The sequence below is a fragment of the Sycon ciliatum genome, chromosome 2, assembly GCF_964019385.1.
Source record: "Sycon ciliatum chromosome 2, ocSycCili1.1, whole genome shotgun sequence".
Lineage (NCBI taxonomy): Eukaryota > Metazoa > Porifera > Calcarea > Leucosolenida > Sycettidae > Sycon > Sycon ciliatum.
In genome coordinates, this window is record NC_088644.1 from 35,422,300 (window position 1) to 35,493,518 (window position 71,219).

General features: G+C 48.1%; 4 protein-coding genes across 12 annotated transcripts; 2 read left to right on the forward strand and 2 right to left on the reverse strand.

Annotated features, from left to right (window-relative positions):
* Positions 1-4,964: 4,964 nt before the first annotated feature.
* Positions 4,965-18,587, forward strand: LOC135809832 (uncharacterized). 5 transcript variants are annotated; one of them, XR_010552246.1, is made up of 6 exons: positions 4,965-5,303; positions 9,002-9,071; positions 9,292-9,393; positions 11,878-11,942; positions 17,612-17,666; positions 18,421-18,587. XR_010552246.1 is itself a non-coding variant. In XM_065323264.1 (5 exons), exons 1-5 carry the CDS (start codon positions 5,222-5,224, stop codon positions 18,448-18,450), a joined length of 339 nt encoding a protein of 112 aa, XP_065179336.1. In that variant the 5' UTR covers positions 4,965-5,221; the 3' UTR covers positions 18,451-18,587. The 5 variants fall into 5 exon arrangements, 2 of the variants coding, with proteins under 2 accessions (XP_065179336.1, XP_065179335.1); XM_065323264.1 differs by lacking the exon at positions 11,878-11,942; XR_010552247.1 differs by lacking the exon at positions 9,002-9,071 and having other exon boundaries at positions 4,968-5,303.
* Positions 18,588-20,292: 1,705 nt separating this feature from the next.
* Positions 20,293-43,093, reverse strand: LOC135809830 (sushi, von Willebrand factor type A, EGF and pentraxin domain-containing protein 1-like). Of its 5 annotated transcripts, XM_065323260.1 has the most exons (9): positions 42,633-43,093; positions 34,333-34,621; positions 33,322-33,405; positions 32,185-32,286; positions 26,584-26,745; positions 25,359-25,508; positions 23,718-23,894; positions 23,400-23,474; positions 20,293-21,222 (listed from the first exon to the last, which is right to left on the reverse strand). In XM_065323260.1, the coding sequence occupies exons 7-9, from the start codon at positions 23,848-23,850 to the stop codon at positions 20,990-20,992; spliced, it is 441 nt and encodes a 146-aa protein (XP_065179332.1). In that variant the 5' UTR covers positions 23,851-23,894; positions 25,359-25,508; positions 26,584-26,745; positions 32,185-32,286; positions 33,322-33,405; positions 34,333-34,621; positions 42,633-43,093; the 3' UTR covers positions 20,293-20,989. The 5 variants fall into 5 exon arrangements, 4 of the variants coding, with proteins under 4 accessions (XP_065179332.1, XP_065179333.1, XP_065179331.1 ...); XM_065323261.1 differs by lacking the exons at positions 33,322-33,405; positions 34,333-34,621; XM_065323259.1 differs by lacking the exons at positions 34,333-34,621; positions 42,633-43,093 and having other exon boundaries at positions 33,322-33,754.
* Positions 43,094-51,423: 8,330 nt separating this feature from the next.
* LOC135810547 (uncharacterized) lies at positions 51,424-53,542 on the forward strand. Its single transcript, XM_065324039.1, has 4 exons — positions 51,424-52,121; positions 52,342-52,556; positions 52,814-53,132; positions 53,304-53,542. Exons 1-4 carry the CDS (start codon positions 51,452-51,454, stop codon positions 53,540-53,542), a joined length of 1,443 nt encoding a protein of 480 aa, XP_065180111.1. The 5' UTR covers positions 51,424-51,451.
* A 242-nt stretch (positions 53,543-53,784) lies between these two features.
* LOC135810548 (uncharacterized) lies at positions 53,785-56,064 on the reverse strand. Its single transcript, XM_065324040.1, has 3 exons — positions 55,777-56,064; positions 54,630-55,622; positions 53,785-54,403 (listed from the first exon to the last, which is right to left on the reverse strand). The coding sequence occupies exons 1-3, from the start codon at positions 56,052-56,054 to the stop codon at positions 53,785-53,787; spliced, it is 1,890 nt and encodes a 629-aa protein (XP_065180112.1). The 5' UTR covers positions 56,055-56,064.
* Positions 56,065-71,219: the final 15,155 nt, after the last annotated feature.

Below are 71,219 nucleotides of genomic sequence, written 5' to 3' on the forward strand. Positions count from 1 at the left end.
TCGCTGCTTCGCCCACCACCTCAGGAGATGACAGCGTACCTGCACTAGTCAGCTCTCGCTAACCCTGTCTCTCTTTCTCCGTCTTAGCGCTCGTCATTCGTGTCCTTCTGCTGGGGCGAGCTTGATACTGTTGTGTCGTAGTTTTAAGGCAATAGTGGCTGTTGTTCGCGTGACGATCAGGATTTATGGAGAAAGACGACGACTCGCCAAGTTCCCATGCAGCCACAGACGGCGTAGCAATTCTTACCGCCAACCCTTCGAGCAACGGAACCGGCCTGAGTTGGAAATCGTGTCTGTGTACTTGTGCCACGATACGGATGAAACACACAGGCTCACATGTGACGAGATGAAGATAATCTCAACAGGCTGACGGAAATCCAACAGGCTCATGGGAACGCTGCAGTTAAGTTATGGTCGGAGACGCGGAGTTATTTAGTCACTGGTAAATGTTGCATCGAGTGCTGTGTGCTCTAACACAATTGTAAAAATCATGAAAAACGAAAATAATGCAATGGTGGGGCTGAGTGGTGTTCTGTGGAGGAGACGTCGCTGTCTCAGTATTCAACGCCGGACCCTGTATTTCAAGTCTGTGGGCATGCTCGATCATAAGTTCCTGTATGGCTCCACTGCCTTCTCAGCATTGTTGGCGGGTAAGCACCTGGATCGTCTCCAAGTACTGCGGCTCTGGTGGCTTGAGGGATGTACGGGTGCTCGCCGTGCACCCCTGCCGATAATCTGCTAGTGAAGCTTGGTACCTACTGTGTCCGGGAGATTTTCATCCAGAAGCTGATCTTCCTAGGCTGGAGCTGCTGCTACTCTTGTGCTAGCCCTCAACCACTGGCGCTCCTACTCGGCTCCAGTGTGGGCCATTAACCACCCTGCCCGATTTCGCACTGTTGCTATTCCACACCGTCAGCATTTAACTCTGAGGTCAGACCTTGATCCCTCCCACCATATGCTATCTGTCTGTCTGCCTCTCTCTCACACACAGATGTGCGCGCATACACACAAACACACATGCACACACACACACACATGCACACACAGTGACACAAACATACACATAGCCAACTTCTCTGTGTTTGGTGATCATCATCTGTTTTCTGATGTGCAAGCTCACCTCTGATGCCGATTACTTCCTTGCTTAGACCCGGTCTGCTATTAGACCAGTCTGCTCTCCCTTCACTCGCTTGTAAATCCTACTTGGAGCAGTAAGGTTGTGTCACTGCTCCTACTGATGTCATTGTTGTGAAAGCAATATCATCGCCATTGGTGGTAATTTTCCACCGTGCATGAATTTACCAATCATCATCTATGTGTCACGGCCTAACCATCCTCGTAACTCCCCTCATCGTGACTAGTGCTGTACCGTTGAAACCTACTTTGCTTCAGTGTATATTCGCTCCAAAGCTCCTGTTTTGTTGCGTAGTGATCTGACGCAGTGTGCTATAGCCTGTCGGGTAATTTGGATAAGATTAGTACAGTCGGCACCGCCTATCGAGTGACCAGGTACATGTATAAGGATACTAGTACATGTATACCGGCTTAACGATATCGGAACACAAATAGCACTATGTGTGCAATATTCCTTTCTAAGCTCACGCTGTGCGGTGCAGATAGGTCATGTGTCGTTGCCAACTTGCCGCATGTGCATGTGCAGCAGGAAGGCACCACATGTCGACTACTACTTATACTGTACAGCATTGTGTGCTTACATGCATCTACGGCCTTGTGGATGCAATTGAGTCTCACATACATGTACATGAAATATTGCGTGTAGTGCGGCATCAGGTGTTAACATACAGTGCCTAAATATTTTTCTCGCAATAATGACCGTATTCACCACAAGTGTGTTTATGTCCAGAGCCAACTCAAGTCCTGTATTATTTATGACCATGACAACAAGACTTCCGGGCTGAAATTCTTCTATGACAGGCATGAACACTTGCCTTACAATTGTTCGTGATTGTACGAAGTAAGACCTGTATCCCTTCTCCCAATAGTGTCCAAGTTGCTGGAGAGGGTAGTGCAACACCAGTTAGTTCGTCATTTGGACTTGACCCAGGCATTACCCGAAACACAATTTGCCTTCCGCAAGAAATGTTCCACGGAAGACGCCCTCTGTGTGCTGACTGATAATCTGCAGAAGGCGAGAGACAGTGGCAAGACCACAGGGCTGTGCCTATTAGACATGTCGAAGGCTTTTGATAAAGTGCAGCACGACAAGTTAATTCAAGACCTCCTTGCGGTTGGAATTTCTGGAAAAGCCCTTAGTTGGTTCGTCGACTACTTGTCCGGCCGCAAGCAGCAGATCCTCATCTCGCCTTCAACCAGCCCTGCTCTGGCTTGCACCTGCGGAGTGCCCCAAGGCTCTGTTCTCGGCCCTGTCCTCTTCAGTATATACACACGCGATGTCCCTTTGGTTTCCTGGCCTGTGCCAAGTGTACAATTTGCAGATGACATAGCCCTGTACGACTCCCAGGCCTCAGCGGCGGAAGCGTCCAGAACCCTCACCACAGCGGCAACTGCTCTGGCCGGTTGGCTGAAGTCCCGAGGCCTCATCTTGAACGCCACCAAGAGCCAGGTTCTGACTATCTCTCCCCAGCAGCATGTACAGGAAGTAACAGTCAAAAGCGGCGACTGTCTCCTCCCCTCAGCGTCTTCTGCGCGCTACCTCGGCGTTCACCTTGACAATCGCCTAGATTGGGACACCCATGTAAACTATGTGGTCACCAAGGTTGCCAAGAAAATTGGCGCCTTGTGGCGGGCACGCCGAAGCCTATCAAGACGCTCTCGTCAGGTGTATGTGAAGGCGGTCATAATGCCCGACCTGCTTTATGGCTCCTGCTGTTTCTCAGCCGCAATGCGAGAGGGTCAACTGAAACGACTGCAAACCACGCAAAACAGAGCCATCCGCTGTATAGATGGCAACCCGCCCCGGACAGCCATGCAGCCGCTGCTCACTGCTCACTCCCTGTACCGTGTCAGCGAGCTCTACAGGCAGAAAATATTGATCACCATCTGGCGGTGCATCCACGCCCGCACCAGCCCTGTGCTCGCCCAGCTTCTGACCCCAGCACAAGGCACCCCTACCCGCCATCAGCAGTCAAATGGCCTACTAAGCCAGGCAAACCGTAGCCGCCGCGGTCAGCGTAGATTTTCTGTTGCTGGTGCTCTGCTGTGGAACGCTCTCCCTGGTGAGGTCCGCACAATTACCCGGCTACCTGAGTTTAAGCATGCATGTGTACCATACGCCTGTAGGGAGTAGTTGGAGTTGCTGCTGATCGCTCTGCTCTTCCTCCCCGTGCAGTTCAGTAACCCGCACGTAGTATCACAGATACATCGTATTCTCTCTCTCCCCCCGTTTACCCGCAGTTATTAGTATCCTATTCTCTTACTATGTGCTTCCATAGCTTTTACTATGTTCTTCCATAGCCACTTCTAGGCTAAGCCTTCGCCGTCATTTTATTGGGTCGTCATCCCGTTTGAATGTGCGAAGTGAAATAAAAACCAACCAACCAACCAAGTACATATTCGTTGTTGGATCAATTTTGCACCATTTACATTGCAGTGCCACTAGTGGTATCACCTGCATGCGTATTGAGTCAAACAAGGTTACCTCTGTATAATTATGCTTATCGTGGCTATCAAGAGCTTCGATGCAAATTCCCAGCTGACGAATGGTGTCCAGCTTGTGTTCAGCTCAGCTGGCACTCACACCTCATAATAATTGCGTTCTAGACGCCAGATGAGATGTTTCAGCTACAATGTAGACACAACGTCCGTGTTCAAGAAAGCCGTCACTTCATCTTCTGTCCATCCTCAATAGCACGTTCAAGCAAATACGTCTGAAACACAGTAGCGACAATCCGACAGCGGCGACACCCCGTCTTCTCCGAATGAGCTTCTACCGTTCTAATTCAGATTCCCCCAAAAATGTCAAAATAAAATAATAGATTTTCACCAAGCTCGCTAGAATCTTGCGAACCGTCAACATGCAGGCATTTCAAGTGTTCGAGCGTGCGTAGATTCTGCTCAGCGGCTCAAGAACATTCGCCAAGCGAAAAAAAGTCGATGAGAAAGATGTAATGGTGGACGAAATTACGAAAATCGGAAGAAGGTATTCGACCCAGTTCGACTATCCTGGACTGGATTGGCAACGTCCAACAATCGGATTCGTATTCTATGGGGTCTCATGCATGAGCTAGTGTGCCAAAGGGCGTTTAGTTGGAGCTTCAGTGCATCACCTTCGCCGAAAGAGGCCCTTTCTGAGATTTGGCCGATGGACTATTATTATGTCATTCACGCTGGAACTGCTGCTGCATAGCCCCAAGTCTGAAGACTTGGCAACTTCACGCCTGCACCTGACTCTTGCACTATGATGCCCGTCGCCTATGATAACCCTCAGAATTATTTCCCACCTTGCTCCCTCTTATGTTCAGGCTGCCCGTTTAGGAGCCATCAGTTGCCTGACGATCGTAGTAATACGTGAAACTCAGAGTTGTGACAAAGCCTCCAATCTCTCTTGTAATACAGAAATACCTATATTCTGCCTGTGACTACTCACAGAGAAAGAGTGGTCACAACTGTACATTCCGCATGTAACTGTTCGCATGGAATTATAGTGGTCACAACTGCATTCTGTGACCGCTCATAGGGAATTATAGTTTCCACAACAAATCCTGCAGTACGAAGCACCCTGCGAGCAGTCACGAACTGTGTACTTTACACATGTACATGTATGGTGATTTGTGACGCTTGTGGCTCAATGTAGCTGAACCATCGGACCTTATTTGTCAGCTTGGATCACGTGATCCATCCAGCTGCCGCGTGCGGCAAACAGCCCAAATAGCGCTAACTCTGGCCTGCGAGCGTTTGCTGCGACTAGCGCGCTAGCGCTCGTGACATACGCAAACGCGCTAGCCAGAATGCTTTGACTTTGATGGCTTTCAGCTTCTATTTTTTGAAAAGTAGCGCGCTCAGACCAGCTCGCTCACTCTTTTCCTCTTCCATTTTTTAGGGCAATTGTTTTGTTTGATAGACGAAGCTTAGGGTCTCTTTGGGTTTGCAACCCTTACCCTCCTGGAAAAAATCATAGTTGCTAGACTGCGACACTTCAGACCAGGTACTATTAGAGCCGCTAATGGACGACGAGCTATTTTCCGCTATCCGGAGCTCAAGCATTTGAGCAGCTAAATGGACGAGACTCCTGGGGTAAAGGATGCAGAGAATGAGGAGAAAACACTCGTATGGAGCAGGGAGTAGGTATTGTACTACTTCCTGGTATGGAGCACTGAGAAGCGGTAAGTCCTAGAGCAATTCTTAGCCAGTAATTACTTTCTCGCCATAATTATGTTCTCGTTTTTCGTGTCTTCTGTATTAATAAATGCCAGTACACTAGCAGTACGACTACACTGTAGGCGAGAGTCCATAAGCCAGAGTGTGCAGCTCTCCATCTATGCAGCATAAACAAATTAATAACAAATTTCCTTTGCCTAAGGGCTGGGTTCCACTGCCGCTCCGCCGCACATCATCCACGGCATGAAACGTCATCATTACGAGCTGGTCCAGCGAGGCCGCGGCTCATCACCAGCTTTCGCTTCGCTGCTTGATACAAAAAAATGCAAGCCGCGGTCACGGCTTGCATTGTTTCCCGCACTTAATTGTTTTATTGGGGGGGATTTTAATTCGTTGCACAGGCCAGAACACGAGGATTTTTTTGGATTTCACGCACGCGCAGGCAGGCTAAATGTCATCAAAAAACGTCGAGCACGATCGCGGTACCGTGAATGGCGAGTGTCACTGGAACCGCGCCGCTCTGCTGCATGCAGCCAAGTACCCGTGGAGCAGCAGAGCTGTGGAGCCGCAGTGGAACCCGGCCCTAACCAAACTTATAGCAATTTGAAAATGTTTGACAATTTTTCATAAAAAACTTGACGACATTGTTCTTCTGTAGAGTGCCGCTGGCAACTCCATCGATGAACTCCATCAATGAGCGCAGGGATAAAGTTTAGAAACCCTTCGAGCGAGAACGTGTTTTCAAAAAGGAAGCACAAATATGCCGCGTAACTTCCCCTCTAGTATGGCCCCATCAAAGCCACTCGCTGACTACTTACCAGTAAAATGGGGTTGGACGGTTGTCAGATAAGCTGACATGTTTTCTGCCAACACAACCATAAGCAGTTGTCAACTCTCAAGACTAAAAGAGCTTGCGAAGTAAGTGAGAAACCTTGGCTATGAAAGCACATGAAGCGTCAGAACATAATCGAGCAAACTTGGACCTAGATTACCAGTGTCTGCTCCAGAGCCAGGTCAGTGGCCCTGTTTGTGAGTACTTGGACCTTTTGGAAAAAGAACACTGGGTTACCTGCGACCCGGTCGGAAGTCCTGTCGAGTACTATACTTTTTTATACTTCGAGGGTATACCGCCACTGACAGGCTGCATACGCGTGCAGATGCGTGCGGCCAGAGTGCCCAGTGCGAGTACGTTCATACATGTACATGTACAATCATGTACATCAGGAAGTCGAAAGTAAGTTTACGACTCCCTGACACACAGTAGCCGCACTTGAACGCATCTGGCCCTGGCCCAGTGTTGCAGGAGTTGTGCCAGGTAGACGTGTACCCGGTTTGTGTTAAATCTTAGAGCAGGTACTGCATACCCTATCATATCTGTGTACATGGGTATACAGAGTCAGTGTTGTTGCGTCCCACTCAGCACCCTTCTGGTTCATTTCGGCACCAGCACTCTTTGCGTATGCAGAGCTGAGTAGAGTGCAAGTTCGGACCACAAGTACTCTGTAGCAGCTAGTTGCGAACCTAACCTGTGCCGTGATGCACGGCACTTGTGTGCATCTACTTTATCCCTGAGTAACCCACCAGGTATATGGTGCACAATAGGGCACAGTAAATAATCAGCATGCATCGCAGTTTTCTGCAACATACATGTATTCCTGAAGTCACTTTACACCTCAGAAGAATTGCGTCGCTAACTGTTAGTTATTCCCTAGGTCATTATGAATCGTAGAAAACCCGTCATACAATAGGTTCAAGCTAAAGTACCGTATCACCATGGTAATTACCTGGAAATTCGGTGTGTTTTCTACGTTTTTGTTAAACAAGCAGCAATGTGCCACAGAAATTACCATGGTGATAGAGTAGATGACCGTGTGAAGCGGTGTGAGATGCAGCAAAGGTGAGCCTGTTACTGCGAGTCTATGCCCTAAACAATTAACTTTGCCGTGGGATGATTCTCTTTGGGCTGCACACTCTGGTTAATGTACTCTTGCAGTCTTGGTGGCAGCATTCTGGTGCCAAAGATGATATTTTTTTCAGAAAAATAAGCACTAGAGAAATGGAGTGGGAGTAACCTGAATTATTCTATTAGCAGAGCAGCAATGCTTGGGATATGAGATTATTCCCGTAGCTATGCAAAAGACGCTATTCAGTTGTACTTTAGTAGCATCTGGCGCTAGCCAGTATCCACACCGCTGTAATTCGGTGCGTGTCACGGTGCCTGGTAGGGTGGTTCACGTGGCATGCCATGGTTGGTGCAGTATCCCGTATGTGTCCCGTACCGTAATTCGAGTATGTGGTGCGCACCGTAGCACAGATGTATCTGGAGCGCTGTACGAGCTAAGATGTCGCGGCAAATATGGGGACATTCACAACATGCAATGTGAATATGCACGTCAGTTTCGTTTTAAGAAGTGGGTTTGACGGAGTAAGAAAAGGCCCCAGCTTTGGCTGCTGCATGCTAGCCCAGTGGGTACCAATCTCCTGCCATCGGCCGAGTGCTGATGGAACGGAGTAGAAGAAAAAGAAAGAAGAATATTGCGTTCAAGAATACAATTTCGGTAAGGGATATACAGTAAAACCTGTAACTAAAGACCACCGTCACTAGCGACCAGCCTGGTACTACCGGCCACTTCGCCAGGCACGGAAGGTCTCACATTCAAAATGCACTGTGACTAGCGACTACCTTCTGAACGCGACCAGCAACCGCCTTTTCCTGTCCCAAACACAATTTTTGACCCGTAACTAGCGACCGCGATGTAGGAAATCAAATGTTGCTCGAAGCTCCTTCTTGAAATTTTACTGATTTTCCATGGTCCTGAAAAGAATCTTTCGATACTACAGCTGAACAAATGAATGCAGGTAATTTGGGCTGTGGAGTCGGTGTGGACTGCACTACACCTGTCAAAATTTCAAGCGCTGTCAAGAAAAAACATGATAGGAAACGTCTTGGAGAGCGCATCGAAAGCGCTCTCTGATCGATGTTACTACTCGGAGGAGAAACGAAGACTGGGCAGCTCTGTCACCCCAGTCATACAGACGGATCGACGATGGCATCAAGGAATCCAGAAACAAAGCAGCACCACAAGGTCCTGATGCTCAAGCAATCGAGAAGTCACAACAAGGACAGTCGGTATGATTGATCGCATGAACAAATTTGAAGCCCAGCGCGAAACGAAACTTCCCCAGGGAACGTTTGACTCCTGGCTTCAGAAGTAGCAGCTGAATTTGAAGTCTGCAAAAAATTAATCTTCTCTCTCTCTCTTTCTCTCTCTCTCTCTCTCTCTCTCTCTCTCTCTCTCTCCATCTCTTCGTCTTTCTGACATTGCGCAAGTCCTGGGGAATTGTATTAGCTGCATTTTGACATACATATCATATAATGGGATCCACATATGGTCACGCGGTGCAAACCTCTAACTAAAGACCACCTGCTACTAAAGACCGCTTTTGCTGGCACCAAGGGGTGGTCGGTAGGGCACAGTAAATAATCAGCATGCATCGCAGTTTTCTGCAACATATTCCTGAAGTCACTTTACACCTGAGAAGAATTGCGTCGCTGACAGGAATTCGATACCGGTTTAGTTTCTCTCTGGGTCATTATGAATCATAGAAAACCCGTCATACAATAGGTTCAAGCTAAAGTACCGTATCACCATGGTAATTCCTGGAAATTCGGTGTGTTTTCTGCCTTTTGTTAAACAAGCAGCAATGTGCAACAGAAATTACCATGGTGATACAGTAGATTACCGTGTGAAGCGGTGTGAGATGCAGCAAAGGTGAGCCTGTTACTGTGAGTCTATGCCCTAAACAATAAACTTTGCCGTGGGATGATTATCCTTGGGCTGCGTACTCTGCACACTTATTGCTAGGTATATCATTGGTCTTGTTCGGATCGTCCATTACGTTTGCAGCTGTTCAAACTTGTTTTGTTGTTTATTATTTTATTGATTTATTTATTCTACTTGCCTTTCCTATCTTCTTGTGTTTTACTTGTAGCATTAGGCGATTTGATCGCAGGACAAGAGAGGAGCTGATGGACGATCTCTCCAGTGTCCCTCTTGGTTCGGAGCAGCGCCGAGTGCTGACGTTGGGACTTGGGTAAGGATGAGTGTTCCCTCATGTTTACAAGTTATCCGTTTTGTCCAACACTAACGGTTATATGCAGAATACTGCTGAGTCAAAAATGTGCAACAATCAGCACAAAAACTGACTGATGAGATCATGACATTCAACGACCTGATGCTTAGCTGCATCACGTTTATATCCGTAAGTGTTGGACAAAACGGATAACTCGTAAACTTATGGTCCTCTTTTTCAATTTTAATCCTTGGCTCTCCATCCGAGTTCCCTCGTGTGTGTAGCTATTATTATTTTTTGGTGACAGTCAATTTTTTCTTCAGACTTTTCCCGTTTGTGTCTTTCCCTCAAACTTGTCAATATTTTTATTTACTTATTTTTTTGCCCAGGGTCTACATTCTACCTTTATTTTACTTAGACTAGGGTTAGCTATCCGTTTACCAGTACTCATCCACACATATGTGCACATAGGGTCTACACAGAACTCTATCAGTAGATATTTTGTGTATAGGGGGTTGTCTATCCACCGAGATAGCACTATATACTCCCATTCTGTGTGTTCTCTGGTAGCTATGTCCCTTTGAGACTATACGGTGCCAGTGTGGTGACCGAGGTCAGGCCGTGTCTGCACTGGCATCGTCAACTTTGCCTACTGCTACGTGCTCCCCAGTGCTCCATCTGTGTCCTGTAATTTGTTTGGGGAGGGGGGGGGGGGGGCAATACCGGTACTTCAGGTGCAGGGGGCAAGGGGGGGAATGGGGTGGGGGGACATCATGCCCCCAATGAACCTCTCCAGGCGTTGTTCTGGAGTAGACTAACCATAGGCGGAGTGTACACATGCAGCACATAGTTTGGGAGCTAGAACGCGATCGGACTCAGGCATATTCAAAGGCAGTCTATTGTGATAGTAGTCCTGGACGGATCTCACTATGATGATATAGGTTGTGCCCAGCATCACAATGCCAAACATTATAAATGACTGGTTTTTTTGCCTGAGGGGCTAGATGAGCATGCGGCTAGACTGCCGATGGCAACCAACAGGCTCAAGGCTGTGTTGAGACTTCGTGTGAGCGACCCGAGTCAATTGTTTACTCGCCATGACTAGGCATCGCATTGAGCATCGTATGCCCACTAATATATGTCACTGTTCTTAGTCGCACCGGGGGCGCATGCCCGTTTTCAGGTGACTTCTCAAAACACATAAGCCCTGGGTCCTGAAGGTTGGGCCTATTGTTAATCTAAATAGTCCTGGCTACTATCCCGCTGAGTTCACTGACTTTCTACTGAACCCGTATGTATGTGAGGAAAGTACTGTTCTGACCTCAACTGCGGATTTCATCAACTTGGTAGAAGGTTTGCCTGTGCGGGACGATCATTTATAATTGAGTATAGGTGTGACCAGCCTTTACTACACCAACATCCCCAACGGGCTCGGTTGTCGTGGTATATCACACACAGGTGTACAAGGTGGATGCCCTTCGCCCTTCGTACATGGTTATTAACAGCAGTGACTTCCTTGATGTCAGTCATTCGGAAGAAAAATGAGTTCGTGTATGGTAACGATGTGTTTCGGCAGATCCAAGGGACTGGCATGGGTTCGCCTGCAGCAGTGGTCTATGCCGACATTGTTATGCTGTATTTGGAGAAGCGGTACGTTTTGCCGATCTTAGAGGGGGAGGGTTTAGAGGTTCAGGTTTATAGGCGCTTTATCATTGCATGGTTTCGAAGGTCAAGTTCAGCGCACTTTAGATAGGAATAATAAGTGTTCGGCCCTCAAGTTTTCTCATGAACTGGCACATGATGGCATTGATTTCCTGGACACCACAGTTTTCCGTAGTAAGGGATACATGGCGGTGAAGCCTCATTTCAAGGTCACCAATCGTTTCCTGTATCTGCTTGTCGGTAGTAACCACCCCTGTAGTATGGGCAAAGGTGTGTTCACTGGGGAGTTGATCCGTATCCGTCGGTCTTCGACCCTTGACCACCACTACGAAGCTGCTGCCGAGCGGCCGAAGCAGGCTTTCCGGGCCCGTGTATACAAGCGCTCCATCTTTCATCTTTCAGACCCGTACACTAGGAATGGATGCGCAGGGAATGTATGTTGGTCAAATTGGCATGGGTTTGGGTTATTTCTGTAGTTGTATACAGTGCTCCTCATTGTATTTACCTGGGCCCGGCCTGCTGTCCTTCGCCCGTTGGCCTTGAGGTCCAGGTGTAATACCCCTACCATACAGTCCGGTGGCCAGCGCGGTTGTTACACGGTGGAACATCGGCAAGAGGTTGCTTGCTCGTTTGCCTCATGCTCAGTGTCCTCAGGGAGTTAGTATTTTCCTCCTGTTTGGATTTTGCAGTGTCTATGGTGTCGGTAATTGAGTTTTTGTTCTGTATGCTTTTCTGTGGTGTGTGGCTGTTGTTCACACATCTTTATTTGACTTGCTTCCTGGTGTGGTGTACCTTTTTGTTTTATATTGGTGTTGGTCTCACTCCGACTCACTCTGGCTGTAGAGTTCTAGCATCCGTAGCTGCCTCAGGGGGTGCCACTTCTTCCATCAGCGTCGACTAGTCCGCCGGTACGTGGTGCTATATTACGTTTAGTTGTCTGTTCCATCCTGTACGGGCTGTGTCCTGCTGACCACACAGTCTGGGTCTCCATACTTTGCATGTTCTCATCGTGTGTAGTGTTCACACGTACATATATGGACTGTCACACCCATATGTTGTACATGTGGCTGCACGTGTTGTCTCTTTGTCGTACCTGCTGCTGTATTTGTGTCTCTGTGCTGCTGACCCGTACATGCTGCTGCGCTGCTTTGTTGTATTGCTGACACGTGCACCTTTTTGTGCTGATATGATATCGAGTACGCCACTTTTTGTGCTGATGAGGGCACCACTTTCCGATATCATGTTTCCTTTCGCCATGTCAGTTGTCAGTTCTCCCGTCGTCTCCTGAAGTGTAGTAATGAATAGCTCTCTCTCTAGCTCTAGAGAAAAACCACTTGACTAGTCCGTTTGATGTGTGGCGTGGCGAGGGTATAGTAGAGGCATCTCGTTCTCCAACCGAGACGACATTTGGCGCCCAACATGGGGCTCAAACCCACGACCCTGAGATTAAGAGTCTCATGCTCTACCGACACATATATGCACGCGGCACCGTTTGTGCTCCTATCCATTTACATATGCTGCTTTCCACAGCTGTGCTGACAGTCGGTACGCACCGACTCTGTACGCATGCACGCACACCATTACATTCTGTTGGCATCATATTAGTGAGGTTTTGCATTCCGAAATTCGGCAAAAGATTCGGCACGCGGGAGCGAGGTCGAAAATGCACACGAAGATGCGGCATGTTTGTTCGGAAAAAGCTCACTTTGCCGAACATATTTTTCGGATGAATTTTCTTGTGGAAGAGCGCTAGCGCGTGATTTATTCAAAGAGGTTTCTTATCTTGGCATGGCTTCGCAGGCGTCTTTGACGACATCAGCATCGTCAGCTACCTCTGATTGCTCCTCTTCACTGCCTGTCTACTCTCTTTCGCCTGGAGTGTCCTCACCGTCATCTGTGTGGCTGAAAAGACTATGGCGATACCCATAAAATTTGACTTGGCCATGGAGTTGGTTTTTCTGAGGCGACTGAGGAGGCAGGTTTAGCCCTCGACTCTTTGGGCGCGATCAAAGTTTGTCGGAATCAGCAAGAAAAGGAGCACGGGACAGGACATTGCTGATGCTGGGGCTCACGAAATCAAAACACATCATTTTCGACTTGCAAAACAAATGTCGGTGCGAAAATTCGACATTTTGATGTTCGACAAATGACCAAAGAACGCCGAGCCGAAATTCGGAATGCAAAACCTCACTATTGCGGAACTTTCCGGAGCTCCGAGCTAGTTGTTGTTTGGAATACAGCAAGAGAACAACATTACATTGGCGCTGCGAGCAAACGCCTGATCCTCGCCATGTCCCTACTGTCACTACCGCCTCCGGAGCCATTCCCGATCTACAGCAGTCTCTACGACGCTGCTGCCCATTTTCTTGCCTGGGAACGGTGTTTCCAACTCTATGTCGCAGCAGCCGGCATCTCGGATGACACTCGCCAGAGAGACACTTTCCAGTATGTGGCCGGCAAGGACATCCAGCAGCTCGTCCCTACGTTAGCCAACACTGGCAACAATCTCGACGGCCTCATAACCGCCGCCGCCGACTACTTTCAGTCGAAGCAGAGCCCCAGCATGGCCCGCTTCCACTTCCGGCAGGTCACCCAGCAGCCTGGCGAAACGTTAGACACGTTTTATACTCGTTTGCTGGCATCGGCAACGACCTGCAGCTTCGCCGGCGATGCCCAGAAGAACGTGGCTCTCTGTGATCAAATTGTGGCAGGATGCACGTCCGATCCACTCCGCAGAAAACTGCTGGAGACTGCGTCCCTTGATCTCGCCAAGGCGCTCAAGGCCGCCAGAGCATTTGAAGCGTCAGTGGAACAGACGACGGCGTTCCGGCACACACAAGACTCGATCAATGCCCTCCGTCATCAGCCACCGTTCTACAAAAGGACACAGCCGCCTCCCGCTACTGTTTCAACTCCGTCGCGTCGACCGATGCAGTCTTCGCCACATCCAGCTGCAAACTCGTACCACCAGCCACCTGCCCCAGTCGCCACTCGCGCTCCAGGCCAGCGGGAATCCAGCACATCGCTCTCCTACCGCTGTGGAGAGCCAGGCCACCCTGAGTCACGTCGCTACGCAGTTTTGCACTGTAAACGTCTGCCCATGGGCGTATCGTCCGCATCCGAGATCCTACAGCGCACACTGGACGCCATGGCTCGCTGGCCTTGACGGTGTGAAGAACGTCCACGACAACATCTTCAACTTTGGTAAGAGCGTCGAAGAGCACAACCGACGACTCGCCGCCTGCCTCCAGCGGCTCCAAGATCACAACGTTACACTCAACCTAGCCAAATGTCACAAATGTCACATCCTCAAGCCTCGGCTCAAGTTCATGGCTAGCGTCTAATCCGACAAGGGCATCCGCGCCTCTCCCAGCCACCAGCAGTCTGTGGCTACATTCTCTACGCCATCTTGCGTCAGCGACATACAGAGTTTCCTGGGTCTCACCAACTTCCTCCGCCGTTACATTCGTAACATGGCCGATCTCACCACGCCACTCCCTGCTCTCACTAAAAAAGGTACTGTTTGGCGTTAAACTGATGTTGAGCAGCAATCATTTGATGCACTGAAGAAGGCCATCGCCGAAGACTGCATGCTGCAATACTTTGACCGCAAGCGATACACATCACTGTATGTCGACGCATCGCCCACCGGCCTCGGCGCAATCCTGTGTCAACACCAAGACAACGGCCACGATGCACCTGTAGCATTCGCCAGCCGTGCACTCTCCGGCGTTGAGCAGCAATATTATCAAACTGAACGGGAAGCATTGGGTGTCAAGTTTGGCTGCCTTCGCTTTCACCACTACTTGACAAGGTGATCCACAGTTCACCATTGTCACCGACCACAAGCCGCTCCTGCAACTCATGGCCGTCGGATCGAGACCTCCGCCACGAATTGAGCGCATGGTCCTCCGCCTGCAGGATCTCAGCTTCCAGCTCCAGTACAAGCCTGGCCCAGAAAACCCGGCCGACGTCGTCAGTCGCAATCTGCAGCCTCATCCCGACTTGCCAACCATCGGCGCACAGGAAGACACTGCGTACATACATGCCCTAGCTACAGCAGCTAAGCCGAATGCGTTGGCTCTGAAGGAGATTGCGGACGCCACCACCGCAGACACCACACTGCAAGCCATCCTTTCCTCTCTGCAATCTGGCCGCTGGGATTCCAACCACACCACGGTCCGCCCGTACTTTGCCCTCCGCCATGAACTGTCTGAGAGTGACGGTCTACTACTCCGCAACGACCGTCTCGTCATTCCCACGGCCCTCCAACGGCTTACCCTGCAGCTTACACATGCGGGCCACCAAGATATTGTCCGCACCAAGCAATGGCTTAACAGCAAGGTTTGGTGGCCCAACATGGCTACTGAAGCCGAAGCACTCTGCCGGCAATGTATTCCGTGCCAAGCAACTCTCTCAACGACACCGCTACGTCCGGGAGTCCGTGCCCACACCACCGTCCACCAAGCCGTGGCAACGAGTCTTCGTCGATTTGTATGGACCCATGCCTAACGGTCAGCACCTGCTTGCCCCTATCGACCAGTTGACTCGCTACCCGGTCATCAACGTGTTCAGCACGACACCCACTACGGCCGGTGTTGTTAAAGCTCTGCGCTCTACATTATCCAGGTTCGACTTGCCCGAAGAGCTAGTCTCGGACAACAGTCCTCAGTTCCGTTCTTCGGCTTTTGCTGATTTCCTCGCGCAACACGCTATCCAGCACCGCCACACCCCTCCTTTGTGGCCACAAGCAAACGGAGCAGTCGAGTGCCTCAACCGTACCATTGGCAAAGTTCTGCGAACTGCCAAACTAGCTGGCGAAGACATCAATGTTGCATTAGACCAATGGCTCCTAGCGTACCGCACCACGCCACACCCTGCCACTCACGAGGCACCGGCAACACTCATGTTTGGTCGCCCCATCCGCGACAGCCTACCCTGCATTACGGCAGCCGCACCAGACTTGCCTTCAGCTGCCCACCGTGACCAGCAATTCCGCCAATCCCAGTGCGACGCTGCCAATGCCACCCGCCGGTCAAACACCCCCATCCTCACTCCTGGTCAGCGCGTCTTACGCCGCAATGAGCAGGCACACAAGCTCTCACCACAGTGGGATCCCAACCCCTGGACCGTGGACCAGATCTCTGGGTCTACGGTGACAATCTCCAACTCAGCAACTGGCCAAAGATCGACTCGCCATAATTATGTCGTTCGTCAAGCCCGTAATTGTTGTCACACCGCCAGCCCATCACCCACTACCAGCTGAAAGTTCTGCCACCACACCTTACAAAATTACAACAAAATCACATGCAAGAAGTCCTTTCACTTTGACTACTGCTCGTTGCGTGACATCACTCCTCACCAAAGGACTTCCTGGGGATCACAATCCTAAACAGACAAATGTACGAATACCGCAACTGTCTCTGTTGTTCTGCACGCCACGTTCAACACGACTGCGTGCAAGACACAGCTGATCATCGTCGCTGTACTCTTCCCTGAGCACGTTACCCTGTCGCTGCAGCCTGCGACGGACATTCCATAGTTCCACCAACTTGATGGCTTGATGTTCCCATTGACGTCGACCATGCGGTGTTGCCATTGACGACCTTCAACTTCAGGTCCTTGCCGTGGTCCGCACCATTCAAGAGATGGGCCACATTTGGTGTACTTTCACCCAGTTGGTCACTTATTTTAACCTTGCCGACTTTCCACTGCCGGACTGTTGCTTCAACAACTGGCGGAGAGCATATACGCATATCATCACTCTTCCTTGCAAACATCATTTCCGTCTCCACCACGTCCTTATCAGCCTGATCCATGCCTGACACCCCCAAGGCACTGTCCACTGTGCCGCCGGGCTGGTGGAGCGACGGACCGATTCTCCAGTGACGGTCGTCGTCCACAAGGCTGTTGGAGTGCGCATCCAAGATGTGCTAGAGCTGTTCAGTGTCGTGCAATGCTATCGCATGAGCTGATTGTTTAGTAACTGGTGGTGTTAGTGGACAGTATAGCGTAACTTGTAGTTCCTTGGTCTTTCTCTTTTGTATAAACAAACTACAAGTAGTAAGCTAACGATAAACTAGTTACACTGAGACAATTCGACAGGCACAAATTACAACAAAATCACATGCAAAATGTGCTTTCACTTTTACTACTGCTCGTTGTGTGACAACCACCATCATCAGTGTGCGCATTGCGCCTGGTTTGGTGCATGCCTGGTGGAATCTGACATAGCGGCTGATGCAGTGGGCACGTCAGGTAACACCTAACGCAATGAAAATGACTCAACTATGACTTGGTTCGATTGCAACAAACCTAATGATAGTGGTACCGAAACATTCGGGTAACCGGAGTAAGTGCCAATTGATATTTTTGGCTCCAGTCAGTAAAGTGATTCAATTGCAATACAATTATATACGTACGGTGGAACTCACTTAGTACGTACCCGGGTAAGACATACACCTGCATAGCACGATCCTCTTTTGTCGCACGAATTTTCCTCCCATAAGCACATATTCAGATGTGTACGGATACCTTCTGTTCATGTGATTCATTGTCGCTGTGTTACTGTATGCAGATCTCACTCAGCTCTGCTCTCCGAGCATTCTGCTTCCAACACGACTTCCCGAAAGGTATGTATGGTGGCTAATAATGTGAGAGTCTTTACAGATTCCAGTGCTCTCATGCCTTTTGCAAGTTCCGTTTGTAAGTCAAATGGAACATGGTTTGTGGTCAATACTTCAGCAGTAGTGGTGCGAGAATATTCGGGTGTCAAATTGCTCGGAATTGATGTATGATAACGGAGAATATACCAACATGTGAATCACTTGGAGATATGGTTTGCCAGGTTCTGTTCACACTCACTAGGCTAGACCCTCTCGAGTATTGTACAACAGTTTTGGCCCAGGAGTGGTAAAGGGCACGGGGCAAGCTATGTCGGGACCTGCTGTAAAGTCTGCCATACACGAGCTGTACGTCTTATCGGATGGGATATACCCCTGATATTGCTGATAATGAATGGCCCAGTTTCATTGTACTGCTGTCCGCGATATTATATCCTTAGTGGCATTGTTAACTTCTCATTGCTTGTGGGGACGCATGGATCATATGTCCATCCAACACCTGCCAACCGGAACCCACCGACAACGCTGTCGGTTGGGGTGGACCACAATCGGTTGGTTTTTGAGTCCAAGATGCCACCTAGGTAGCACACAGCATTGCTAATCTGATTTTAAATTAGCTGCGCAAATCCTGGCATACTTCCCGTAAATGCATCTAACTCCCAGGGTACTTATGAGTTTTTAGGTCTATGTGGTACTTGTGTCGCATTGGCAGCCACTGTTCCGTTCTGTATTTTCTGGTCTATGTGTCGTTGAATCTCCACAGAAAATGTGCTCGCGCATTAGAAGGAGGTGAAAGATGCACCTGCAGGAGAATACATGCTTAAGAGAAGGCAGAAACATGCCCGGATCCACCAGAACTAGTGCTGGCAAGTCAACAGAGGCGAGTACTGATAATGTTCCAGATTGTGGTAGGATCACATAAGCAAAATTGACACTGGGAGGCACGGCGGTGGGTCAGCTCATGGCCAGCGCCAGCTCCAGTGGATATCACGTGCATCCAGTTCTAGTACTATAGTATGACTGCTACAAAGTAGTGCGGCCCAAATAGAACTCGGGTCAGGTGCCGAAGAACTGGGGGGGGGGGCATGTGTCAATGAATGGTAATAACTCCGGAAATCATGCTGGTGTATCGAGGGCGTGGGCCAATGAAGTGCTGGATTGATGGTGGACGACTGTACTGCAATCTTGGCTGGTCCCACTATCGCAGAAACAGCACTTCCTGGTGCAACCACCCTATCCTGCAATCTATATAATAATTATTATAAGAGATTTGTGTGAACGATTTTAGCATGATGCAAGTCAGCTTATTGTGCTGGGGGCCTGGCTACATGTCACTATAGCTTTTTATTGACTCGATCACCGCATTACGCTGCCTTGCGTTGACTTGATTGAGCACTCTTTTTGGTTAGTGTCAAAGGTATATGTAATATGTATCTGCCTTCGTGCAAAGCTCTCTTTGTGCGTGTCTTGCAGATAGCTCGCTGACTTTGATGCTTTGAGCCATTTTCAAATTGCTTTTTTGTTCATTTCATATAGACCGTATTGCCATTTGTTTAACCTCCCGCTCTGAGCTCCACTGATGGGACCTAAAAAGGCTGAAACAGCTGTCTGGAGATTGAGCGTCAGTATTATGGATTTAGAATACACGATCTGGGGACAGCACTAGTACTGTCTAGCTGTTTCGTCCTTTGTGGACTCATCAGCGAATCACGGAGAAATAACTCTTAACTAAGGATGAACCTAGCAGCCATGAAAATAGATAAATAATGCCTCCAAGCCAGAATTCAAGGCTACATGTGTAGGCCCGAATGTGCCTTGCCCGAGTGCTGAAACTGATAAGTCATTGAGATACGCATAGAACATCTGGCAAAGGAACTACTAAAGCCCCCACAAGCACGGTATTCTACTTCAACAAGGAAGAATTTTGAAAGCATGCACAGCCCTACATGTATAATGTTGGTATAGGTAAGCCTTGTTTGATAAATTAACATGACAAGGCGGGGGACGCACTGTGTTAAAAAACAGTGCTCCTGATACACTAGTGTGTCCTCGGCTTTGTCACATGCTGTCAACCGATCAACACATACAACGTTGCATGCAAAACGGCTGCAGCCTCGAAGTACGGAGTGCTATTTTGGAAAATGCTAGATATACAGCCTGTACTTATACAGGTGTTCTATCAACTAGTGCCATTATGACAACGGTAGCTGAATGATACATGTACATAAACCCGGGGTCATCATTGCAAGAACCTCTGGGTCTAAGCCCGAAGTAACATTCAACTACATGACTGTATACACCATCATGTATACACCATCTTCGTAGTAACTGAGTCTACCCCTCACCCACTACTGCCACTGTGACCACAATTGCGCACAAACAGAGGACCTTAGAGGACCTACTTCTAACTACAGTGCTGGCCAAAGAAATCCAACCTTATGAATAAAATTGCACCGGGCGCTACGCAGCCCTAGTAGTAAACATACTGGACCGGTCTGTGCTCTCGAACGCGGCGCTACTTTATTAACGAGGTTGGATTTCTCTGGCCAGCACTGTACAAAATACACACATGCACACACAACACTGCTAGGCTTTCCACCACCAAACTAGGTTTTGAAACCGAAGAGTGGCAAAATTCAGGGCCAGACTAGAAAATCTGGGGAGACCTGATGGTTTTTTAAAGCAAAACACAGCCAACACTCTGCAGCCTCACAGCCTCAGGCAGGTTTTCCCGAGTGCACAAAATTAAAAGTTGTTGAGGCACCACGAATACAGTCGGGCGTCACAGAACGTGGGACCCAGGAATGTACGTGTATAGTATACCTCTAGGAACACCACAGCCAATAACGTTTTAAAACGAAACGCAGTGTCAATAGACTCAAGTCTCTGCTTTTCTGGAATACAGATTCTGCTACACACGTATTGCTCACTATCCAGTGGGATGTGCATCTAAGAAGGTGGTACAAGAAGTCAAGGAACTAAGCCTAAGGCCAGATTGCTGAAAGGTTTTGTATAACTGACGAACCTGACCTTGGAAACAACAGCCGTGGATACGTGGCTTTACTGTAATAAATGTACAGGTACACAAACAATTTGAATGCAGAAATAACAACAACAAACAGGGAGAGATGTAGGAAAATATACTCGGCCCCTAGTGAATTTGCTTGTGTATTAGCTTGAAAACTTTGGGTACACTTGTTGAGAGACCTAACTGCATGCAGCTAAAATATGGAGTGCCGTTGTCACCGACGACTTTTCCAGTAAAGTTGCGGCTAACATCTTCTCAGGTATTCCCGGGTCTTCGCTAAGGCCGTAAGGGTGAATGATAATTATCATGTGCGTCTTCTATTGCTGATGTCGCTACACTCGATGGTGGTGCTGATGTACTGATTGTGGTGGAAGATATTGAGATGCCGTACGTCTCGAACCTTTTCGCCAAGTCTCCGCGGCCATCGCGCAAGAGGGTCGGGAGCACCACAACTGCAACGCCACAGATCCAAGGATCGATTCTCGGACAAAACATTCTTCAGATTGCCAAAGGTCCCCAGTGCTTGGCAATACTGGCCTGTACAGCATGAACACACCACACATACGCCCACACACCATGTACCATGTAAACGCCCGTTGCAGGAGAAGCACGCAAATCTGCAAATGAATTGGATGTGCACCCACAGATTTTCTCGTATAGGAACAATAGCTGATCTGAATCTGAATAAAACAGATCAAGACTAGTGCCAGATAACAGTCTAATCCGCACAAGGCAACTGGCGCAGCCATGTGAATCTCGAGCAAAATGGACAAACATGTCCCCAATTATCAGCAAACGGGTGTGCGTTACAGGATTGGCCTGGCAACTTCAAACAGGCACAATCCACTAACGTGGTGCCCCGTCAACTTCAACGGGAACACACCGATACAAACACAGCCCACAACAGCAAAACGGGAACGCCGTTACAAATATGGTGCCCTGGCAACTTAACGGGAACGCACCAACACAAGCTGGCCTGGCACCTTCAAACAGGCACAACTGACAAAACACGGCATCCGGCAACAGCAAATGGGTAGGTACACCGTTACAAGAACAGTCCATCGCACCAAAATGCTGCTGCCACAACATTATAGCAGCAGCACGCCAGACATGCATACATGGCATTCCCAAAAGCAGATACCTGGAGTCAAATTCATCCATCACACTGTTTGTTAGGGCTGAATTTTACAGTGACAATAGCAAATCCCACCTAAGGCACATGTGATGAGATCTGTACACCAACTATTGTCACAGAATCAATGCACATTAGTAGAGCATTAGAACTCACTTGCGCTCGTACCCTGTCACGTAGAGATGCTACTCTACGTGTACTGTTCCAATGTCCATTGGGGTGGTATGCCGGCCACTTGCCAGATGTAGAGCTTTTAAGCCGTACTTTGCCACCGTCTGCTTGCCGTATCATCACCTCACTTGCAACTCTGGATTCCAGGACTGTCGCTCCAACAATGGGCATGGAGCGGGAGCTAACCTGATAACAGTTGAGAGCGTGACAGAGTATCTTATTTAAATAAGGCCGAGTAAGGTGGATCCCTTTGGCAAAAGTGAACACAGGCTTGGTGCTACAGGCATGGGCTGTCATGTACCGGAATAGCCAATACCGGGCATGTTTCGTCGACAGTAGATGGAACTGCGACGGCTCCACCGTATATGGCCGCGTCTTAGTGACCTTCAGGCGCAACGTGACCAAGTCAGGTGCGAGACTCCCAGCCTCCCACACAAATACTCTTTGGCTGTCAAACGAGTGAATACTAGTAGATGATGCTAAATACTCGCTGGCAAACAATACGCCATACAAGGCCAGTAGTATACTTACCCACAGCATAGCCTGATCTACAATATGACTGATTGGATCGTTGTAAGTATTGCCGAAAATGGATTAAGTCGTCCACTAAAAGCTCTTTGAAACTCGGATGTTGAGCCAATATGGCAATAATAAAATTAATGTAGAAAGGAAAAGGAGGTATGGATATGAGTGTAGAGTAACTGTCACTATATACTAAATACAGTCAGAAAGTGCAACAACCAGGCACTAAAACATTTGACGACCCGACTCCTGGCTTCAACACATCTCCGTAGTGTTAAGGAGAGACCAAAGAGGGAAAGGTAATACTGGTTTCGTCATCGTCCAGTAACAATCAACATTTCTTGTTCTTGTGGGACTGTAGCTTCAACTACTAGCTTGTGCTCATTTTCGTTGCGCTTACCTTCCCCTCTTTGGTCTCTCCTCTTAACCTTGAACCTTCCAAGTTGGAAGGCTGTTGGTTAGCGCTACGGAGATGTGTTGAAGCTAGGAGTCAGGTCGTCGAATGTCTCAGCACTCTGTCAGTTTTGTGCCTAGTTGTTGCATTTTTTTTACTGTAGTAGCTAGTTACAGTGGTGGACAGTTACTCTTAACTCGTATCCATATGTCCTTTTCCTTTCTAATAAAAGCTCTATCCGCAAATATGCCGAGGCGGCTTGCCGTCTCTCCCTCTATGCCATGAAACACAACTGTTGAGCGAGCAGCTTTTAGGCCAGCCCCATTGCACAACAGGTAATAGGCTACTAATAGCGTAACGCAGCTAGGTAAACACGAATCGATGAAAGAGGCAGACTTCTTAGAACAAAGAGACTAGTTGTGAAGGACACAACATTTTCAGCAGTCAGCAGTAGGAGAAATTGCTCTTAAAATTATGCAGCAATACTAGGCTTACACGTTTGTGTCATGCGTTCCGAGACGGAGTCCTTGACTAGCTCGTCACTGGCCGCACTCAGAGCAGCAGTCGTCACTACACATGGGTTGGGAAGCAATGGACAAAATTAACACTTGCCATGCACATGCACTGCTTACCAGCTAAGTTAATATGTCATACTGTACTGCAGCAAGCAAGGAACTGGCAATACCTGCACCAGGCCTATCTACTGTGACCCATGCCATTGTGAATGAGAAGAGGCAGCATTTGACAGTATGAGCGGTGTGATGAACGGGAATGCATAATACAAGCCAGTCGAGTATAGGTACATGTACTTACGGACGCAAGTTGGCTGCACACCGCTCCACTGGCCGTTGATTTCACAAGTACGCACGGCCGAGCCCATAAGGACATAGGGAGATGTGCACACAAACGTGGTCGTGTTGCTGAACATCAAGCCGTTCACGGTCATTGAGCCCAGTGCCGGTGGTGACAGGACCTGGCAGTCGGTTTGACCTGCACAAGCACAGAGTGCACAGAGCACAGGCATTCAGTGCATGCATGTTTGGCCTAGTAGTGAAACGAGTGCCAAAATTGAGGACTTGAGTACTCTTTGAAAAAAAGAGCGAGTATTCGAGCGAGTACGAGTATTTTACTGACAACATAAAACAATGTACTGCACACACCCTCGTAACACTGAACGTATTACACCTGATACACATGTAGTCTTGCATGCAGCCTAGTGCAGGAAATAGTCTGAACTACGTCTTTCGCTGGTAAGTAGGGACAAGTAATAATTTCACACTTGCATGGGTTATCAGTACTGGTCAGAGTAACAGACGTGCTTGATGTACAAGCATACAGTACACTGTGCATAAGATACTTTGAGTATTTTGCGAAGCGAGTCCTCACTCCTTTCGAATTTTCGAGCAAGCGCTCGAGTATTCGATATACTCGTTTCATCCCTAACACGTTTGCGTATGTGTGCGTGGCACAGACGTTGGTTTTGAATACATTGTAGTACACGCATTGTGTAAAGGAAATTGATGCGAAGACTGCCTCAACATGGCCATGCAAAGTAATAAAATAAATACAGCAGTGAATAGCGGTCAACAGTAGCTCTACATTTTGCTTGTAATAGAAGTCATTAGCGTCAGAGCAAGAAGAGGGACAAGACGAGTCAAGGGACAATCCGGAGGACGCAATACCATACGACCAACTGTTTGTTTCTACCAGCGTTATTGTACCGTCGACACAGCTCTGACGACGATATACTGGGCGAATGCCGCGGGGCCTCCCAGCGTGTCAGCGGCAGTGGGTGATGGGTAGATAACAAGGTAGCTTGCGGACAACATCGGTGGCATGAAGCCTAGTGACTGCCAAGCGTCTTGGCGCGACGGGCGAGCAGTACAGTGTCATGCCCCAGGGGCTGCTGTGGCTGTCGACGTCGGCGGGTCGTGAGGTGCGTTTGCAGGCCTTCATGGCGCTCGGACAACTGCAATACTAGTACACAGACTCTCACTACTAGCTACATAGTACTCTGATTCTGGCACGTTATTTCTGCACTGAATAGTGATTGATTTTCCGCGCCGAATATCCGACGCTGCATGCATGTCCAATGCGCGTCAACAGTACTTCACACTTTCCTTTTCCCGCGTTATCACCTCAGCTATGCCAGTTTTGTATGTGGAAACCCCCTATATAATAGCAGTTTGGTCTATATCTTTAATCATTCAATATCTACCTTCACTGATGAGCTATGTATTAGCGAAGCAGCTGTCTGAAGGAGTTTATCAATATCGTGTACGGAAGTGTCCTCGCAATGGTGATGGTTGTGTGCAGGAGGGTCTAGTCGGCTAAAGAGCGCAGTGTGGTGGTGGAGGTGACTCAACATTTTCTTCAATGGCCGAGAGCTCTGTCGCACCCTGTAATAATAATAGAAGTCATGGTACTACTATCAGTGCTGCTGCTGGTGCTTACCTGGAGCTGGTGTGACCTTGCCTGGGCAGTACTGTGCATCAGAGCCATCAGCACAGTCGTACCAAACACCGTCGCAGCGCTGTGATGGCAGGATACAGCCACTGGAACGCAGGCAGGGCAGGTAGCCAGACTGGCACTGCAGTTGAATGGCTGGATACACGTACCCATACACACAACACACAAAGCAGTCAAGAGATGAAGAAAGTGTCTGCTCGGCACATCTTTTGTACAGTCAAGAGATATTAGCATATTTGGAGGAGGTGGTAGCCTAAAACAGGCTCGACAAAAGTTACCGGTTTATGCCAACAACTCTCAGTGTTCTGGTAGAGTAGACGGTTCGATACCGGAACGCCTTGACAGCCAAATTTGTATAGACCCAAACCGATCATCAGCATTGATTTTTCACTCGAAATATGTTTGTGGAAGGAAACTGGCATGTTGAAGTTTGCTCTGGGGCCAGAGTCAATCGAACTGAGCCACTCCTTTGTGTTGACCCATTGCCTCGAAGTTGCCCAATTTTTCGCTTCAAAAAAGTTCAAATCAGAGGTGGCTCCAAACCGGACACGTTTTAGAGTGCACGTCAAATTCACTCTGGGTCTGAAATTAGGTAATTGCTATCGCTCCACGACGGCCAGTACAGAGTAACAATAAGCCTTGTGTGTGCTTCCATTAGTTTTGATTGGTATGCGGTGCTTTATTGGCAAGAGGCGAGCCGCTGTTTACCTGCGACAAGAAGTTGATTTTTCGAAAGTCGTAAAACTCAAGTCGCAGTGCGAAGCAACACGTCAAAAACTCACCTGCTTGGTATGGCGCGTCTGGTCATCGCAGAGCCATGAAATTTTGGCTCGGAGTATAACACATCGTAGCCTCACTGTGACATATGTTTTCTAATCAAAATACCAAGAGAGAAAGTGAATATTGAGTCCGTTCCGGTTTGCAACCTGTGTCCTATTTGAAACCGTCGCCTCTACCCGGTGAAACACCCTAACCATACACCTACAAGTATAACATATATCCTAAGGACTCAGGCTGAGATGCCCGACTGATCCTGGGTCCTGTGATAAGCACGATCATCATTTGTGATGATGAAAAGTGGCAGGTAACACCCAGACTATTACATGCTCTGTAAATAGGAAAGATCAACGCCACCAGAATCTGCCTTCCTACAAGCCTGAAGCTTCTCTACACAAGAGGGATATATTGGCTCTCTTGAAATTCAACTTACGATTACATGAGGCAGCTGCCGCACTCCAGGAACCGTCAATCTGGCAGATGCGCACAATGCTTCCCTGCAGGTTGTATCCGGAATTTCAGCCGAAGACGACGCTGCCTCCAGCAGAATAGTTTGTGCCCTGGGAGTAGCCGTTGGTCGGTTTAGCTAGCGGTGCTGTACACGTCACAGGCACGTACACACACAGGCACGTACACACACAGGCACACACACACACACAGGCACACACACACACACAGGCACACACACACACACACACACACACACACACACACACACACCTTGACCTTGATACACAAGGATTCTTCATTATTTGCCACGTTTGAGCTGAGCTGCGATTATCGCGCTTTGTTGCAGTGTGCTAAAAACACAAGAACAAAAAAACGGCCAAAAAAGTGGGGCGGCTGAGGCCGCCCCAGCCACCCCAGCTGTGCCAGCCTTGCATGCCTGGTGTACGGTCTGAAAGATGAAAGATGGAGCTCTTGTATACACGGGCCCGGAAAGTCTGCTTCGCCTGCTCGGCAGCAGCTTTGTAGTGGTGGTCAAGGGTCGAAGACCGACGGATACGGATCAACTCCCCAGTGATCACACCTTTACCCATACTACGGGGGTGGTTACTACCGGCAAGCAGATACAGGAAACGATTGGTGACCTTGAAATGAGGCTTCACTGCCATGTATCCCTTACTACGGAAACCTGTGGTGTCCAGGAAATCAATGCCATCATGTGCCAGTTCATGCGCAAACTCGAGGGCCGAACACTTATTAATCCTGTCTAAAGCGCGCTGAACTTGACCTTCGTAACCATGCAATGAAACAAAAATGTCACTGATAAAGCGTCTATAAACCTGAACCTCTAAACCCTCCCCCACTAAGATCGGCAAAATGTACCGATTCTCCAAATACAGCATAACAATGTCGGCATAGACCACTGCTGCAGGCGAACCCATGGCAGTCCCTTGGATCTGCGGAAACAAATCGTTATCGTACACGAACCCCTTAGTCTTCCGAATGACTGACATCCAGGAAGTCACTGCTGTTGTTAACCGTGTACGAAGGGCCGGGGGCATCCACCTTGTATACCTGTGTGTGATATACCACGACAATGCCACGTGGGGCCGAGCTCGTTGGAGATGTTGGTGTAAAGGCTGGTCACATCTATACTCAAAAATAAATGATCGTCCCGCACAGGCAAACCTTCTACCAAGTTGATGAAATCCGTAGTTCAGGCCAGAACAGTACTTTCCTCACGTACATACAGGTTCAGTAGAAAGTCAATGAACTTAGCGGGATAGTAGCCAGGACTATTCAGACTAACAATAGGCCTAACCTTCAGGGCACAGGGCTTATGTGTTTTGATTAGTCTCCTGAAAACGGGCATGCGCCCCCGGTGCGACTAAGAACAGTGACATATAAAATGGTCATACGGTGCCCAATGCGATGCCTAGTCATGGTGAGTAAACAATTGACTCGGGTCGCAAACACGAAGTCTCAACACAGCCTTGAGCCTGTTGGTTGCCATCGGCAGTCTAGCCCCATGTTCATCTAGCCCCTCAGGAAAAAAAAACAGTCATTTATAATGTTTGGCATTGTGATGCTGGGCACGACCTATATCATCATAGTGAGATCCGTCCAGGACTACTATCACAATAGACTGCCTTTGAATATGCCCGAGTCTGATCGCGTTCTAATTCCCAAACTATGTGCTGCATGTGTACACTCCGCCTATGGTTAGTCTACTCCAGAACAACGCCTGGAGAGGTTCATTGGGGGCATGATGTCCCCCACCCCATCCCCCTTGCCCCCTGCACCTGAAGTACCGGTATTGCCCCTCCCCCCCCCCCCCCCCAAATAAAGTACAGGACACAGATGGAGCACTGGGGAGCACGTAGCAGTAGGCAAGTTGACGATGCCAGTGCAGACACACCTCACCTCGGTCACCACACTGGCACAGTCATATGGTCTCCAAGGAACATAGCTACCAGAGAACACACAGAATGGGAGTATATATGAGCGTTAGCATGCTAACGCAAGTTAGCAGCCAGCCCAGCGAGCTGGCCCGATTTACGCGCATGCGCAAACCTCTCGGGCGTGCGCCCAAAACGATCCCGTGCAAGGTCTCTTGCAGGATCATTGCTGTTGTTGACTTTTGAGCTTGTAACTCGCAGAACGTTTTTGTCACCAAGAAGAACGGGAAATTACGAATGATACACCATTTGTCCAGCCCGGAGGGTCAGAGTGTCAATGATTGTATCCCAGCAGACCCCTTTTCTCTCCATTATGTCACTATTGACGATGCTGTTAATCTTATCATGCAATTGCCTGCCCCAGTATATCTTGCTAAGCTCGATGTCAAAAGTGCATTCCGCCAAATTCCTGTCCGCCCGGAGGATTGGCCCCTGTTGGGCATCCGCTGGCAGGGTCAATACTTCTACGAGCGCGTTCTCCCCTTCGGACTACGCTCAAGCCCTGCCATATTTGACTCTGTCGCATCCGCCATAGAATGGATAATGCAAGAGCAGTTCGCTATCCCACACCTGCTGCACTATCTCGACGACTTTCTCAATGCATGCTCTGGATCTGTAGTAGCCCACCAGCAACTCGCTATTCTGCTGCGTGCTTTCACATACCTCGGCGTACCCCTGGCCCCAGCAAAAGTGGAGGGTCCAGCTCAAGTCCTGACTTTTCTCGGCATTATTCTTGACACCCGCCGCCTCGAAGCCCGCCTGCCTATGGACAAACTTTCCGAGCTTCGGGACCTCCTACGGGCCACTCTGTACTCTGTGTCAATTTCGCAACGTCAACTCGAGTCTCTTCTGGGAAAGCTCTCGTTTGCCGCGAGAGTGGTAGTCCCAGGACGCACATTCATGCGCAGACTGTGGTCAACTGCCAGCCGGTACCAGCAGCCCTATTACCGGATCAAGCTCTCTGAAGAGTGCCTCGAAGATTTGCGCTGGTGGCTCAAGCTCTTGGACCAGTGGAACGGCCGGTCGTTCTTCTTACATCCCAACTGGACGCCGTCCCCGGACTTGCAACTATACACCGATGCAAGTGGTGCCATTGGCTGGGGCGCGTACAATTCCGGCCGATGGATACAGGGCAGGTGGACAGACAGCCAAGCAGAGCATAGCATCGACTGGAAAGAGCTGTTTGCAGTTGTGGCAGCCTGCAGTACCTGGGGAAGCGAGTGGCCTCAGCTGCGAATATTAATTCACTGCGACAACATGGTGGTAGTGGAGTGTATCCGTTCCGGCACCTCCCGATCTCCAGCACTGATGGTTCTGCTGCGGGAGCTGTTCTTTGTATGCGCTGGGCACAATTTCACTGTTTCTGCTAAGCATATTCCAGGAGCCAATAACACTATCGCCGATCGTCTCTCTCGTTTCTGCATGCAGGACTTCCGCAAAGCAGCACCGTCAGCTCGCATGGAGGCAGACACGGCCCGTCTGCCGCACCAGCTGATGTAGCTTACTATGCATCACAGGCTATCGCCCCAAACACTCGGCGCACCTATCACGCAGGCGAAAGCCGCTACATACAATTTTGCTCTCTCAATCAATTCTCGTTATTTCCTGCCACTGATGTTATACTGAGCATGTTTGCTGCCTACCTAGCCAGGTCAGTCCAGCCCAGTACTATTCGTGTGTATCTGTCTGCTGTACGCAACCTACACCTAGAAGCGGGCCATGCGGACCCTCTGGGCGACACCTGGCTACTGGGCCGAGTTTTGAAAGGCATAGACCGTTGCCACGGGAACTCAGCCACTCGTCCCCGGTTGCCAATCACAGTGCGTATGGTGCACCAACTGGTTGATGCCTGTCATCGCTGCACTACCCTGAATGACAGTGATAAACGTCTTTATGTTGCAGCCATGCTGAGTGCTTTCTATGGGTTCCTGAGATGCGCGGAATTTACCAGCATAGTACGTCGTCGCGACGTCAAGTTCGAGCAGGGGGCAGCACTCATATTCCTCCGCACTTCCAAGACCGACCCGTCGGGCCGAGGGGTAACCATAACAATAGGCCCAGCATCGCCCCCGTATTGTGCAGTCTCCGCGCTGCTCCAATACCTGCTGGGAACTCGCAGCTCGGCCAGCCCGGACCGGCCCCTGTTTGTGCTGAGTAATGGTCAGCCTCTATCACGACCGGCATTTACGGCAACTGTGAGGATGCTGCTCACCAGTTGCGGCTTTGACTCGGCATTGTATGCTGGCCACTCATTCCGGATAGGTGCCGCCACCACAGCAGCGCTGGCCGGGCTGCCAGACTCCGTAATCAGAGAGGCGGGCAGATGGAAGAGCGATGCCTGCCTGAGGTACATTCGTACGCCGACTGCAGCCAAGGCACGGGTGGCTGCGGCAATGGCCTCAGCCCCTGATATCAAATTCTGACTAGCTTGAGCTGCTTACAGCCTGCACGGGTAACTGTTCTAACTTCTCTGGCCCGTTCCGGGAGTGCCGATTTATGGAATATATGCTCTCAACTGGTTTTCCGCATACCTATATATTAAGCATTTGGCGGCTCCATGCGGAGTCATTTGGCGGCTCCATGCGGAGTCAGTTGGCGGCTCAGCTGCGAGCCATCTAGCGGCTCCAAGCGGGGCCATCATACGCATGCTCGATAGTTTAACCAGTTGCTCGTATCGGCACTCCCGGCGTAACCCAACATACTGTTGCTCTGTTGTAAGGTGGGGGGATGCTAAATGAGCGTTAGCATGCTAACGCAAGTTAGCAGCCAGCCCAGCGAGCTGGCCCGATTTACGCGCATGCGCAAACCTCTCGGGCGTGCGCCCAAAACGATCCCGTGCAAGGTCTCTTGCAGGATCATTGCTGTTGTTGACTTTTGAGCTTGTAACTCGCAGAACGCTTTTGTTCCCACCCTCCCACCCTCTATCTCAACTCACGTTTCTGGCTCATACGTGAATATATGCTCTCAACTGGTTTTCCGCATACCTATATATTTAGCATTTGGCGGCTCCATGCGGAGTCATTTGGCGGCTCCATGCGGAGTCAGTTGGCGGCTCAGCTGCGAGCCATCTAGCGGCTCCAAGCGGGGCCATCATACGCATGCTCGATAGTTTAACCAGTTGCTCGTATCGGCACTCCCGGCGTAACCCAACATACTGTTGCTCTGTTGTAAGGTGGGGGGATGCTAAAGTGCTATCCCGGAGGATAGACAACCTCCTATACAAAAATACCTACTGATAGAGTTCTGTGTAGACCCTATGTGCACATATGTGTGGATGAGTACTGGTAAACGGACAGCTAACCCTAGTCTAAGTAAAATAAATGTAGAATGTAGACCCTGGGCAAAAAAATAAGTAAATAAAAATAATAGCAACACATGAGGGAACTCGGATGGAGAGCCAAGGATTAAAATTAAAAAGAGGACCATAAGTTTACGAGTTATCCGTTTTTTCCAACACTAACGGGTATAAACGTGATGCAGCTAAGCATCAGGTCGTTGAATGTCATGATCTCATCAGTCAGTTTTTGTGCTGATTGTTGCACATTTTTGACTCAGCAGTATTCTGCATATAACCGTTAGTGTTGGACAAAACGGATAACTTGTAAACATGAGGGAACACTCATCCTTACCCAAGTCCCAACGTCAGCACTCGGCGCCGCTCCGAACCAAGAGGAACATTGGAGAGATCGTCCATCAGCTCCTCTCTCGTCCTGCGATCAAATCGCCTAATGCTAAAACACAAGAAGATAGGAAAGGCAAGTAGAATAAATAAATCAATAATAAACAACAATACAAGTTTGAACAGCTGCAAACGTAATGGACGATCCGAACAAGACCAATGATATACCTAGAAATTCTAGAAGGCACTAGGAAACATCCATACCTGCTCAAACTGAAGAGGACAACATAGAAAAAGGTAAAAGAGGGCACTACTCATGTGTTCCTGGGATAGCTATGGTCTTTGCTATGCTATAGATTTGCAGTCTGATTCATCTGAAAAACGAAGTTTCAGCTTTCAAGCATTTAATTTACAGTCCTACCCTCGTTAGTATGACATCGGTTGCAAGACAAACCTCATTAGTAGACAACGATCCAAAATCCCATGAATCATTAGAAGTCGTACATGCAAGTCCTGATAAGAGATTAGACCAAATTCGTTATAACGTCCCCTTCAGCTGTCCCACAGGTTTGAATTCTCATTACAAGAAAAAGCGGATGGCCGAGGATAGCTCGATTGATATTTCATGTTGTCTTGTATCGGGGTCCGATGAAACATTGTCTGATAATGGGTTGTCTTGTACAGAGGTCTGGTGGAAAACACTGTCTAATAACAAGGAACCATCAGTTCTGACGTGGACACAATATGGATGATGCAAAGCAGCAGAAAAATGTACTCGTTATCAGACAAAAAAAGTTGATACCCCAGGGTTGTCTCCTAACAAGGGTAGACCTACGAAATAGTGGTTGCGACTTCAGCGAAGATTGTTAGGAAAGGGTTTGCTCTCGACACTGGAGCTCACGCTATTCCGCCGCCTTGACTTTACACTTGACTGACTGACAGCTGCCACCCAGAGCACACGAAAAGTCCATCCAACCTTCCACTCGGAAAACCTGCAAGAAGGGACCACTCCCTGCTCAATACACAGTGTTTCGGGAACATTTACCCTCATCAGTCGAGTTTGAGTAGGCTGAGGAAGATTGTGCCTGAGAAGCACCATTTATATAGTGCTCTCCATGTCCAAACATCACCAGGGATACAAACTTACAGAGACGCTCCGTTTGCAGCGCGACAAACACCTCGTGAGCACCAGATAGCAGTGCGAGTCAGTGTCGCTCCTGGACGGTGAAAGCTGTATATTGACACAGAGAGAGAGAGCGGGGAAAAGAGAGAGAGAGAGAGAGAGAGAGAGAGAGAGAGAGAGAGAGAGAGAGAGAGAGAGAGAGAGAGAGAGAGAGAGAGAGAGAGAGAGAGAGAGAGAGAGACACACACACACACACACACACAGACAGACAGGCAGACAGAAGGAGAAAAGACAGAGATCCGGGATGTGACATCATCATGACATCGGCCGTTGCTGTGTATGTTGGATCCAAGGTAACGAAAAGACGACACATGGGCAATCTCCATGGTTCGTGTCGCGAGCGGCTCTAGATCGTCGTTAGAGGTGTTGGGGCCAGAAACCATGAACTTGGTTTGGGTGGGGGGGGGGGCACACGCACACACACACACACACACACACACACACACACACACACACACACACACACACACACATGCATGCACACACTTGTACTTGTACTTGTTGCTCACTGCCAAAACTGGTCACGTGAGTCCCCCCGGGAGAGGGGAGAGAGACTCAAAAGGAATCTTGGAAAGATGACTCAATTGGTTATTGAACCGCCCAACGGCCGACACCCCTGAAATCCCCAAAACGCTGGGTGGACTTGAAAATGATCTCACTTATGGGCTCACCACACCTCAGTAAGTGGGTGAGGACAAGGTGCAGAAAAAAGGATTGACGGTATCAGGGTATCCGTCCCGGGATCCAACTGCAGTTACCCCTGCCCCCAGTGAAAGTAATACTTGCTACTAGTGTGAGTGGCTAAATCAGAGTGGATCTGATAAAAGCTTCACTAGCACCATTGATTACACAAGAGTTAATCTAGCCAGAAGCAGTCCATGGTTAACACGTATGCACACACCCACACACACACACACACACACACATACACACACACACACACACACACACACACACACACACACATACACACACCTTCCTTCCTTCCTTCTTACACTGCCATGACTGGCTATGTGGCCCCATACGGGGCAGACCAGGAGACGTGTTGTCCACCGGGCGGGGAACGCCGTACTCAGCGCGCGCGGGCCGCGCGAACAGCGTTACACTTGTGCGTCGCAATATCCTGTGGCCGACGAAAACTGCGCGCACAAGTGCCACAAATGAGGGGCTTCGCCACAGGCTCCATGCGGGACTGGACAATAGCGTTGACAGCGTCACGGCAGGTGACCCGCCATCCCTGTCGATCTTGGACGATGTCACCAAGCTGCTCCAGAGGATCGCCAACACACACACACACACACACACACAGACACACACAGACACACACAGACACACACACATACACACATACTTTGTACCATGTATATGCCCGTCACAAGAAAAGCACGCAAAGTTGTGGAAGTCAGGTCCCGCTGGACCAACCAGAATGGAGCTGCTACGGGCCTGAGCACGCAGCTTTCCCCATGTTGCAGAAGGCAATGCAGTGCTGCAAGTGGCAGGCAATCCTACGTGAAAAATTGGCACATACACCTCCATATTAATAATTCCAACGAGAGAGCTCAGTTGAAAGCTCAGGGCCCTCACTATCTTTTTTGCCTAGGTTATCATGCATTATGCGATAGCAATAAACAACAGTTTTATTCGGCTGAAATAAAGGATACCAATAGACCCCACTCGTACTTGGCTGAAATAAATTGTTCATCGTTGTTATTGCATTTAGTTTTTCATTTCGATATCGCACAAATAAAGAGCGCTTGGGCTTGAAGGCTAGAGAGGGCTTGACCGCCCAGGAGCTGTCGCTATGCTTAATATTTGCCTAGGTCATCATGTGTGTTGTTCGAACTGATAGAAACGTCTTTGCAATACAAAAACATGTGCATGACAATCAAAACTTTAGTTCATAAACGCACATCGATACATAACTCAAAACTCAAACTCTCAGACAGGTACATTCTACCAAGTAAAAGTAAATATAATAATAGATTACGCTTTGGTACTAGCTTATTTCATTTTTTTCAAGCCCTGTTTCAACATGTGGCCAGCAGTCTTTGCCAGAATGGTACGGAACATCAACGGAATAGGGCCAGGCTGGTGCGTAACATGATGATGGCCCCGCACACCGAACAAGTTCGAGCATGAGAGCATGTATTTTCTCCTGCTGAATGGATGCCTGTGCAGCGGTCTCTAGCTGTCAACGCGTCTTGTCACGAAGGCGGTGAGACTCCAAACGACGGGATATTTGCTCCGTCGTTTCTTGCTGTTGGCATAGCCTTTCGCAAGCACGGCGACTCTCGAGGCGGCGGGAGCTTTCTTCTCCCTTCTTCTACTCTCTGTGTAGGCACTACTGCCGACGCCGTCTGCTCAGAGCTTCAACACTGTCACCCCTGTCATTTTGCTCTTCCTCATAGTCCTCTTCTAATGATCTCAGCATTCTATTTATACAACAACTACGCCCATTAAAACACTACAATCCACCCGATCCGTACATTCCCGGCCCATCAGTACCACACCCCTAAACTTTCGAACGATAGCACGTCACTTTCTATGGTCTTTTGAAATCAAACCGCGGCCATTACAATAATGCGATCTAAACCATACCTAGGAAGGAGTTTGCTCCCCACACTGGAGCTCGCGCTATTCCGCCGACTTGACGCTTGACGGACTCACGACTGCCATCCAGAGTCGCAACCATTCTTTCTAAACCATACCGCTAATTATTTTAGTTAGCTATCCACTTACCGGTATATCCTTTACCGAAATTGTATTCTTTAACGCAATATTCTTCTTTCTTTTTCTTCTACTCCATTCCATCAGCACCCGGCCGATGGCAGGAGATTGGCATCCACTGGGCTAGCATGCAGCAGCCAAAGCTGGGGCCTTTTCTTACTCCGCTAAACCCCCTTCTTAAAACGAAACTGACGTGCATGTTCACTGCCGAATTCTGCCGAATTCCCGTCCGCCCGGAGGATTGGTCCTTGTCGATCCGCTGGCAGGATCAATACTTTTATGAGAGTGCCCTGCCCTTCAGACTGTATTACGCTCCAGTCCAGCTATATGGAACTCTGTCGCATCCGCCAGTGAATGGATTATGTGCTAGCAGTTCGCACTCACGCGCCTGTTGCATTACGGGGAATACCTCAACTAACGTTACTTCCTCAGTGCATGCTCTGGACTTGTGTTAGCTTGCCAGCAATTCGCTATTCTGCTCCGAGCGTTTACATACTTCGATGTTTCTCTGGCCCCAGCAAAAGTGGAGGGTCCAGCTCAAGTCCTGACGTTATTGGCATCATCCCATTCCGGGGAGTGCCTCGACTAACGTTTCTGTCTCCATGCATGCTCTGAACTTGTGTTAGCTCGCCAGCAACTCGCTACTCGGCGCCGCACGTTTACATACCTCGGTGTTTCTCTGGCGTCAGTAAAAGTGCTTCCTCAATGCATGCTCTGGACCTGTGTTAGCTCGCCAGCAACTCGCTACTCGGCGCCGCGCGTTTACATACCTCGGTGTTTTCTCTGGCGTCAGCAAAAGTGGAGGGTCCAGCCCACGTCCTAATGTTTATCGGCGTCATCCTGGAAACCCGCCGCGCTAACATCAGTATGCCTATGGACGAACTTGCCGAGCTTCGTGATCTCCTTCGGGCCACTCTTCACACAGCTTCAACTACCCAATGTCAACTCGAGTCTCTTCTGGGAAAGCTCCCATTTGCTACAAGAGTGATAGCCCCTGGATGCAAATTGCAGATTGTGGTCACTTGCCAACTGGTACCGGCAGCCGTGTTACCTGATCAAGCTCTCCAAAGAGTGCCTCAAAGATCTTCGCTGATGGCCTGAGCTCCTGGATTAGCGGAACGGCCGGTCCTTCTTCCTACACCCTAAATGGACGCCGTCCCCCGACTTGCTGGTATTCACTGATGCAAGTGGTGCACTTGGCCGGTGCTCGTACAATTGCGACCGGGGATAGGGCGATGGACAGTCAATCAAGCAGAGCAGCAATCGCAAAGGGTTGTTTACAATTGTGGCAGCCCGCAGCACCTGGGAAAACTAGCGGCATCAGCTGCGAATGCCAATCGATGGGCATTTACAGCAACTGCGAGGATATTGCTCATCAGTTGTGGCTTTGGCCTGGCGTTGTACACCGGCCACTCGTTTCGAATCAGCTGCGGGACTCGATATTCAGAGAGGCGGGAAGGTGGAAAGCGATGTCTGCCCGAGTAACATTCGGACGCCACCTGCAGCCAAAGTATGGGTGGCTGCGGCAATGGCCTCAGCCCATGATATCAAGTTCTGACAGTCTTTACCTAGCTTGCACCGCTTACAGATTGCACGGGTAGCTGCACTTTGTGATCCGCTCCGGGAGTGCCGATTTTTGGAATAATATGCTCTCAACTGGTTATGCATACCAATATATTTAGCATTTGGAGGCTCTACTCAGAGTCATTGGCGGCTCTACTCAGAGTCATTGGCGGCTCCATGCGGAGTCATTGGCGGCTTCATGTGGAGTCATTGGCGGCTCCATGCGGAGTCATTGGCGGTTCCAAGCGGAGTCATTGGCGGCTCCATGCGGAGTCAATTTGCGGCTCCATGCGGGGTCATTCGGCGGCTCCATGCGGGGTCATTCGGCGGCTCCATGCAGAGTCATTCGGCGGCTCCATGCGAAGTCATTCGGTGGCTCCATGCGGAGTCATTTGACGGCTCCAAGCGAAGTCATTCGCCGGCTCAGCTGCGAGCCATCTAGTGGCTCCAAGCAGAGCCATCATACCAGTTGCTCGAATCGGCACTCCCAGCTTAATCCAAAACTCGGTTGCTCTGTTGTGAGGTGGGGGGATGCTAACCTAGGAATGGGTTTGCTCCCCACACTGGAGCTCGCGCTATTCCGTCGACTTGACACTTGACGGACTCACGACTGCCATCCAGAGTCGCCACCACTATTTCTAAACCATACGGCTAATTATTTTAGTTAGCTATCCACTTACCGGTACAGCAAAACCTGTGACTACCGATCACCCCTTGGTGCCAGCAAAAGCGGTCTTTAGTAGCAGGTGGTCTTTAGTTAGAGGTTTGCACCACGTGACCATATGTGGATCCCATTATATGATATGTATGTCAAAATGCAGCTAATACAATTCCCCAGGACTTGCGCAATGTCAGAAAGACGGAGAGATGGAGAGAGAGAGAGAGAGAGAGAGAGAGAGAGAAGATTACTTTTTGCAGACTTCAAATTCAGCTGCTACTTCTGAAGCCAGGAGTCAAACGTTCCCTGGGGAAGTTTCGTTTCGCGCTGGGCTTCAAATTTGTTCATGCGATCAATCATACCGACTGTCCTTGTTGTGACTTCTCGATTGCTTGAGCATCAGGACCTTGTGGTGCTGCTTTGTTTCTGGATTCCTTGATGCCATCGCCAATCCGTCTGTATGACTGGGGTGACAGAGCTGCCCAGTCTTCGTTTCTCCTCCGAGTAGTAACATCGATCAGAGAGCGCTTTCGATGCGCTCTCCAAGACGTTTCCTATCATGTTTTTTCTTGACAGCGCTTGAAATTTTGACAGGTGTAGTGCAGTCCACACCGACTCCACAGCCCAAATTACCTGCATTCATTTGTTCAGCTGCAGTATCGAAAGATTCTTTTCAGGACCATGGAAAATCAGTAAAATTTCAAGAAGGAGCTTCGAGCAACATTTGATTTCCTACATCGCGGTCGCTAGTTACGGGTCAAAAAATGTGTTTGGGACAGGAAAAGGCGGTCGCTGGTCGCGTTCAGAAGGTAGTCGCTAGTCACAGTGCATTTTGAATGTGAGACCTTCCGTGCCTGGCGAAGTGGCCGGTAGTACCAGGCTGGTCGCTAGTGACGGTGGTCTTTAGTTACAGGTTTTACTGTATATCCCTTACCGAAATTGTATTCTTGAACGCAATATTCTTCTTTTTTTTTCTTCTACTCCGTTCCATCAGCACTCGGCCGATGGCAGGAGATTGGTACCCACTGGGCTAGCATGCAGCAGCCAAAGCTGGGGCCTTTTCTTACTCCGTCAAACCCACTTCTTAAAACGAAACTGACGTGCATATTCACATTGCATGTTGTGAATGTCCCCATATTTGCCCCGACATCTTAGCTCGTACAGCGCTCCAGATACATCTATGCTACGGTGCGCACCGCATACTCGAATTACGGTACGGGACACATACGGGATACTGCACCAACCATGGCATGCCACGTGAACCACCCTACCAGGCACCGTGACACGCACCGAATTACAGCAGTGTGGATACTGGCTAGCACCAGATGCTACTAAAGTACAACTGAATAGCGTCTTTTGCATAGCTACGGGAATAATCTCATATCCCAAGCATTGCAGCTCTGCTAATAGAATAATTCAGGTTACTCCCACTCCATTTCTCTAGTGCTTATTTTTCTGAAAAAACATCATCTTTGGCACCAGAATGCTGCCACCAAGAGTTAATTAACCAGAGTGTGCAGCCCAAAGAGAATCATCCCACGGCAAAGTTTATTGTTTAGGGCATAGACTCGCAGTAACAGGCTCACCTTTGCTGCATCTCACACCGCTTCACACGGTCATCTACTCTATCACCATGGTAATTTCTGTGGCACATTGCTGCTTGTTTAAAGGGGAAGTTAAGGCAAAAATTAATTTCACCAGTTGTAGTCTTCGGGGTGCTGAGTCGAATGGTCTTGGTCCGAGGAAGCTGAGACGCTCCCTTCCTACTTGAATCCCAATCGAACTCGCGCACTTCCACCGTAACTGGGTGACTGCGCCCTACGAGATGGGGATTTGTATGCAAAATGTCACTAAAAGCGCCATTTCGTTCTTATAAAAGCACGGATGACCGCGATTGGCCCATATGTTGTAGTCTTTTGGACGCTGAGTCGACTGGTTTTGGTCCGAAAAGGCTGCGATGCAGCGTTCCTCCTTTATTCCCAATCGAACATGGTTGAACAAGTGGTCACGTGCTCCTGGGTGCCCAAATCACCTGGTCACCACGCCAGCAGGTGACAACTTTCACACCAAGGTTCAACTCGAGTTCAACTCGAGTGACAGGACTGCACCCAAAAAAGGTCAAACAGGCTAGTAAGTTGTACCCTGCAGGCACGGTGACCAGGTGACTGGCGTACGCAGGAGCACGTGACCGCTTGTTCAACCATATTCGATTGGGAATAAAGGAGGAACGCTGCATCGCAGCCTTTTCGGACCAAAACCAGTCGACTCAGCGTCCAAAAGACTACAACATATGGGCCAATCGCGGTCATCCGTGCTTTTATAAGAACGAAATGGCGCTTTTAGTGACATTTTGCATACAAATCCCCATCTAGTAGGGCGCAGTCACCCAGTTTCGGTGGAAGTGCGCGAGTTCGATTGGGATTCAAGTAGGAAGGGAGCGTCTCAGCTTCCTCAGACCACGACCATTCGACTCAGCACCCCGAAGACTACAACTGGTGAAATTTTAATTTTTGCCTTAACTTCCCCTTTAACAAAAACGTAGAAAACACACCGAATTTCCAGGTAATTACCATGGTGATACGGTACTTTAGCTTGAACCTATTGTATGACAGGTTTTCTACGATTCATAATGACCTAGGGAATAACTAACAGTTAGCGACGCAATTCTTCTGAGGTGTAAAGTGACTTCAGGAATACATGTATGTTGCAGAAAACTGCGATGCGTGCTGATTATTTACTGTGCCCTATTGTGCACCATATACCTGGTGGGTTACTCAGGGATAAAGTAGATGCACACAAGTACCGTGCATCACGGCACACGCTAGGTTCGCAACTAGCTGCTACAGTGTACTTGTGGTCCGAACTTGCACTCTACTCAGCTCTGCATACGCAAAGAGTGCTGGTGCCGAAATGAACCAGAAGGGTGCTGAGTGGGACGCAACAACACTGACTCTGTATACCCATGTACACAGATATGATAGGGTATGCAGTACCTGCTCTAAGATTTAACACAAACCGGGTACACGTCTACCTGGCACAACTCCTGCAACACTGGGCCAGGGCCAGATGCGTTCAAGTGCGGCTACTGTGTGTCAGGGAGTCGTAAACTTACTTTCGACTTCCTGATGTACATGATTGTACATGTACATGTATGAACGTACTCGCACTGGGCACTCTGGCCGCACGCATCTGCACGCGTATGCAGCCTGTCAGTGGCGGTATACCCTCGAAGTTTAAAAAAGTATAGTACTCGACAGGACTTCCGACCGGGTCGCAGGTAACCCAGTGTTCTTTTTCCAAAAGGTCCAAGTACTCACAAACAGGGCCACTGACCTGGCTCTGGAGCAGACACTGGTAATCTAGGTCCAAGTTTGCTCGATTATGTTCTGACGCTTCATGTGCTTTCATAGCCAAGGTTTCTCACTTTCTTCGCAAGCTCTTTTAGTCTCGAGAGTTGACAACTGCTTATGGTTGTGTTGGCAGAAAACATGTCAGCTAATCTGACAACTGTCCAACCCCATTTTACTGGTGAGTAGTCAGCGAGTGGCTTTGATGGGGCCATACTAGAGGGGAAGTTACGCGGCATATTTGTGCTTCCTTTTTGAAAACACGTTCTCGCTCGAAGGGTTTCTAAACTTTATCCCTGCGCTCATTGATGGAGTTCATCGATGGAGTTGCCAGCGGCACTCTACAGAAGAACAATGTTGTCAAGTTTTTTTATGAAAAATTGTCAAACATTTTCAAATTGCTATAAGTTTGGTTAGGGCCGGGTTCCACTGCGGCTCCGCAGCTCCACGGTACTTGGCTGCAAGCAGCAGAGCGGCGCGGTTCCAGTGACACTCGCCATTCACGGTACCGCGATCGTGCTCGACGTTTTTTGATGACATTTAGCCTGCCTGCGCGCGCGTGAAATCCAAAAAAAATCCTCGTGTTCTGGCCTGTGCAACGAATTAAAATTCCCCCGAATAAAACAATTAAGTGCGGGAAACAATGCAAGCCGTGACCGCGGCTTGCATTTTTTTGTATCAAGCAGCGAAGCGAAAGCTGGTGATGAGCCGCGGCCTCGCTGGACCAGCTCGTAACGATGACGTTTCATGCCGTGGATGATGTGCGGCGGAGCGGCAGTGGAACCCAGCCCTTAGGCAAAGGAAATTTGTCATTAATTTGTTTATGCTGCATAGATGGAGAGCTGCACACTCTGGCTTATGGACTCTCGCCTACAGTGTAGTCGTACTGCTAGTGTACTGGCATTACAGAAGACACGAAAAACGAGAACATAATTATGGCGAGAAAGTAATTACTGGCTAAGAATTGCCCTAGGACTTACCGCTTCTCAGTGCTCCATACCAGGAAGTAGTACAATACCTACTCCCTGCTCCATACGAGTGTTTTCTCCTCATTCTCTGCATCCTTTACCCCAGGAGTCTCGTCCATTTAGCGGCTCAAATGCTTGAGCTCCGGATAGCGGAAAATAGCTCGTCGTCCATTAGCGGCTCTAATAGTACCTGGTCTGAAGTGTCGCAGTCTAGCAACTATGATTTTTTCCAGGAGGGTAAGGGTTGCAAACCCAAAGAGACCCTAAGCTTCGTCTATCAAACAAAACAATTGCCCTAAAAAATGGAAGAGGAAAAGAGTGAGCGAGCTGGTCTGAGCGCGCTACTTTTCAAAAAATAGAAGCTGAAAGCCATCAAAGTCAAAGCATTCTGGCTAGCGCGTTTGTGTATGTCACGAGCGCTAGCGCGCTAGTCGCAGCAAACGCTCGCAGGCCAGAGTTAGCGCTATTTGGGCTGTTTGCCGCACGCGGCAGCTGGATGGATCACGTGATCTAAGCTGACAAATAAGGTCCGATGGTTCAGCTACATTGAGCCACAAGCCTTCATCACATCTACTACCGACGACTCGATCCCGGGGAGGGAGCACAACAGCTTTACCTCGGAATCCGCCAGTCCACGAACGGCAGATTTAGTTGGAGGCATGGCGGAGGTGACCCAACGCTATCAGATGCCTACCTAGTTTTCTACTACTACTACAAACTAATACCTAAATCCTAATATTTGAAACCAGGCCGGCCTGATGCCGGTGTTCCTGGCGAGAAACTGTGGGACCCTCAGAGCGCGAAAACCTGCACCCTGCTCCAAAGTTTGAAATTTTTTACTATGTACATGTACAGGTATAATGCATGTAGTGTGAGTTGCCAGTGCAAGACTTATTACAGGACTGTGCCGCGAAATCGTGCGAATTCACGGACGCATCTCAACTGATGACGTAATCACATAGCTCAGTGTTTTGTTTTCACACCTGCAAGGCCCCTTTCTGAAACTTGAAAGAGCCTTGCACAGACTCTTTCAGAAGGGGCCTAGAAAAAACTGGTGATGTCTGCATTGTTACAGTATAGGATGCAGATTTCACCCGTTGCCATGACACTGGTTGTAGGGTAACACACATGTACACGTACATTTTTGCATAAGCTAGACTACATCTCTAGTAGTAGAATTTATTATCTCATTAGGGAACTCCCAACAGGCGTTGGCTTTTTACTGGGAACCCTAGGAATGACTTGGTGCTTGTGACAAATGCAGAAAGGGGCTGAGCTTGACGACATCCAGGTGGAAGCATGTTCCGTCTGTCTGCTGCCAAAAATGAAATAGCATTCAGGCCGTAACGAGACGTAGCTCTGGGTAGGTTCAGAGCAGCTGAAGCTTGACCGCGGGTAGCAGCATTTGTATCTCTGACCCTTGCCCATTGAAACATACATGTACTTGCACATGCCTTTTGTGCATGTACATGTAGTGATGTACATGTTTAAAAATAAATTAAAAATAAATTAAAAATTCGACGGGTTCGCGTACCGGGCAGGTCAAGAACAAGGATTCGTAAAACTCCCTGGTCAAGAACCACCTTTCCGCTTCCGTGGGACCCCACCACCCCATGATCAGGCGTCAGATGCGGCTCCTAAACGGTGGGGGAGGATAGATCAGATCCACCAACCATAGGCCAAAGGCCTAACTCCCATTTGCCACATCCATGTTCTGGATACGACGTCAACTTGTATCCGAGGGAAACCAGGCTTCGTCTCTACAATGCCATCGTCCTACCAACACTGTTATACAACTGCGAAACCTGGGGACTGACAGAGGCTGCACTGGAGAAGCTGAACGCCTTCCATAGACGTCAACTACGGAACTTGTTCGGAATTAGGTATCCCGCCATCATCTCCAACAAAGACCTATATTCCAGAGCACACACACAGCCACTTTCGCACACCGTTGCTGTCCGCCGTTTCCGGATGTTGGGTCATGTTCTGAGGATGCCCTCAGATGCCCCGCCACAGCAGGCAATGGACAACTACTTCCGTCGAGATGTCACCGTTGTGCGTGGACGCCCGAAATCGAACCTGGCCACGGCAGTCAAGGCAAGCACAGCTGCCAGAGACATGCCACTGAAGACCATGACTGATCTGAGTGGGCTCAGAATGCGCGCTTTGGACAAGCAATCATGGAGGGAACTCTCAGCCTGAGCTGGTTTTGCTCGCGGCTGCAACGCACGGGGTAGTGAACCCAGGACAGAAGCGGACCAGGCATCATGACTTTGCACATCTATCGTTATGCTGCTTCATTACGCGACCTGTTTTATTATTATTATTATTATTATTATTATTATTATTATTATTATTATTATTATGTTTTACATGTGTAGGAGTTGCGGAAATTTCTAGTTAGTAAAGCCTAGTTCACATTCGACGGGGCGCAACGGGACGCGACGTAAGGATCGACGGGAAGCGACGGGACGGTCTGACGGCGTCCAATGAGAACACCAGGAACCGGAACGCAACCGTACTACCGTACAGATCGGGAAGCGACGGGAAGAGTTGGATCGATCCAACTTTTCATACCGTAGACGGGCGTAGACGGGGACGCAAGCGTACAAAACGGCTGCAATTCGAGTGTGAACAGGAGACGGCGTCGTGCGCCGACTACTCCCGATTCGTACTTGGATATTTTTAGCATTTCGAACACTGCGCTTCCCATGATAACTCACAGAATAGCAAGCACGACTTGAGTTGAATTTTAGCAACATAAGATCTCATGTCCCTTATTGTATTTAGGGATAGTTCAGAAGCGTGACAGACGAACTATTCTATCATTTCCTTGGGCTATTATTTGAATGCCACAACTTTCAGGGCTAATTTTTTGATCTTCATGAAAACCTGGTATTGTGAACTTGATTCCGCTTCTTTCAAGGAGAAATAATTAAAAAGAAGTCTCGAAAAACGAGAAATTAGGTCCGAAAGTCACTCCGTCACGGACCATGCCTTATGACTCGCGCCGTTCGACGTTGAACGTCGCAAGGACTGCTGCATGTCGTGTCGTACGAATCGTACAGGATTTTACAGCTCACCCCAGCCCTCCCGACAAGCCCTTACGTCCCGTACCGTCGGCGTTGCGTCGAATGTGAACTAGGCTTAAGGGGCAGTGCCTAGTCCCCAGTCCCGGACGGCCCGAATATGAGAGATACGTGTACGTGTATCTCGTCTGTGACTCTGATTCCTGAGCAAAGGAAACACATGGTTTTAGTCTGGAGAATACATTCGAATGTCGAAGCTCGAATCTACGAAGTGCAATCCCTATTCGTGTAAACCATGAAATATTAATTCAATACTTCTGAAGTAGTCTACGGCACAATCAGAGCATGCAACCGCCACTGATCACGGGCTATTACAAATGGCAAGCATGCAATGATGTCATAAATTATCAAACTCATAATGACAGGGTAATGACTGTTAGGATCAGGGAGTCGTAAAATACCGGTATTTTACGACTCCTGTTTATGATAAAATCAATCCTGTCCGACAGAGACTCCTCGGCGGGTACATCCTCTCCACCCCCCCCCCCTTGCACTCCCTAGGAACACACCCATGTACTCTTTGCTCGGTAAGATGACGTCATGATGACATCATCCATATCAGGCAGTGACTCATCTTGTGTGCCCCCTGCATAGTGCATACGCACATGCACACAGTGAGTTTATGCATGCGGCCACACCGATATACACAGGGCTGCAAAATTAAATTCGTGTGAGTCACGGCATGCCCTGTACCCGCGTCCCGCTCAAGCCCAGCCTACGCAGGTCAGAAGCCAGAAGCCGGAACCCCCCCCCCCCCCCCTACTGAATTTTGACAACTCATGCTACCGGATATCATTGAGTAGCACTGAATAAGTAGAAACACAGGAAAGCATGCGGTCAGACAAGAATGTCAGCCAACCAGTGACAGTGAGCATCATAAGCAAAATATGCCGAATAGACCAATAAGTAATAGCGAATAGACAGCTGGGAGCACATGTTAAAAACACTCCATACCCAATCTACAATCTACAGTACACGGTTAGGATCTAGTTAGGCAACCGGCTCTGTTATCACCGTCCAAGGTTCTTGACGATACCAGGGCAATCACCAGCGCTGCAGCCAGTAGAACAAAACTGAAATACGACACTATACAATGGATGCACCGAGTCTTTGGCAGAAAACTTCAAAAGATAACGAAAAACTAGCTGAAAGAAACATGCATGCGCTGGGGAATTCCCGCATCAGTAATAATAAAACCAGAAAGAACACGTGTTTTGCCCATAAATACATGTATAATAATTATTATATAATTGCAGACAATGTGCTCCAGGAAAGTGAGAGTAAATGATGCAAATTAAGGCACGGTCAAATCATGTGAAAGATGCAGCCGTCTTGATTATCATATGTCCGATATCGGACTTACAATTGGCTCTATGTGTTGCACTGGGCAAGCGATCATACTAGGATGACGTGATGATGACATCATCGATATCAGACATTAACACACTGGGTGTATCGGACCTATTATAGGCTGTACGTGTTGCACTGCCACTAATGAACGCAGTCATGCGCATGCGCGACCGCAATCAATTCTATTGTCTAATGATTACGTAAAATTAATACATCATCACTAGAGAATCTTTACATGGAATGACCATGTCGCTACACAGCAATGTACTAGTACCAGTCTACCACTGAATACTCAATGGACATGAGAAAATATGCTGACTCATCAGCATGACATCATCATTGGCATAACTTCAAGAAATAGATATACAAAACATTACACCAGTAACTACACTGTATGCATACAATGTCAAGTGATCAGTTTCCATGAGTATCTGCTTTAGCAGTTACAAATGTACAAATGTACACAGTGCCAATGCTCAGTGGGTATCTCCACATACACTAGTGAGGGTCCGCCGGCATGAAACACTAACCGAAAATAGTGTACATCTGCGGTTTGCTTGCAGCTAAACTGGCTAGAAGTTCTGCCAAACGATCGTTCAGGAGCGTCTTCGGAGACATTCGAAGCCACAGCAACCTCCTACTGCCACCTACAGCCCTGGCAAACTCTGTACTTCCCGTCTCGTTTTCAATCTGAAAATCATTGCCAGTGAATTCAAGAAAACCAAGACAAGGGCATGACGTAAGGATGCCAGCGAGAACAGAAAGTGATTGTGATGTAAGACCTGTGTTATCGAAGGACAACATCTGCAGTGATGTACACCGCATGAGGCATGGAGCAACACCGCACAGGAAAGTGTCGGTGAGACAATTGTGGTCGATTTCAAATGTGAACAGCCAACGATGATGTTCAGTTAGAAAGCGCCCTACCAGAGGTGCACTCTGTGAAGACAATCCTGCACCCAACAAAGCCAGCCCAGCAAATGGTTTTGAAATCAGTAATGGAAGGAGCATAGCGAGACCCACATCACCAATCACCAGATGAAAACGTGGCAAACAAAGCCGTTTGCAGTACGCCAGGATAACAAGGGCTACAAGAGTGTTGGTTTTGATATCCCGGGCATGTGGACCGCCTAATGCAACTTGCCGTAGGTTGTGACAACGGATCAAGGCTGGTACCAACTGTGCATATCCAGAGGAGGAGATCTGTAGGCCCCCAATATCTAGTTTCTGCAAAGTTGACTGGTTGGCTAAGATCATCTTGCTGATAACTGACACGTGGCGATCTGATAACGAATTGTCTGCTAAGTGGACATGCTCCAATCCAGAACATTTGGAAAGCATTGCACCAAGTTCCTCGAAACCATTATCATCTAACTGGCAATTGGATATCATAACAGTGCGGATGGATTTCTGATGCGCTTCAATCACGGATGAGAGAAGATGGCAATCAGACGAGGAAAGAAGAACGTTATGGAAATCTAGCCCAGCATGAGAGAATGCCAACGCCAGACTAGGTGACGGCAGTAATGGTTTATCATTGGGCGTGTTGTCCGTGTCCGATGCACGCTGACCGAACACACGGCAAGCAAGTAGCAGTAATTGACGACGGACTGGAGTATGATTCTCCTCGAACAAGATGTCCTTATGAGATGGATCAGTCATAACTGAATATTCCTGTTGTGAGGAGGAAGGCGATGCAGGTGTGTGGGTAGAATCAAGGCTTGCTCTGTGTTTTGCCAGGAAATACTCAAAAACACGGTCAGATGCATAGGAATTGATAGGATTCAAGGCAGCACGCAGCATTCTGATACTAGCGCGCGGTACTTTGCGACGCCACAGCTGCAGAAGTGCGCGAACGTAGTCCTGCAATGATGAAGTGAAAGAATGAGGAAGAACTTCTTCGACAGCCTGAGAAACACTCACACCGTCTGGTAGTAGACCAGCGGGAAGGCAAGCAGCTAGACTCTGGACGGCCGCATCGTCAAGATGTTCGCACAGAACATCTGACACCAGCAGGAGATCGTCTTCAGAAGAGCGAAGGAAATGCGTCACATATCTACATGATGCAAGCTTGCGAACATCTTCTTCACGAGGAACAGGCTGAGTGAGGATGGCTGAAATCATGGCTTCTTTGGAGTCAGGTGCCAGTTGTGACGCAAGCAGACACCAAAAGGTGCTCAAGTGACCAGTCAAAGCTCCCACCTGCCTCACGAGGAATTCAACGTCCCTCGCATTGGGAGCAGTGGATGCAATGTACTGAGTAGCGAGGCATTCTTGAACCGAAAGATGGCTGAACTGCCATTGGCCAACGCATGGATACGACAGTGACTCACAAGCCACAAGAAGACCAAGTGAGCGACTTTCCTTCGACACCTGCTGTTCATCAAGGTCACGGTCGCTGAACACCACCTTCTTATCAACTAGCATCACAAACGCAAAATGACCCAACTCCAGGATCTTCTCTTTCAAGATACGCGGAACGGACGGCCAATCTGGATACGCACTCTCGGTGTTCTGTCGAACAATACTCAGGATCAAAGATGTGAAGATGGCGAACAGTGACGAAGGAACAGAGCCACAAGTGCGGAAAACATCACACGTAGACTCCGTGAAGAAAGGTGTTTGCATAATGGCCGCTAAACTCGGATCTGCATCGACCTGCTCTAGTAATTTGCTTGCCTGCTTGCACGGTAGTACATTGTTCACGTACTCTCGCACATTATCCCTCGTGAATCCAAGCACCTGCACACGACGATTAAACTGGCACGTGGCCGACAGTTTCATGACTTCTGCCGAGTGGCGCGATGTTAGAATCAAGCGAACGCCTTTCAACTCCTCGCCACGAATAATTCCGCGCACAAAATCGCTACAGTCCTCAAGCAGTGTTTCATCTAAGCCATCAAATGTGATACAAACGCGCTGCGGGTTAGCGTGTACAAACGAAGCAATTTCACCTTGCACTACCCCATTGACAATACCGTATCTCTCTAGTTGTAACAGCTCAACAACATTTCTGGCATTTCGAACACTTGCATTACGCAGCGCCAATGCACTCACAATGTCAAACTCATGCCAGATCAGACCTCTTGCCCAGTCCATAGGACCTTTCAACAAGAATATGGTCGTCTTGCCAGCGCCAGCACATGCAACAGCCAATACACGAACAGATTCGTCTTCATCAAGTTCTTCCCCGTCAAAGTCAAACATGTTGGCCAGTTGCACGTGCTGGACTTTGTCAGCGATTCGCGAGAACACATGGCTCAACTTTTGCACATCGCTTTGCGAACCGAAGAAAGTTTGTTTGTTTAGCGAAGCCAGTTCTTCGGCAGGTATGACCACCACATTGACAAAGATCTTATCCAGCGCTCGTTTGTGCGCCTTGGTGCTCATTCCCTTCCCCAACCATACCTTAGCAGAGCGGTAGCGACGCCGTAGAATCTCCGCAAACTGTCGCACCGCACTTGGCAGTTGCCGTGCTTCTGCAGGCGATGATCCAGGATGCATGCCGATCATTGGCGTCCAGACAGACGTCTCCGGGAGTTTCTCGACAGTCCTCAGAAGCGACTGTCACTCGGACAGCATCAGCTGGGCGGCGAGTGATGATGAATTCACATCGGCTGCTGCGTTCTCTCATTGACATCCTGCCTTTCGGCCATTCAGGAACGGGATGACAGTATGACTGACAACACGAATGATCATACGTCTGGCATTACTTATACTGACTCCGAGAGAACCCGTACTAGGCTAGCCTAACAAACTTCTACAGTTTGCGGGCCAGGGTTAGGATCAGATTAAACGAGTACTTCATAATCAACAAACAGCTCTCGGCAAAGTGTTCAACCAAACTACCAAAGCCGATCCGTCGACAAGAGCACGCGGACGCTAAACAGAAAACGCACCGCCTCTGCAGTGTGTGGTGCTCCCCGGCCCGACCGAGTCGGGTCACTGGGCTTTTTGGTTGGCCGGTTACTCTCGTGCGCCATCTCGATCGCATCGCGTATCGCGGTCCACCAGAGGCTGCGCATGCGTGCAGCTTGCGTGTTTTTGCCCATCTACTAGGGGCTAAACGGCCTATGCTAGGGATATTGCCATTATTGGATCGGTGGTGGTGGTCTAGTGACCAGTATAGTATACTGCGTGTACATGACTCTTGTGATTGTACAACGGTCATGTACTCTGTACGTCTACTGTTTGGCGATGATGGCGAATAGGCGTTGTACACACAAGGGCAAGTGACATCATTGGTTTACGTCATCGCGCGGGAAGCTCAGATTGGGTGGCAAAAACTTTTGGGCTTCGTTGTTTGAAGAAAGAACAAACTTACATTTTGATTTAGTTAGGTTCAGGTTATCTGTCGACTGTGGAGGAAGTGGTTGTAGTCGTTTAGACACGATGACGAAGACTTGCTGCGTCTTTGGCTGCTCTAATCGGGGTGGCAAGCGGAAAGATGGAACAAAGCTTTCTTTTCACCGTCTTCCTCTGGGAAAGAAGCCTACACTCAAAAAGTGGCTCCACAACATGCGGACATCGAGTGTGGTTGTGGGCAGCTCGACAAGGGTCTGCGGCGCTCATTTTGTTGGCGGAAAGCGCTCCAAGGAGCATCCTATCCCAACGCTGTTCGCATGGTCAGCAGCAGAGAAGACGAGGAAAACGCCAAAAGAACGCGTGGCTCTGAAGACACATCAGGACAAAACGCCCCAACCGTCAGCAGCGAAGCCTGAAACATGTGAAAGCACTTGTGAGGAGCAGCCATCACCATCCCTGCCCAGCGTTGATGAGCAGATCAGTGAAGTGCGAACTCAGATCCAGGAATGTTTGGAGGAGAACACACGGTTGCGGATGGAGGTGCAGAAGTTGACACAGGAGAATGAGGCACTGCGAGTCAAGTTGGAGGAAACTGCCACAGTACCAGCACCAGAGTTTTCTGTCGCCAGGATTTGCAACAGTGACAGCCTCACCAAGTTCTATACTGGTATCCCCAGCTATGAGCAATTTCAGGCATTGGTGGCTTTCCTGGAGCCCCACTGCAAGGGGATGACTTTATGGAATGGAGCAAGAACAGGTGAGGATGTTATCTGCTCTGTGCTAGATTTTGATGATGTAAATACTGTGCTTTGCAATGTTGTTGGGTGGAATGACTTCAGTAGTACGGAACCTACTTGTGTCGGTACCATAATTTCCATACTCAGTGCTGTGAGTCTCCATCCTCCTGGCAAATCAAACTTCTTTTCGTGGGCCATGTCATACATGTCTCGGTTCAATGTACTGTGCCCACTGCATAGGTGAACGGCAACGTCAGTGTGTGAGGGCCTTGGACGATGAAAACAGCCTGCTCCTTACGTTCATGAAGTTGCGGCTGGATTGTCCTAACGAAGACCTGGCTCAGAGGTTTTCAATCAGTGCAGGTACTGTGAGCCGCATCTTCACCTCGTACCTTATGGTCATGTACCACGCCTTCAAGTCCGCACAGCTACCCGCCTGGCCGTCTAGAGCGCAGGTTAGTTGTCATGCCAGAATGATTTGTGTCTGTTGATGATATGCCCGTGGCTCAACAGCTGAAGCCTAACCCATTACTGGTCGTTAGTGAGTCCAGCCTTTTGGATTGCAATAGGGCTGGTTTATTTTTTTCCTAAAGTATACCTTACATACGATCGCATCAGTGTCTGTGCTTGATCTGGTCTTTCGAGAATTGAGTCCCATTGGTGTGTGTGTGTGTGTGTGCTATGTGCCCATGTTCTATCTACTAACCTGTAGATCGATGCCGCTATGCCCCAGAAGTTCCGCGACCTATACCCCACCACACGCACTATAATCGATTGCACCGAGTTTCCCATCCAGATTCCCTCCGACCCCGACACTCAGAGAGTCACCTGGTCAACGTACAAGAATAGAAACACATTCAAAGCTCTAGTTTGCATCACACCCAGTGGAGCTATCTCGTTCATCTCTTCCCTGTATGGTGGGTCAGTTTCTGACCGTGAAATCACCAAGACGTGTGGAGTGCTGGATTTGCTGGACAAAGGTGACTCAGTCATGGCGGACAAAGGATTCACAATCAAGGAACTCTGTGAAGGTATGTCCCCTGTTTTGTTTCCTTTTGGTGAACAATACTTTATGGTTGCGATCAGTGCTGTAAACTCCTCCTCACAGTAGATGTGTTGTGCAGTCAATGCTGGAAATGGTGGTGTAAGCAAGTTTTGCTTGGAAGCTTATAAACTGTGCTTCTTGTTTCTTGTTACCTCAGAACGGGGTGCCTATGTCAACATACCACCGTTCATCAAGAATGGCCAACAGCTGACCGAAAAGGAGTTGGTGCAGACCCGCCGCGTTGCCTCGCTACGCGTTCATGTAGAACGTGCTATCGAACGAATAAAGAACTTTCACATCCTGGATTTTATTCTATCCGCTCACTTTGACATTGCTGATGCCATATTTCTGGTTTGCTGTGTGATTGCCGATTTTGGTGCGCAGCTCATTACATAGTTTCCTTCCATTTCTTGCTGCACCGTTACTGCTCAATGCGTTCAGTTACTGACAGGTTCATGATGGCCTGTCCCAGTGTTTGCTTCTGTGAGCCTCTTCCCCCCCCCCCCCCAACCCCCCACCATGCATCCGTTGCTATTTTCCACACGTTACTGCTGTCACCACCATAGCAATATCACTGCCTGTATTTCTCCTCTTTTCTTTTCAGCATGAAGTGACAAAAGTGCGTTCTATGAAGTAACTCAATGGATCATGTGAAGAAGTTGCGGAAGCAGCCAACCACGGTAGAAGCCGGTCAATTTCGGCTCCATCTGCTCCTTCCAGAACGCCGCGTCGAATGGGATTCGCTGTATAGCGATGCCCATTGGCGTCCACACGACAAAGTCGCACCACTGCACTTCAGCAACTGCCATGCCACCTTGCACTTGATAGAAATAGTCATGTTGTCGCCGTAGGCATAAACCTCCATCTGACCATGTGCAGTAGAATGGGTTGGAGCCAGACTCCATGCATGCATCTTGGGGAGAGTGGTGACGATGGGAATATGGGCATTTGACCTCAAGTAAACCCATTTGCGATGTCAGCGGCTGGGTCGGGACGAATACGATTCCATCTGGGCTGGCAGCAACGTACCCACACTGCATTACAACAAGACCACGCCGTGAGACACACAGGCCATTCATGCCAGACATGTGCTGCTTCTCCGAGTAGATGCGGACGGCTTCATCTTCATGCTCTCTGCCCCACGACAAGGCCGGACTGTTGATAACTGACTGGGATAGAAGGCGTTTCACCAACGATGGATGTGCTGATTTGCACTTCACAATCACGCCGAAGTTGGATGCTGTGAGTCGCCCGTACCTGTTGCATAGGGCACAAAATGAACACACCAGAGGGACATACACATGAACCAACCAATCTGCAGTGTTGGGTGAATTTGAACATACTTGAAAGTGTTGTAAAGTCATGGCCTAAACAAAGTCGTCAACAAAAGCATGAAAACAGTATACACTCGTCATGTTTTGGATAGTGTTATGTGCCTGCAGACTTTCCTGGACTGAATGCAGTACACTATCCTCAGACATACCTTTGCATTTTCCACTGCCGGTTACCAGCCTGCCCACGAGTTCGATACTCCAGTGCATGGCGTTGCTGCCTGGACACTTGCATATGACGCATGAACATATCACACCATGCCACGACAACACTGCCATCAGGTCGGAATGTGCTGCGGTACGTCCTGGACTCCTTCATCAGCTGCACTAGCTCCGGCACTGACCGGCAGTCGGTTGATCCAGTGGAGCAGGTGGTTGTCTGAGCAGGAGAGGTAGAGCATGGCCGCAGAGTGTCCAGGATATTGGCTGGTTGGGAGCAAGAGCTCAACAAGTCAAAGAGTCTCTGTCGCTCTTCTGGTGCAGAGTCTTTTGGAGCGGTGGCAGCACGTGGATCGAAGGACGCACGACTGGAGGTTGACTTCGGGGTATGGTTGAACACAGGCTTAGCGAACTCCATGTCAGAAACTCGCCTTTTGCCTGGTGGTGCGCTCCAAGCCTGTAGGTCACTGGTTGAGCAGGTCATCCCAGTGAATATCCCTCGTCGGCAGAATTCCTCTAGTCCATAGCACATGGCCCCGATGTGCTTGCAGCTGGCTGATGGGCCAATGCCAGCTCGGCACTCACAAGACGCATAGATGATCCGTACAGAGGGCTCGCGTTTCATTGCCATTGCTATTTTATACCGCATCGACGTCTTCATCTCTGCCTTGCAAAACCCACGGAAATACACCGTCCCATTCTCCAGGCACACCTCTCCATCTCGGCAGTACTTCTTGCTGTAGAGTCCAAAGCTATGGGAGGACACAGCTCTCATGTCGTCAGCATCCAGACCATCAGACGACTTCCTGCACATGAAGTGGTCCATGAGGGAGAAGATTGAGAACTTCATCTTCAGCTCCTCCTGCGTCACATCCACCAGCTTCTTCCATCCTCTGTCAGGAAAACGGACATCAGATGACGAGGCTCCAGCGGTGTCATCCTCAAGCTCCCCAGTCACAGTCCCAGACAGCAGCAGTGCCGACACTCTGCACAAATACAAAAACGTGTGTACAGCGAATGATAATAATATTATTGCGCATTTTATTATTATTTGGAAACTATTCCGACAGCAATTTCAGGAGTAATATCAATTTTTTATTGCATCCTTACACAGAGGACAAGGTGTTTTGTGTGTCTCACCTCTTTTGCAGGTCAGCTTTCTTTCCAGAGTCGTCTTCGCCTTTCAGCTGCAGGTACAGCCTCATTTCCCCCACTTTCCATGACGAAGAGTTTTTCTTGCGCAAAGTCGATTCCCATAACGAGCTGGACTTCTTCAGGCGGTCCTCAGCTGACGATTGGGCAGACATGGTCCAGAGCGTCCATAGGCAACAGCCAACAAGAACGAAAAGACCAGGCAAAAGACAAAAATACCGCTTCCTACTTTCATATTTCACCTCGTGGATAAATGCCAACGCCATGCGCCAGGTCTCTGCCACCCAAAACGCTTTCCCGGGGTTTTTCAAGGCCCAAAACATGACGTAATGCCTTGTGTGAACAGCGCCGTCACACGTGCAGTGGTGCACTGGTGGTGAGTTACACTGAGTACCGTTTCGCGATGGTGCAGCATCGAAGCAGGCCAGGCTAGCAGAAGTCAGCTCACGCCGAGTCACGGTGATACCTTAGACTTGCAGAATGACTACAAATCACAATCATTTTAGATCTCCATGTGGCATGTGATAGGAAGGCGGACTCGGTGCCACCCCACACTATTTTTTATTTATTTTTTATTTTTTATGGATTCCCCAAGGGCCGAGGCCTAAGTCGAGGGGGTCTCCGTTCATGGCTTACTGGGAATATATCTGCAATTATATTATAGATTGAGAAGAGGAAGGGTTATAACAAATGCGTACTGTAGAAATCAGCCATAACATTCGTTACTATGTTATAGAAACTCTGGAAGGAGTGAAACCAGCGGGTTCGAAGCGGGTGTTGGCAAAGATGACTAGGGTCGAGAGAGGTTTCGGACGGCGGGCAACGACGTGACAAGGCCGGACGCGAGGCTGTTCACGTGCGGTCTGGAGTGGAGAGCTTGATGGCTGAGCTCCCAGCCCAAGGGCAGACCTTGTACGATTGGATTTCTTACTTGGCACACGGAACGTAGCCTACTCAAAGGCTAGAGCGGAGTTCCGTGAAAAGTCACTCTGCACTAGTCACAGCCAGAACACACCAAGTAACAAGAGTCAAGAAGACAGGAGAGAACGTAATACAGTCGACCTACCCTTATAACGATATTTGCGTCACACCAAGAAATATTGTTATAAGGGTAATATTGTTATAGGGGTAACTGGTTCATTTCATACACATACGTCATAATGCATGGATTTCGTTCATTTTTTACACTCTTCAAAGCATAAAAAACATGACATACTTGCACATTCTGTGCACAGCAAGGTGCCCACTGGTGCCCCATTGCATTTCGTCCTGTCCCAGCGACTTATCAAGTGAAGCTTGCCCTACCTGGATAGTGGGCTCTACATATTCCCTGCTAGATATTGTTATAAAATGGAAAATGTCGATTGGTCAGCCCATTTTATATCGTTATAGGGGTAATATCGTTATAGCAATATTGTTATAGAGGTAAGGCATTGTATACACAAGTCAATGGAGTGATCTGGTTTGGCAGAAAAATATCGTTATAAGGGTAATATCGTTATAGAGGTTATCGTTATACATGTAAGGGTAGGTCGACTGTACAATGTAAGGTCTACCTCGTTTCATCGCATAATACTACATCAGTCATGTAGTACGCCCAGCGTGTACTGAGTCGTGTTCCCGGGGGGGGGGGGGGGGAGGGGGGGGGAGGGGGGCTTCCCAACCCTCCGGCATAACGAGATGCGGGACCTATTTTTTTTCTTATTTTGTTAGGGATTTCCCAACAGGTAATGTTACCTTTTTACTGGGAACCCTAAATGAGACTTTATTTTTACCTAACACTTAGTAACAGCCGGGTCACTGAAGCAGGTAGCCCACCAAGTAATAATTAGTTGCTGTGGAGCCCCACCTTCAACCACTGGCAGCTACGGTACCGGTCTGGAAACACCGATGACCAAGCCCGGCTAGATGTGGCAGCAAGAGCATTTAGGGGGGGGGGGGGCGTCGATTCGAGCGCACCTTTGTTGATGTTCGGATGGTCAACTCACATGCGTCCTCGAATCGCTCCAACTCGATTTCCGCTTGCTACATGTATGTCAAACATGAGCGGGAGAAGTAGAGGGCAGCGGATGCGCAATATCGAACATGCCGGCCTCCTCCCAGCCGTCCTGTCTACCACTGGGGGCATGAGCAGATGCGCCACTGCATTCTACAAGAGAATTGCTAGACTGCTAGCTGACAAGACCGCTGACTTGCTGAGCCCTTCCGCAACGTGATGGCCAACCTCTTCTGCCGCTTGAGCTTTGCATTGTTACGTGCCAGCGTCATGTGCCTGCGTGGGGCTCGCAGGACATTCACAGCTCACCTCCCTGCTGACCCTGTCTCTGCTGAGGTTGTTGGTGTAGAAGCTGGCGTTGCCCGTTTTGATATTAGGGGCATGCGTTTCTGTGGAGACGGCGGAGAGCCGGAACGCAAACAATATTGCTTTATCATTTTGATCATCTTTCGTATTTTCATGACATCGGTTGCGACTTCGGCGATGTTTTTTTTAAATATTATGATTGTATTGGTGTATCAATTGTGCCCTTACAAGAGGCTTCGTATTGTAAAGTAAGTTTTTTTTAATAATAGTTGAAAAAACGGTGTCTGTAGTACATGTACATGTAGGTACATTGTACATGTAGGTACATGTACTCCGTTCAGTAAAATCACAGTCAGAAACGCGCAACAAGAAACAACGAGCAGCTTGAAGTATGGAATCAAGCAAGAGTACGAGTGTGAGATCACAGCCCTTCGCGAAGTTGTTTCGCCCAGTCGGCTACTGTCATTAATTTTCGTCGAGGGGGTTAGACAAGGGGAAGCAGCCATTAGGGGCGTGAGTAGACCTTTGCGGATAATGCCGACAGAAAAATTGGCAGAATTCGGTACTTTTTCTGGTAAGTTTCATGCATGTTTGGTATGTGGATAAAGAAATGGAGGGGAATTCGAGGAATTGCCCGCCATAAGGTTTGAATGGTTCTGCCAATTTCACTGCTTTTCGAGCAGAATCTGCCACTTTTTCGAGCATTATCCGCCAATGCCTAGGCGTGAGCCCGCCTTCCGGCACCGGGAGTTGCAGCTCGCTCGACTTGACTCTGCTGAGTGCAGAGGACCCACAACTTGATCTGGTGAGCTGCGTCGTGGGGATTTTGCAGTCAGATGTGCGAAGTATTTAAAAGCAACGTTAGTTCGATAAGAGTTTCCGTTAACGTTTGCTGTTCCGCCGGTGATGTCATCATTTTTGCCCGTATACGCGTAAAAGATATGTTACCTCAGAGATTCTTTGCACACAGACTGGTCTGTGCATTTCTGCTTGGCCTGAATGCTTTGAGTTTGAATGGACCTGCTTTGCTGTTCTCAGCTCCGTGATCCGTCCTCGGTGGGTCTGACTACGGCGCACTTATCAGATCAGCGGAACGCTCTTCCTCCAAACTGTCGTCAAGCACAATCTGCTGGTACTTTTGCTCACGTCACAAAGATTCTCCTAGGGTTCCGGAATCCCTGTAACAAGGCTCCCCTAGTCAAACAAGAAATACTGCTTCCACTACTACTACATGTACTCGTCAGGCGAAAGAAAAACACAAATCTCAAGCTATTCTTCACCATCGTCATCACAGTACGGACTCGGAAATTCATGAACCAGTTTTCTGGCATTCTCTTCATATGAAATACAAGCAACCAGAACCAATGAAACATTGGTATAAGTACACGTAGCATTTTTTTTCTACAAAATCCACATATCTCCAGACACTGGGGTGAATGATGGAGTGTGGTGGTGGGGCCCATTAAGCTCCGCCGACCAGAGGTCTCGGCTTCATAGCTCCATGGACGCACCAAAGGGATACTGGGTAGGGAGGATTAAATTGAAAAAGAAAACAGAAGAAAGAAAATGGAAAGATTGTATTGCTCAGTGAGCAAAAGAATAAGTTGAGTATTGATGTGAACGCTGTTAGACTTTTAAATTCAAGAGGAGACTGCCTGTGAGGAGAGATTACATGTATGTACATGTATGTCCAAGCAGGGTAGGACACTGTACCCTCTTACTCGCGTATGCTATGAGTGGCCCAGTGCCAGTTCGTTCTGAGGAGAGCATCACAAGGGTAGTAATAAACTACATGTACATGTAGGCGTGATAAATTTAGTGAAGAATTTATGCACAAGGAGAGATAAAGAAAAAGGGAAAGAGAGAAAGAGTAGGTGACTACAGTCAGACCTCACTTAACCGCAAACATACATGTACATGACTATACATATACATGTACATGTACATGTATGTTTTCCACAAAAATATCCGGATAGGCGAGGGAACCGGATAACCGAACACCGGTTATGTAACGTTGAATGCATCATGTATGCTGTAAATCTCTGCTCACTATGTACATGTAGCAATAATAGTATACTAGTAGTAGCATATACATGTACATATACATATACATATACATATACATATACATATACATATACTAACTGGTTTGAGGGAAAGAGAAAAACGGGAAAAGTCTGAAGAAAAAATTGACTGTCACCACCAGGACTCGAACCAGGGACCCTCGCTTGTAGCCAGCGATGCTCTAACCACTGAGCTATGGTGTAGTCGTCATCCCAGCAGAGGCCGTTCAACATTCTCTTCAGACTTCGTAACTCACACTTCCTGTGAATCCACACAGGCGGGTGGGACGCAGCCCCCACTGTAACCCACACACTTCACGTACAAACCAGCACGCGGGGAGCCCCAAGTCATAAAATATTAACTGGTTTGAGGGAAAGAGAAAAACGGGAAAAGTCTGAAGAAAAAATTGACTGTCACCACCAGGACTCGAACCAGGGACCCTCGCTTGTAGCCAGCGATGCTCTAACCACTGAGCTATGGTGTAGTCGTCATCATATACATATACATATACATCTACATGTACATGTACATGTATATGTACATGTAGTTTTCCTCGCTGTTTACTTCTATTGCTTGATTTGCAATAACATAATGACTAAGCGAGGTATTCTAGAAGGTGAGATATCTACATGTATAGTATGCAATTTATTTAATCAGCAACATTACTCATCAGGCATATTGCTTGGAAGGCATTTCAAAGTACATGTATGGAACAGTCCGGAACAAAACCATGACTTGTACAAGCCGCAAGCCAAACTCCTACAGTACTCCTCATGCCTGATGAGCCGTCACGAACCATACGGCGAAACGTACGTCGTGTGAAACAATTTGTTTTGTAGTCAACTAGTCCATCACTATGTCATGCATGAAAACCATGATTGATTGACTATTAGATGCTCTTTCCGAAGGGGGTCTAGAAATAACAGTGTCGTGTCCGTGTGTTGCCACAATAATTATCATTATTTCATTCTGTATTGTATTCCGTCTGCGCCTACATGCACATGTATCTTTATCAAGTGTTTGCCGTGGCGTCGATGTGTCTCGTCTATGAAAAGCGTTGTGAAATCTCTCACCATTCGTGCTTTGCCGGCTGGCTGCTCGCTCGCTTCGCTCCTTGCACGCTACTATCTGTTGTATATTGTACATGTACACGTACATGTAGCTCGATGCTTTGCGTCGATCGCGGGTTGTTGTTGTTGTTGTTGCCTCTCTTTTGTTTGAGCTTGGAACTTAGTCCTAGAGTGAAGCTTTGGTCTTCTTGTGTGGTAAGGGTGAGGAATGGGTGTCTGGACTCCTGGTATATTTCCATAAAGAACCTGGAATGGTAGAATCCTGAGAGTATGTCTGGCCCACTTCCCCGGTCATGACAACAGTTACTGGTGATGTCTGCATCTAACAACACTCTACATGTACATGTACATCATCACTACATGTACCTATCACGGTGTACGGGTGTAGGGTGCGGACATCACCAGTTACCATGACACTGGTTGTAGGGTAACATCAAGAGTACATGAAAACCAGAGTGTGCAGCTTGGGGCCTTCTCTGCTATGGGTGTCTGTCACGGCGAAATTCCGTGATTACATCATTTTGGTGCAGATCTGAGGCGGGAAATGACGTAGTGCGTACAACTGAGCTGCAGTTGTGCAGAAAGAGACCTGCTTTTTTTTTTTTTTTTTTTTTTTAATGTTTATTTGAATTCGGATAGCTCAACAGTACAGAAGTACAACTACAAAGAGTACCGAATAGAAGGCCCCGAGAACGGGAAACCAAAAAAAAAAAACAAAAAAAAAACAAAAACAGCAACATCAAGTTACTGATTATGCACATTGCTTGAAAGCAAATCACAACAATGATTAAGAGTTAAGCTGTCTTTTAGCCAAATAGCCAATTTGACGCGGAAATCTGCGATAGTAGTGCAGGACTTCAGGTCGTCTGGTAAATAATTCCAAACAAGAGCCGATTTACTTGAAAAGGACAGAAAGCCAGACATAGATCTATAGCGATTGATACTCATGTTATGAGTTGTAGAGCCGCGAGTAGTTCGGGTAGACGTACAGATGGGAAAGAGGGACTGCAAGCAAACAGCCGGCTTAATACAGTAACAGTGGAAAATGAATACAAGGAACAAAAATACTGATCGATATTGGAAAGAGGAAACATTGAGGTGGTGAAGAAGTGGCGTGATATTAGCTTGGGGTGATGCACCACAAGCAACTCGTACAGCGCGCCGGTGGAGTGAGGCTAGCTTGTTTCTATTTTTAGCGGATATAAACGAAAGGTATACAGGGAGAGCATATTCTAGATCAGGCTGAATAACACCGACAACGAAAGTACGGCGGGCAAACAGGTTCATCTGGCGGAAAGATCGACGCAGTACACCGATCTTCCGTGAGGCTTTCCGGACGACATTGTTAATGTGTTGGTCAAAAGATAGCTTATTGTCAACAACGACTCCTAAGCATCTGGTGCTTTCCACTTCCCCTAGCGTAACATTTGACAAGGTGATTTGCAGTTGTTGCCTTTGTTGTTGTTGCTGACTCCCTGTGGCACGTTTGGGATGGATTTGCATGACAACGGTTTTGTCGGTATTTATCTGCATACCAATGGAGCCAAGGTGGTTGTTTAGTATCTCCAGTGCCGATGACAACTTGGCTTCGGAACGCGCCTTCGACGGATCACTAGAGTAGACTGTCTTGTCATCTGCGAACATCAGTAATTTTGAACCCGCTGTCTCCGCAAGCCGGGGAAGGTCCCTCAGGTAGACATTAAAGAGGGTAGGGCCTAAAATACTTCCCTGACTAACTCCTCGAGACACTGCAAGACTTGAGGACTGGCTGGCTGGCGTGACGACACGCTGAGATCTCCCAGCGAGGTACGACGCAAACCAACGCAGGGCGCTTGCATGAACACCCATGCCATGGAGCGCAATGAGTAACTGTTGATGCTGGACGCGATCAAACGCCTTGCTGAGGTCGACAAAGGCTACACTGGTAGTCTCTCCGCGGTCCTGGGCCAGTTTCCAATCATTTACAGCAAGTGTGAGCAGTTGTGTCGTGGAACGAGCTGGTCGGAACCCAAATTGGTGATCGTGGAGGTGATTTTCGATGGTCAAACTGTCACATACCTGATTTAGAACCAGGCGTTCCAGAGTCTTAGCCAGAATCGACGTGAGTGACACAGGACGATAGTTCGAAGGAGAAGTAGGATCGCCCATACGGGATTTCAATATCGGCGTGACATTAGCCAACTTGAATTGTGTCGGGAACACAGCAGTGCACAAAGAGGTATTAAATATTAGGGTGAGGGAGAAGGCGATAACTGGTGCAACGGCCTTCAGGATGCTCGGGAGGAGACCATCTGGCCCAGGCGCTTTCGTACCGTCGAGTTTCTGAAGGTGCCGAAGTACCTCATCCTCAGAAATAGGGCGAAACTCGTGCAAGTCACACGGTCTTGAGGTACCACTTGGAACAACATAAGCCGGGTTCGGATCTGACACAATACTATGGAATTACCTGTTCAAGGTATCTGCCTGGACGAGAGGCTCAGTTCTAGGGTTTGTGCGCCGGGTGACTGAGTTGATGGTGCTCCAAAGACGCCTAGGATCTCGCCGGTAATCGTCACAGATGGAGCGGAAGTGGGCATTTCGGAGTTGGCGATAAAGGTTATTGCATTTGCTGCGCAAAACTTTGAACTCCTTCTGTAGAACCGTACTACTGCAGTCAGACGAGCGGTACTTTCTGTAGACGGTTTTACGTCGCCTAATGAGAGCTAGTAATTCCGGTGTCATGAATGGGCACTTCTTCCTTTTTCCAGGGGATTGTCTCCGTGATATTATGTAGGGTGCAACCACATCCAAGGCGTCTTCAAATTTTCCTTGCCACTCTTCTAGCATTACATCGACCGACGGGGACGAGAAGGATCCGAGATCAGAAATTGACAATAAATGAGAGAGATCAGAGGCAGAGGCCTTACTGTAATCACGGCGGCGGGATCGATATAATTGTCCTTGTGTTGGAATTGACTTCGGAAAAATAATACTGGTGTGAACAAACTCATGATCGGTGAACTCACAGGAGTGAACGCTTCCGTGCTCAACACAATCCATGTTCGTTAGTACACAGTCGAGAAGTGTTTTAGATGTAGGTGTGATCCGTGTAGGGTGCGTAATCATATTCTTCAGATCAAGGGGAAGTAGCAGGTATGTGTTCAAATTGTCAAAATGATGCGTTTGAGGGGACAAGAAATCAACATTTAAGTCGCCCATCAGAATGAGATCTTCGCCCTGAATGTCATACATGACTTGCTGTAAAGATTGCCAAAAAGCCGCCGGTGCGGACGGTGGCCTGTAGAGACAGCCAATGAGGAATGATTCACCTGCTTCTCGTTTTTTGGAACGCAACCAAACCATTTCCAGGTCGATGTGCTGAATCAACATCCGCTTAAACCCAAGTTGCAACCTGCTGTAAATCACTACACCGCCGCGCTTTTGGCAAGGTGTTCCATTTGTACAGGAGCAGTTGTAATTGCACTTTCTGTCGAGACGGTGCATTGTGAACCCCCGGATGTCGACTTCTGAGTCCGAGATGCTGTTGTCGAGCCATGTTTCTGATACTGCTAAAATGTCTAAGTTATGGACCCGGACAAGCTTGGACAACACGAAAAGCTTATTTCGCAAACTACAAATATTATTATGACCAATAGATATAGAAGAATATGTAATGCAATGAGGGGAAGGGTGTGAAGAACTTGCGTGGGGCACAAAGGGTTGGGCAAGAGGATTTAGATTTGATCTGACTTCAGTCATTGTTTCTCGTCCGTTGAGTAGCGACGCTGGTCTTCTCTGCCTGAAGTGCGATCATCATCGGATTTGAATCTCCAGGGTCGGGCAGAGACGTTTGACGGCCAGAAGTCGGGTTTGCTGACTGTATCCATGTCCTTTGCGTCTATCAGCACATGTGCAAAAGCGGTGCCAAAGTATTTGGATTCTGAAATGTTGCATGATACGACCTCAACGTCCCTGCTTGAATCTTGCTTGTACGCACTACATCACTAAAATGATGTAATCACGGAATTTCGCCGTGACAGCAACCCATCCGAGCTGCACACTCTGGTTTTCATGTACTCTTGGTAACATACATGTACTGTAAATATACAAATTTTCGGCAGCTATTTAATTTCGGCTATATTCGGCACCGACCCAAAATGCCTAAATTAATTAAAACGCCGATGAAATTTTTCACAGCATCTGTTGCACTATACCATGCCCTCTACCCCACGCCGAAAATAAATCGCCGCCGAAGCGTCACAAATTGTGAGGTGCCGAAATTTTGTATATTCACAGTACATGTACTTGAAGTACATGTACTTGAAAGTTGAAGTACATGTACTTCAAGTACATGTACTTGAAGTACATGTACTTGAAGTACATGTACTTGAAGTACATGTTTGAATAAGCTGGACTACAGTGTACGTGTACATGACATGCATTGTGATGTGGTGGGATGAATGAGGAGCGAAGAGCTGAGATAATAACAAGTGTACATGTACATGTATGTACTTGGAACTCTCTTCTCCAAACCTCGAAGTTAAGGGCACCTCGGTCTACCGGGCCCCTTGTAGGTGAGTTATAGTGGAAATATTACTACTATTCGGCTTTTTTAATTAACTAGTTAAAGGAAATTGTGACGTCATATGCATGGCACATCTCTGACCCGGCCTCATTGAAACATACATGTACATCCACAAGATGCGGAGTTACGGACATTTCAAAGTTATGGGCAGTGCCCTGTCCTCGACCGCCCGGATACGAGATAAGTCAAATAGCTCTTCTGTGACTCCCGGGCAAAGAAAACCTGATTTTAGGCTGGGGAATACATGTACACTGTAGTGTAGGACCACCGGAACAGTTGATTGGTCCAGCCATACCCCAGGTTTTCGTACATTTTTTTATGATATGGAGGGTATGCATGTACATATGACCTCATCAGCAGCAAACACACGTTGCAGGCCAAACAAGTCGGCCCGGTCATTTCCTGACGAACTGAACCAGTTCCGATGGGCCTGCACTGTGACTGCACGCATGCTCCTGCTCCCATCACTCAACATAGAACTACATTGTACATGTAGATATACAACGTACAATGTACATGTACAGTCAACTTCTAGTGAGGGCTGTGCAGTGCCCGGGGCGTACTCAAGTTCATTGAGCATTGCTATGCTAATATCGCACATATACAGTCAACTACTTCGCTAATAACGACTGCGGATATAACGACCGTTCGCGAATAGCGACAGAAATTCCCTGCCCAGAGCAAAGTCCCATCTAACTGGAATACAGTGGTCCCTCTATAATCCGGCACCATTTCGGGTATAAGGACACTTCGCGCATAAGGACACTTTTCTGATTGCCCGCCGAGTGTCGTCATACGCACAGTTGACTGTATATGTAGTAGAACTGTGTTTGTGTGTGTGTGGGGGGGGGGGGGGTACTAGTATACACATGTTCGAAAAAGTCGGTGCGGCGTATACTACGATGGTCAAATTCACGGTGATAAACATGGCCGATGTCTGTGTTTCGTGGCAAAACAATCTGCGTGTCGCTTATACTCCAGTGTGACCTATACTCCAGAAAATGCCTTAGTGCAAAGGCCACTCCGCCTCGATATCCTGTGTGCTGTCTGCCGCAGCTCATGGGTAGTAATAAAACTATATGTAGGAGTGATAAATTTAGTGAAGAATTTATGCACAAGGAGAGATAAAGAAAAAGGGAAAGAGAGAAAGAGTAGGTGGCTACAGTCAGACCTCACAAACATACATGTACATGACTATACATGTACATGTACATGTATGTTTTCCACAAAAATATCCGGATAGGCGAGGGAACCGGATAACCGAACACCGGTTATGTAACGTTGAATGCATCATGTATGCTGTAAATCTCTGCTCACTATGTACATGTAGCAATAATAGTATACTAGTAGCATATACATATACATATACATATAGCTCGGCCTATTTAGCTCGTAGCTGTACTGATGAGGCCTTTATGGCCGAAACAGCTTGCTGTCTACAGCATTGGGCATATACATATACATATACATATACATGTACATGTACAATGTACATGTATATGTAGTTTTCCTCACTGTTTACTTCTATTGCTTGATTTGCAATAACATAATGACTAAGCGAGGTATTCTAGAAGGTGAGATATCTACATGTATAGTATGCAATTTATTTAATCAGCAACATTACTCATCAGGCATATTGCTTGGAAGGCATTTCAAAGTACATGTATGGAACAGTCCGGAACAAAACCATGAGTTGTACAAGCCGCAAGCCAAACTCCTACAGTACTCCTCATGCCTGATGAGCCGTCACGAACCATACGGCGAAACGTACGTCGTGTGAAACAATTTGTTTTGTAGTCAACTAGTCCATCACTATGTCATGCATGAAAACCATGATTGATTGACTATTAGATGCTCTTTCCGAAGGGGGTCTAGAAATAACAGTGTCGTGTCCGTGTGTTGCCACAATAATTATCATTATTTCATTCTGTATTGTATTCCGTCTGCGCCTACATGCACATGTATCTTTATCAAGTGTTTGCCGTGGCGTCGATGTGTCTCGTCTATGAAAAGCGTTGTGAAATCTCTCACCATTCGTGCTTTGCCGGCTGGCTGCTCGCTCGCTTCGCTCCTTGCACGCTACTATCTGTTGTATATTGTACATGTACACGTAGCTCGATGCTTTGCGTCGATCGCGGGTTGTTGTTGTTGTTGCCTCTCTTTTGTTTGAGCTTGGAACTTAGTCCTAGAGTGAAGCTTTGGTCTTCTTGTGTGGTAAGGGTGAGGAATGGGTGTCTGGACTCCTGGTATATTTCCATAAAGAACCTGGAATGGTAGAATCCTGAGAGTATGTCTGGCCCACTTCCCCGGTCATGACAACAGTTACTGGTGATGTCTGCATCTAACATGACAGTCATACACTCTACATGTACATGTACCTATCACGGTGTACGGGTGTAGGGGCGGACATCACCAGTTACCATGACACTGGTTGTAGGGTAACATTCATGTACATGTACATGTATGTACATGTACATGTACATACATGTACATGTACATGTACATGTACATGTACATGTACATGTACATGTACATGTACATGTACATGTACATGTACATGTACATGTACATGTACATGACATGCATTGTGATGTGGTGGGATGAATGAGGAGCGAAGAGCTGAGATAATAACAAGTGTACATGTACATGTACATGTATGTACTTGGAACTCTCTTCTCCAAACCTCGAAGTTACGGGCACCTCGGTCTACCGGGCCCCTTGTAGGTGAGTTATAGTGGAAATATTACTACTATTAATAAATAACCTACGTGGAGATAATAATTTTAATATAGCTATGAATAAGATGAAGGCCGCAGACATCACGCAACTACGTTACTTGTTTGGCGAGATGAGGCGGATGAATGTGTTGATCGCAAGAAGTCAGCTGTGTATCTACACTTGTTATCTCGTCCTGACTGTCTTGGTGTGTATGATGACTCACATTTTTCTGTACTGTGTCGTGCGCGTTATGTCCAGCAGTTGAACGTCCTTGAGGCAGTTTGCATACGTATTCATTAGCCTGTTTTGTGTAAGCAGAAAGAGCACGTTGTTGCACTGAAGTTGTATTCGTAGGTTGACACTTCGTTCAGTGCCTTCTCGCCTTTGGTTATGTAATCTTGTTACCTTTTTTGCGTTTCCTCTAGTGGTTTTATTGCACTTGTATCTTGATGTTATTTCTAACACCTTTCTATTTACAGTACTTAACTTCAGTTTCTTTGGTTGTATCCTTAGTTCCGTTTTTTCCCACTGATGATAGGAACGAGAAAATCGATTCTGGGTTTTCAATATTATTTTTGTTATAAAATACACAGTAATACATGTCAAACAAGTAACGTAGTTGCGTGATGTCTGCGGCCTTCATCTTATTCATAGCTATATTACTACTTAAAAATTCGACGAGGAGACAATAATTTTAATATGGCAATAAGTAGGACGAGCTGAAGCGACATGTGGAACGATAGGAGATGACGGAGCAGGTTCTGATTCGGACAGTGAGGGAGAAGGTGAGCTGAGTGAGGGTGAGAGTGAGTGTGAGGGTGTGCGCGTGAGTCGAGATTGTGTGCGTCCGTCTCGTAATAACAAGTCTTCAGTATACAATCATTTGGTTTCTAGTACTGACTGTTGTCGTACTTATTCTAATTCCTGTTTTTTCTGTTTTGTGCCGTGCTCGTCATGGTTATCTTTTGCAGTTACAAGTTTTGGAAGCTGTTTGTCAGCGCATCCATAAGCCGAATTTGTGTGTCCAGAAAGATAGTGTTATTACCCTAAAATTGTTCAAATAATGTTCTTTTGTGTAGTGTGGCAACGTTGTTGCCACTTGTGCCTAAATGTGTTTTGTCACCTTCTTGTTTATTATTGTTATTATTATCATTCGTTCTCACTTTTTTGTTTTTGTTGCTGATACACACTTGTCACGCTTAGTTCTTACTTGTATACCCTTGTTTTCTGCACACTTTTGTGAGAAATCGCACCTCGATATTCCAGTGCTGTCATTGTATCGTGTCACCCTACCCTGATTGCTATATTATTTTCTTTGTTCTCATTTTGTTCTTTAGTACAATGGTGATTCCGGAAGAGTGTTGTACGAAAACTTGTGCACATCTCTGACCCGACCTCATTGAAACATACATCCACAAGATGCGGATTTATGGACATTTCAAAGTTATGGGCAGTGCCCTGTCCTCGACCGCCCGGATAAGAGATAAGTCAAATAGCTCTTCTGTGACTCCCGGGCAAAGAAAACCTGATTTTAGGCTGGGGAATACATGTACACTGTAGTGCAGGACCGCCGGAACAGTTGATTGGTCCAGCCATACCCCAGGTTTTCGTACATTTTTTTATGATATGGAGGGTATGCATGTACATATGACCTCATCAGCAGCAAACACACGTTGCAGGCCAAACAAATTTTGTTGGCCCGGCCATTTCCTGACGAACTGAACCAGTTCCGATGGGCCTGCACTGCACGCATGCTCCTGCTCCCATCACTCAACATAGAACTACATTGTACATGTAGATATACAACGTACAATGTACATGTAGGTCCCTCATTCATGATTTTGTTTGCGACCACTCCTGGCTATGGGTTATACCAAGAGTAGATAAACAAGAGTGTGCAACTCCGGATCTCTCCTGCACAATCTGCAGATACCCCCGCCCACGGCGGAATTTTTTGTTGACGTCACCTTTTTTCAGAGAAACGCGGACTTTGCCGCAGAGCAGTGTGAGAGCACGTGCTGGGCACCGACCTTGTAGTGTAAAGCCCGGCCAAGTGCACGAGGGAAACCTCTCCAAAAGGCTCGCAGCGCGTGCGTCGTCGAAAAGATTACGTCAACAAAAAATTCCGCCGTGGGCCAACCCATCCGCGAGTTGCACACTCTTGTTTATGTACTCTTGGTTATACCGGCAAGAGTACATATCTTGGTTATACCTACAGTCAACTGTGCGTATAACGACACTCGGCGGGGCATCAGGAAAGTGTCCTTATTCGCGAAGTGTCCTTATACCCGAAGTCACATTATATGTATTCCAGTTAGATGGGACTTTGCTCTGGGCAGGGAATTTCTGTCGCTATTCGCGAACGGTCGTTATATCCGCAGTCGTTATTAGCGAAGTAGTTGACTGTACATGTGCAATATTAGCATAGCAATGCTCAATGAACTTGAGTACGCCCCGGGCACTGCACAGCCCTCACTAGACTTGAGAACATTGGTCAGGAAAAAATAGTGAACGACACAAACTTGAGTGACGCAACTGGATTTCACTGAGCAGCGATTACGAGAATTCGCAGGGTTAGGGTGACATCGGTTGGACGAGTATGACGATTACGAAGACAGCTGAACATGACAGTTTTCAAAGGTAACTCAAACTAATTTCCCAATGAAAAAATCTTTCAAAGCAAAAGCAGTCAACTGATGAATAGAAGAAGTAA

Excerpts from the sequence above, each read along its gene's own strand:
- LOC135809832 (XM_065323263.1), top strand. The coding sequence starts at position 5,222 with ATGCAGAGAATGAGGAGAAAACACTCGTATGGAGCAGGGAGTAGGTAT. Across the intron at positions 5,304-9,001 it reads GTATGGAGCACTGAGAAGCG|CAATGTGCAACAGAAATTAC; the intron begins GTAAGTCCTAGA and ends TTAAACAAGCAG. Across the intron at positions 9,394-9,942 it reads GTGCTGACGTTGGGACTTGG|CTATGTCCCTTTGAGACTAT; the intron begins GTAAGGATGAGT and ends GTTCTCTGGTAG.
- LOC135809830 (XM_065323261.1), bottom strand. The coding sequence starts at position 23,850 with ATGACCGTGAACGGCTTGATGTTCAGCAACACGACCACGTTTGTGTGC. Across the intron at positions 23,475-23,717 it reads TGTGCAGCCAACTTGCGTCC|TGACGACTGCTGCTCTGAGT; the intron begins GTAAGTACATGT and ends ACCCATGTGTAG. Across the intron at positions 21,223-23,399 it reads GGAACGCATGACACAAACGT|GCCAGTATTGCCAAGCACTG; the intron begins GTAAGCCTAGTA and ends CATGCTGTACAG.
- LOC135810547 (XM_065324039.1), top strand. The coding sequence starts at position 51,452 with ATGACGAAGACTTGCTGCGTCTTTGGCTGCTCTAATCGGGGTGGCAAG. Across the intron at positions 52,122-52,341 it reads ATGGAATGGAGCAAGAACAG|GTGAACGGCAACGTCAGTGT; the intron begins GTGAGGATGTTA and ends CCCACTGCATAG. Across the intron at positions 52,557-52,813 it reads CCTGGCCGTCTAGAGCGCAG|ATCGATGCCGCTATGCCCCA; the intron begins GTTAGTTGTCAT and ends ACTAACCTGTAG.
- LOC135810548 (XM_065324040.1), bottom strand. The coding sequence starts at position 56,054 with ATGGCGTTGGCATTTATCCACGAGGTGAAATATGAAAGTAGGAAGCGG. Across the intron at positions 55,623-55,776 it reads AAAGCTGACCTGCAAAAGAG|AGTGTCGGCACTGCTGCTGT; the intron begins GTGAGACACACA and ends GTATTTGTGCAG. Across the intron at positions 54,404-54,629 it reads CGGCAGTGGAAAATGCAAAG|GTACGGGCGACTCACAGCAT; the intron begins GTATGTCTGAGG and ends CCTATGCAACAG.